This window comes from Bos indicus x Bos taurus, chromosome 8, assembly GCF_003369695.1.
Source record: "Bos indicus x Bos taurus breed Angus x Brahman F1 hybrid chromosome 8, Bos_hybrid_MaternalHap_v2.0, whole genome shotgun sequence".
NCBI classification, from domain to species: Eukaryota; Metazoa; Chordata; class Mammalia; order Artiodactyla; family Bovidae; genus Bos; species Bos indicus x Bos taurus.
This window is the reverse complement of record NC_040083.1, coordinates 10,939,386-11,010,883: the sequence shown is the minus strand read 5'-3', so window position 1 is coordinate 11,010,883 and position 71,498 is coordinate 10,939,386. Positions and strand designations below refer to the sequence as shown.

At 47.7% G+C, this 71,498-nt stretch overlaps 2 protein-coding genes across 3 annotated transcripts in view; one reads left to right on the top strand and one right to left on the bottom strand.

The window, feature by feature from the left end:
• Positions 1-1,889, bottom strand: part of CLU (clusterin) — a 17,518-nt gene extending 15,629 nt beyond the window's left edge. Inside the window, exons 1-2 of one of the 2 annotated variants that reach the window (XM_027549056.1) lie at positions 1,701-1,838; positions 1,235-1,347 (exon numbers count right to left, since the gene is read on the bottom strand). The gene's annotated coding sequence lies outside the window, so the exon portion shown is untranslated. Of the gene's footprint in view, positions 1-1,234; positions 1,348-1,700 lie in introns of both variants that reach the window. The other variant, XM_027549054.1, reaches the window with a different exon arrangement.
• A 17,626-nt stretch (positions 1,890-19,515) lies between these two features.
• SCARA3 (scavenger receptor class A member 3) lies at positions 19,516-54,453 on the top strand. Its single transcript, XM_027549053.1, has 6 exons — positions 19,516-19,808; positions 35,542-35,640; positions 37,141-37,260; positions 42,195-42,293; positions 43,341-44,384; positions 52,713-54,453. Exons 1-6 carry the CDS (start codon positions 19,802-19,804, stop codon positions 53,162-53,164), a joined length of 1,821 nt encoding a protein of 606 aa, XP_027404854.1. The 5' UTR covers positions 19,516-19,801; the 3' UTR covers positions 53,165-54,453.
• Positions 54,454-71,498: the final 17,045 nt, after the last annotated feature.

Below are 71,498 nucleotides of genomic sequence, written 5' to 3'. Positions count from 1 at the left end.
CACTTTCCTGCATTGGAGAAGGAAATGGCAACCCACTCCAGTGTTCTTGCCTGGAGAATCCCAGGGACAGGGGAGCCTGGTGGGCTGCCATCTATGGGGTCGCACAGAGTCGGACACGACTGAAGCGACTTAGCAGCAGCAGCAGTAGCAATACTGATTCTAGCCGAAGGACAGTACGAGAACAGCGGCTGTGCAGCCAAATTACCCTCCCTTTGCACTAACTCCCCTCCCCTCCCATTTTCAGACCAGGGCACCTGGTTGCCAACTGTTCTGATTAAACCAGCCACTCAAAGGTCCTCCTTTCCCCAGAAGAAGCCATGGGCAGAGCAAGCCGCACAGTTCAAAGCCCAAGCTGCTCTCCTACACCCTCCCCAAATAAGTAAACTCTACCTAAATGAAAAACAAAACAATTCACCTGTAATTCACACCCTCCGGAGGCAAACAATAGCACTGCTTATCTTTCCTCTTTTCTATGCATTTGCATACAATTGGGTCCTTTACATCCACTATCTTCAAAAACACTGTAAAAGCATACTTTCGTGGCTGTGTAATAGTCCTTTTTCTGGTGTACCTTGTTTTGTCATTCCACAAAGCTGAGCATTTAAATTGTCTTTAATTTCTGACTATTATTATAACGAACACTCTCAAGAGCATCCTTTTATAGAATTTGCACATACTCTTAATTCTTAACCTCAGTCTTAAATAATAATAATCAGCTTCTTTTTTTCAGTAAGTCCAGAAATTCTGGAAGGTCAAGACTTGGGCTCTAATCCCAATTCTGATACTTATTTTCTTTTTATCTTTGGAGATTTATCTTTCTGTTTATCGTTCCAGATTTTCATCTATAAAATGTGACAGTTTTGAATCAGATGTCTGAAATCTGATGGAGGTTGTGTGACACGTTTCTCTGATGTACGCTGATGCATTAGGAAGCAGAAAGAGTTTTCCAGGTGTCTCAGTGGTGAAGAATCTGCCTGCCAATGCAGGAGACTCAAGAGATGCGGGTTCCATCCCTGAGTTGGGAAGATCCCCTGAAGGAGGAAATGGCAACCCACTCCAGTATTCTTGTCTGGAGAATTCCATGGACAGAGGAGCCTGGCAGGCTACAGTCCATGGGGTACCAGAGTCAGACACGACAGAGCACGCACACAACATATACTTAAATCAAAAGATCATACTTATAAACACACTAGCCAGAGAACTAGAGAATTAAGGAACAAACAAGATGACTCACGCGCTCAAGCTGACCGCCACCCCTGGAGATATCAGCGCCTTTGCAAGGAAAATGCTGCAGGAAGGCTCTCAGGGCGGGCCAGCTCTGCCACTAACTAGCCTGGCCTCCAGCATCTGCGGCAGTCCCCCAAATGTCAATTTCCCCATCTTTACAAAAAGAGGTTCACTACACCTATCCTGTGTACCCCCAGAGAACTGTGATTGGAGTTCATGAACAAAAGGGTTCCCGAGTCCTTGCCTGTGCGCCGACCCCAGCAATTTTCGGACCCTGCCAGGCTCACAGGCGATGGGGTGGTCACCTGCCTTCCCTGATCTCCCGACTCCACCCAAAGCACCCCTCTGACAGCCCTCTAACTACCAGTGATCATCCTCTCCTAGCCTGGCGGCCACCTCCACCCCCATCCCCTTGCTCATCGTCCCTGCGGCGGGGCTCTGCGTAGGGAACTGGAAGGGTGGAGACGTCTCACCGGTCACCGCTGCCCGCGCGCTCCTCCTGGCCACGCCGCGTGCACAGCACCGTGAGGCGCCCGTATTTATAGCGCTCCGCTGCGTATACACCCACTTTGGGGCTGGCTGCAAACCTGCATGACTCACGCCCAAAGAATGCCGTAGAAAGCACCGGGAGCTTTCTGGAAGCCGGCGCGGGAGGGGGTGCTGAGATGCGAGGGGCGGGCAGTTGGCTGGGTGGGAGGGGAGGTCCGGTGCAGCACTCGGCGGGGGGCGCAGGGGGGCGCTTTGGCACCGTGAAACGCTCCAGCGGAGACAGACGTTGGGGTGCGGGATCGCACCCTTGGGGCTCAGAGCTGGGGCACGGCGCCCCCAGGAGGGAAGAGCCTGAATTAACGTGCACGGCGAGCGCCCAGCTCCGCAGAAGTGGAGGGATGCTCCGCGCCCCAGGCTGGTGCCTACTCCCGAATCAAAACTCAGAATTCCGCTGCCCGATTGAACGTTAGTTTTTCACGTGCGCCACTCCTCCGGCTCCATTTAAAAGCATCAGAAATAACGGGGTGTAATGGAGAGGGATGTTGTGATAGAGAAGGAACACAGAAAGTGTGAAATAACCGCTTCCCAAACCACTACAGTCACCTGGTGACCCCATGGCAGACCTGCTAGGCTGCAGGAACAGAAACAGGTTCTTAGGAATGAACAGAGTATCCGTTTGGGAAATCATAAGGCCTCCCTGACTCTTTGATTCCTAGACCTTAACTAAATGTTGTCCCCATCCACTTGAGACTCAGCCAAATCAGGTGGGCTTCATGAACATGGGACCCTGCTACTGTCCAAGTCTTGAAATTCTCAATCGTTTTTGAACAAGGGGCCCTGCGTTTTCCTTGTGCCCAGGGCCTCACAAATTATGCTGCTGATCCTATTTGCAAAGGCCTTCGCTCATCTCCACCAGCCCCAAGTTCCTTCTGCTGGCAGGAGGAAGCTTGCCAACAGACTCCCTGTGGCAGGGGGCTTTGATGGGGCTGAGGGGTGGGAACCCTTATGCCACCCCTGGCAGGCAGGGGAGCGACCCAGAAGCCCCACAGGCATAGCGATTAATACTTCCTGGGGAAGAAACAGAGTCAGGCACTCTGATCCAGGATGTTTGAGCCCTAAGAGAAAGGTCTAGGGGCTTAAGGGTGGTTTTCGCCCTGGCTGGGGGAAGATGGGTGTGCAGGGCAGGCGGGGACAGTTTGGTTCACTTGCCAACTGAAAACCGGCAAGATCAGGGGCACAGAGGAGAGTCGTGTGGCGAGGGGCTGAGTTTTCCTGCTCACAGCTTTCAACATACACCTTCAGACCCAGTCCCTGGTTGCCCAAGGTCCGAGGCAACTAGGACCCCACCCTTTTCAGGAAGGAGCACAGAGGGAGCTTCTAGGCAAGCGAAAAACAGGGAGAAAAGTGTATGCGGGGGCAGGAGGGGGGAGGAGTGTTGCCAAGAATTCTGATGGAGCTCTCAGCTCCATCCTGAGGATCTGGGTGACCTTGGCCAGCCCGAAGATTTTAACCCCCACACCCCATCCCGGCTCCTCAGTTCTCTAGTTTCTTCCTTTTGGACAATGAGGAATCTGGAATGTATCATCTCTGAGGTCCCCTTCAATCTCACCAGGAGCAACGACAAGTGTGAGAAGATCACCAGCCCAGAAGGAAGAAAAAAAAAAATTCAACCAGAATTTGCAACAGTATTTCTCCCCTGAGGCTTCACTTTATCTTCCTGAAAAAGTCTAATTATCAGTAACAGCTACATTTTCTATGGAGACTGCCACCTCTTTAGCATCCTATCAATGCCCCCAGGACAGATGGATTCTCTTTGAGTTCCCTCCTTGTAACTTTTCTGTTCTGTGACTCCCCAGCATCCGGAACATTAGGCACAAATCTGTAATAATTATATATTTTTTAAAATCACACTTTGGAGGACAAGACAAGGATATCTGCCTTAGTCAGCTGAAGCAGGGGGAGGGAGGAGAAGAAGGGATTGGGAGAAAATAACATGATTCACAGCCTCAACTGTGGTCCTCTGGGAGCAATTACTTGATGACTCCAGCTCGCCACTAAGCACACAAGGCTCAGAAGATGAAACTTCAAGGGGAAAAGTGCACCGTAACTGCATCAACTAGATTTTAAACAGTCTAAATAGATCACGGAGACCTATCGGTGCAGCCCTCACCCAGTAGTTGACTCTTTCTTTTTAACTTTTATTGGCTCGTAGTAGATTTTTTACAATGTTGTGTTAGTTTCAGGTGTACAGCAAAGTGAATCAGTTATCAGTTCAGTTCAGTCGCTCAGTCGTGTCCAACTCTTTGCGACCCCATGAATCGCAGCACGCCAGGCCTCCCTGTCCATCACCAACTCCCAGAGTTCACTCAGACTCACATCCATCGAGTCAGTGATGCCATCCAGCCATCTCATCCTCTGTCGTCCCCTTCTCTTCTTGCCCCCAATCCCTCCCAGCATCAGAGTCTTTTCCAATGAGTCAACTCTTCACATGAGGTGGCCAAAGTACTGGAGTTTCAGCTTCAGCATCATTCCTTCCAAAGAAATCCCAGGGCTGATCTCCTTCAGAATGGGCTGGTTGATCTCCTTGCAGTCCAAGGGACTCTCAGGAGTCTTCTCCAACACCACAGTTCAAAAGCATCAATTCTTCCGCATTCAGCCTTCTTCACAGTCCAACTCTCACATCCATACATGACCACAGGAAAAACCATAGCCTTGACTAGACGAACCTTTGTTGGCAAAGTAATGTCTATGTTTTTGATATGCTATCTAGGTTGGTCATAACTTTCCTTCCAAGGAGTAAACATCTTTTAATTTCATGGCTGCAGTCACCATCTGCAGTGATTTTGGAGGCCAGAAAAATAAAGTCTGACACTGTTTCCACTGTTTCCCCATCTATTTCCCATGAAGTGGTGGGACCGGATGCCATGATCTTCGTTTTCTGAATGTTGAGCTTTAAGCCAACTTTTTCACTCTCCACTTTCATTTTCATCAAGAGGCTTTTGAGTTCCTCTTCACTTTTTGCCATAAGGGTGGTGTCATCTGCATAACTGAGGTTCTTGATATTTCTCCCGGCAATCTTGATTCCAGCTTGTGTTTCTTCCAGTCCAGCGTTTCTGATAATGTACTCTGCATATAAGTTAAATAAACAGGGTGACAATATACAGCCTTGACGAGCTCCTTTTCCTATTGGAACCAGTCTGTTGTTCCATGTCCAGTTCTAACTGTTGCTTCCTGACCTGCATACAAATTTCTCAAGAGGCAGGTCAGGTGCTCTAGTATTCCCATCTCTTGAAGAATTTTCCACAGTTTCTTGTGATCCACACAGTCAAAGGCTTTGGCATAGTCAAGAAAGCAGAAATAGATGTTTTTCTGGAACTCTCTTGCTTTTTCCATGATCCGGCAGATGTTGGCAATTTGATCTCTGGTTCCTCTGCCTTTTCTAAAACCAGCTTGAACATCAGGAAGTTCACGATTCACAAATTGCTGAAGCCTGGCTTGGAGAATTTTGAGCATTACTTTACTAGCGTGTGAGATGAGTGCAATTGTGCGGTAGTTTGAGCATTCTTCGGCATTGCCTTTCTTTGGGATTGGAATGAAAACTGACCTTTTCCAGTCCTGTGACCACTGCTGAGTTTTCCAAATTTGCTGGCATATTGAGTGCAGCACTCTCACAGCATCATCTTTCAGGATTTGGAATAGCTCCACTGGAATTCCATCACCTCCACTAGCTTTGTTCGTAACGATGCTTCCTAAGGCCCACCTGACTTCATCCATTCTTTTACATTCTTTACCCATGTAGGTCATTACTGACTATTGAACAGAGTCCCTTGTGCTGTACAGTAGGTCCTTGTTAGTTACCTAGTTTATATATAGTGCTGTGTATATGTCAATCCCAGTCTCCCAGTTTTGATCCCTCCCCTCCCCTTACCTCTTGGCAACCATAAGTTTGTTTTCTACATCTGTATTTCAGTTTCTGTTTTGTAAATGCATTCATTTATACTCTTTTTATATTTATTTTATAGTTTTTTTTTAACTGAATGTGTTACCATATTGCTTTTATGTTTTGAGTTTTGCCCACAACTCATATGGGATCTTAGGTCCCCAACCAGGGATTAAACCCTTACCCCCTACATTGGAAGGCAAAGTCTTAACCACCAGACCTTCAGGGAAGTCCCCTTATACCTTTGTTTTTTTTTTAGATTCCACTACTTGATTCTCAACTGCCCCCAGCTACCACCACCACTGGCACATTCCCATCAGGTGGTCACCCTGGCCTCTGTTTGGATGCCCCCAATAACTGAGTGCTCATCACCTCCATGCATGAAATCATCTAGAAAACTGTCCACAGAGTTAGTTGTCTGTACAGCTTGTTGAAGTCAGAGTCTGGCTCCTGCAAGGGACAATCTCAGACCCAGGTGTGTCATCTGGAGCCACACAGAGAAAACCCAATCCATCTCCCCACTGCTAGTAGCCCTTCGGCTCTTTGAAGGGCTGTTTCAAGGGCTATTTCATTTCTCCCAGCATTTCCCAGGCTTGTCACTGCCTGCTCTGTCACAGTTTGCAAATTCTTCCCCAACCCTTTGGCCTTCTGCACCTTGCCTCTCTTGAGCTCTGGGCCTGCCAATACAGGTGAGGACTGACCACAGGCCAGAGCAGGACCACCTGCTCTCTTGCACAAACACTCAAGATAAGCTTTTATTCAGCTGCTGAGTCACTTGGCTGATTCATATAGAATTGATCTTTTTTTGGCAGACGCTGACGTTTAGTCATTTTCCTCCCATTACAGACAGGCGGTCGGGTTTGGGGTTTGGGGCTTGATTTTTTTCCTTGGAGTGGGGGAACCATTGGGGAGGGGACGGGGAGAAAGTAAAGAACTTTATGTTTAGCTGTTCATCTCTTTCTGCTTTACCTACCATTGTCCCCTGTTCGGTGGTATCTTTGTTATGCACCCACCCCACCACCACCGTCACGGTCCAGCTCTGTGCCAGCAGCTTAAGTACCACTGATGTAAGTGGGACGAGCTAGAAAAGGATGAAAGCAGTAAATACTCCATGGCCTATAATTAAGAGTCACCCTCCAGGCTCTAATTATAATTTGGGTGTATTCGGTCATAAAAAAAATAATGGGTAATAAAATCATAAGTGATAAAATCGGCCTAGAGCTGATGCAGAGGCATCCTACTGCTCTTTCAGGGCTTCCCTAAGTCTGGCAAATTCGGCTCCATCCACTGTGTTTCCCTTATTTTCCCAAATAGGATCTCTTTGGGAAAAGATCTATGCTAGTCTCTCTTGAGTTGCTTATCATAGACCTATAAGTAGGCAAATATTACTTAAACTATCTTCACTGTTAATCCTTTATTGGTATAAGAGATTCTGAAATTGGGATTGTAGGGTAAAAGAGAATGTGTCATCTTAATGTTAACATATACAGGCTGGTGGTAGCAGCAACTCTCACTGTCTCTGAGAAAACCCGACTCCCACGTGACCATCAGCCTGGATGTAGTCGTCCTTTTGAACGTTTGCCACTCTGGTGGGTGAAACTGACATTTTGCTCTCTTACTGTCTTTGTGTGTTCGTTGTTTTCAGCTCTTCCTTTTAAAATAAAGTTTCCTTTTCTGTGACTTGCTCATTCATATTATTTGTTTGTTCTGTTGGGTTAGGCATCCTTTTTTAAGTTGAAGTATAGTTGATTTACAGTGCACCCCTTTTTCTAACAATGTATAGGAGCTCTTTAAATAAATGATGTAATCCTCTGTGTATTGCAGATGTTTTTACCAAGCTCTCATGTCTTTTACCTTTCATAAGGGAGGTTCTTTACATTTTTTTGTAGTGAAATTTCCTTATCTTTTCCTTTATAGTTTCTAGGTCTCCTGTCTTGCTTAAGAATGTCTTCTGCTTACTAAAATATAGACAGTAAAAAATACTGTATCACCATGTTATACACCTGAAGCTAATATTATTGACTTAAATATAAAGTCAACTATACTTCAATAAAAATAAAAATCATTAGGTAGATGTCTATTATGTATTACATGCCCAAATACTGCATGGTATAGATTGGGTATAGTTAGATATAGATAGATGAATATCAGATAGATATTAATAGATAGATATAGAATTGGAGACAGGTAATATAGATGATAGATACAATAGATGATAAACAGAAAATAGATAAATAAATAGACATAGAGAGATGATGGACTTCAAGGTGGCGCTAAAGGTAAAGAAACTGCCTACCAATGCAGGAGACATAAGAGACACGGGTTTGATCCTTGGGTTGAGAAACCCCCTGGAGAAGGGAATGGTAATGAAAGGTTGTTGCTGAACCACGAAAAAACGCTGGGATTCTTGGCCTCCGGAGGAGAAGAATTCAATTCGGGGCCAGAGATGAGACTTGATCGCTCAGAGCTTTAGTGTAATAAAGTTTTATTAAAGTATAAAGGAGATAGAGAAAGCTTCTGACATAGGCATCAGAAGGAGGCAGAAAGAGTACCTCCCGAGTTACAGCAGCTTTAAAGGTGGAGCCATTGTCACTCTTAAGGCTCCGTGGCAGCCCAAACCTGGGGATAATTTCATGGATTAAAATCTTTATAACCTCCTTAGCCTGTTCACTACGACAGGGAAAAGCCTCAATCCATCCAGAAAAAAGTATCCACCCAAACTTGTAAGCAAGAATACCCATTAGCTTTTGGCATATGAGTAAAATCAATTTCCCAGTCCTCTCCAGGATACTTTCCACTTAGTTGTAATCCAGATTTTGCTAGCTTTTCAGTCTTTGGGTTATTTTTCTGACAAACCTCACACCTTTTGATAATGTTCTTTAAAGTTTTCATTACATTTTTACCTTCAAACAAATGAGAAGCCATCTGGTAAGTACTCTCTGCACCCAAATGAAAACTCTGGTGTAAACCTTTAAGAATTTTCCACTGAGCATTTTCAGGGATTATTAGTCATCCATCCTCGGACTGTGACCACCCTTTGTCAGTAATCTTTGCTCCTCTTTTCTCATATTTTTCTAATTCTTCCTCAGTATACTGTGGTTTTCCCTGTTCCACAGGACCTGTCCAGATCAAAGGCGTCTGCAGTGAAGGGGTTTCATAAAGTGCCACTTTTCTGGCTTGACAGTCAGCCAACTGATTACCTTCGGCTACTTTACTCCCATCCCTGCTGTGCCCTTTGCAATGCATAACTGCTACTTCTTTAGGACAATATATAGCAGTTAAAAGTCTCTCGATCTCTCTGAAATGTTTAATAGGTTCTCCTGTTGTTGTTCTAAACTGTCTTTCTTTCCATATTGTAGCATGAGCATGTAAAGTCAAATAAACATACTTAGAATCTGTGTAGATACTTACCCACGACCCTTTTCTTAACTCTAGAGCTCGGGTCAGAGCCACAAGCTCTGCTAACTGAGCACTGGTTCCCTGGGGGAGAGATTTTGCTTCTAAAATCTGTTCAGCAGTCACCACGGCGTAACCTGCTTTATGCTTTCCATCCTGAACAAAAGCACTGCCATCTGTAAATATTTCCATGTCAGGATTGTCTAATGGGCTATCCATTAGAACTTCCCAAGCTGCATAGTTTAAAGTTAGAAATTGGGAACAATCGTGATCAGATGTTTCATTTTCCTTCTCAGGAAGGAAAGTGGCAGGATTTAAATTTCCACAAACTTTAAGCTTAGTTACTGGTCCTTCTAACAACAACAACTGATATTTAAGAAGCCTACTGTCTGTCATCCAAATATTAACCTTAGAATTTAAGACTCCGCTCACATCATAGGAAGTCAGTACAGTAAGGTTTTATCCATTAATCATTTTTAAAGCTTCAGGTGCTAATAAAGCCGCTGCCCCAATTACTCTTAAGCAGTAGGGCTACCCACGTGAAATTACAACTAATTCTCTGCTTAGATAAGCAATAGGTTGCTGGTGAGGCCCTCGGAGTTGTATCAAAACTCCCAAGGCCATACCTTTTCTTTCAGTGACAAATTAAATTCTGACCCTGTGGGGAAGCTCAGAGTGGGAGCTTGCAGGAGAGCAGTCTGAAGAACCTTAAAAGCCTTTTGAGTATCTGGAGACCAAACCAGTTTGTCAGTTTGGGCCTGCTGAGTTTCAGCTGTAAGTTTATATAAAGGCTGGGAAAGTTTCCCATAACCCAGAATCCAAATGGGACAGTAGCCTGTAATTCCCCAAAATCCTCTCAATTGTTTTAAAGTCATAGGTATGGGATGATTTCAGTTCAGTCCCTCAGTCGTGTCCGACTCTTTGAGACCCCATGAATCACAGCACGCCAGGCCTCCCTGTCCATCACCAACTCCCAGAGTTCACTCAGACTCACGTCCATCGAGTCAGTGATGCCATCCAGCCATCTCATCCTCTGTCGTCCCCTTCTCCTCTTGCCCCCAATCCCTCCCAGCATCAGAGTCTTTTCCAATGAGTCAACTCTTCACATGAGGTGGCCAAAGTACTGGAGTTTCAGCTTTAGCATCATTCCTTCCAAAGAAATCCCAGGGCTGATCTCCTTCAGAATGGGCTGGTTGATCTCCTTGCAGTCCAAGGGACTCTCAGGAGTCTTCTCCAACACCACAGTTCAAAAGCATCAATTCTTCCGCATTCAGCCTTCTTCACAGTCCAACTCTCACATCCATACATGACCACAAGAAAAACCATAGCCTTGACTAGACGAACCTTTGTTGGCAAAGTAATGTCTCTGCTTTTGAATATGCTATCTAGGTTAGTCATAACGTTCCTTCCAAGGAGTAAGCATCTTTTAATTTCATGGCTGCAGTCACCATCTGCAGTGATTTTGGAGCCCAGAAAAATAAAGTCTGACACTGTTTCCACTGTTTCCCCATCTACTTCCCATGAAGTGATGGGACGGGATGCCATGATCTTTGTTTTCTGAATGTTGAGCTTTAAGCCAACTTTTCACTCTCCTCTTTCACTCTCATCAAGAGGCTTTTGAGTTCCTCTTCACTTTCTACCATAAGGGTGGTGTCATCTGCATATCTGAGGTTCTTGATATTTCTCCCGGCAATCTTGATTCCAGCTTGTGTTTCTTCCAGTCCAGCGTTTCTCATGATGTACTCTGCATAGAAATTAAATAAGCAGGGTGATAATATACAGCCTTGACGAACTCCTTTTTCTATTTGGAACCAGTCTGTTGTTCCATGTCCAGTTCTAACTGTTGCTTCCTGATGTGCATATAATTTTCTCAAGAGGCAGGTCAGGTAGTCTAGTATTCCCATCTCTTGAAGAATTTTCCACAGTTTGTTGTGATCTGCACAGTCAAAGGCTTTGTCATAGTCAATAAAGCAGAAATAGATGCTTTTCTGGATCTCTTGCTTTTTTGATGATCCAGTGGATGTTGGCAATTTGATCTCTGGTTCCTCTGCCTTTTCTAAAACCAGCTTGAACATCTGTAAGTTCACAGTTCACATATTGCCGAAGCCTGGCTTGGAGAATTTTGAGCATCACTTTGCTAGCGTGTGAGATGAGTGCAATTGTGTGGTAGTTTGAGCATTGTTTGGCATTGCCTTTCTTTGGGATTGGAATGAAAACTGACCGTTTCCAGTCCTGTGGCCACTGCTGAGTTTTCCAAATTTGCTGGCATATTGACTGCAGCACTTTCACAGCATCATCTTTCAGGATTTGAAATAGCTCAACTGGAATTCCATCACCTCCACTAGCTTTGTTCGTAGTGATGCTTTCTAAGGCCCACTTGACTTCACATTCCAGGATGTCTGGCTCTAGGTGAGTGATCACACCATTGTGATTATCTGGGTCATGAAGATCTTTTTTGTACTGTTCTTCTGTGTATTCTTGCCACCTCTTCTTAATATCTTCTGCTTCTGTTAGGTCCATACCATTTCTGTCCTTTATCAAGCCCATCTTTGCATGAAATGTTCCCTTTGTATCTCTAATTTTCTTGAAGAGATCTCTAGTCTTTCCCATTCTGTTGTTTTCCTCTATTTCTTTGCATTGATCGCTGAGGAAAGCTTTCTTATCTCTCCTTGCTATTCTTTGGAACTCTGCATTCAGATGCTTATATCTTTCCTTTTCTCCTTTGCTTTTCACTTCTCTTCTTTTCACAGCTATTTGTAAGGCCTCCTCAGACAGCCATTTTGCTTTTTTGCATTTCTTTTCCAGGGGGATGGTCTTGATCCCTGTCTCCTGTACAGTGTCACAAACCTCTGTCATGTAGAGGGAAAAAAGTTTGTCCTTTCTTCCTCCTTGAGAATTCCAGACCCCTCTCTCCTTGGGGACCCCTAGACCTCTTATCAACCTCCCTAGGAAATGACTCTCTCAGTAACTCACTCCAGTATTCTTGCCTGGAGAATCTCACAAAGGATCCTGGTCAGTTATAGTCCATGGAGTCACAAAAGAGTCAGACAACACTTAGCGAATTAGCACAGCACACGTAGCATAGAGAGGTGATAGATGATAGATATAATAGACAAAAGGGCTTCCCTGGTAGCTCAGCTGGTAAAGAATCTGCCTGCAATGCAGGAGAGCTGGGTTTGATCCCTGGGTTGGAAAGATTCCCTGGAGAAGGGAAAATCGACCCACTCCAGTATTCTGGCCTGAAAAACTCCATGGACTGTGTAGTTCATGGGGCACAAAGAGTCAGACAGAACTGAGCAACTTTCACTTTCATATGATAGATAGATGATAAACAGAAATGGGTAGATAGATTAGGCCTTATCCTCAACGGAATGGTAACGTGATAGAGTAATGCTTCTCTAGACAAGTCTTCACTCAAGAATGTTGATAGATTCCCATCCACCCCCTCCAGGAATTTTGTTTATTACTTTAAATGGAGGCCAGTAGGAAAATGGGTTTTACATTTTCCTTTATGACCAATGTTGCTTGAACCCTGTTCTGAAATTAACTGGATGAACCCTCTCATCTTTTCAAGAATATTTTGCTACTGTGCAGTGTGGGTGGTACCGTTGCAAGGGAGTTTCTTGGCAAACAAACAGGAGCATGGAATCTCAGCCACTGGACCACTAGGGAAGGGTCCAGCCCACACTAGATTGTGATGTGAGAAGTAAATGTTTGTCCTGTTCAGACAGTAGGTTGTTGTTACATCAGGGAATGTTACTCACACCAACTAATATAAGGAGAGGGAATGTCTATATTCAGAAAACAGCCTTTCCTATTTGGTATATTGAAAAAGGAGTCAAAGAAGTTTAGAAGGAGAACTGGAAGTAAGTAAACTAGGGAAGAAGAGCATTTCAAGAAAGAGCTGCTTTGTGATGATTTGTGATGGTTAATTTTCTGTGTCAACTTGGCCAGGCTGTGATACAAGATATTTAGTCAGTCATATTCTAGATGCTTCTAGATGTGAAAATGTATTTCAAATGAGATTAACATTTCAGTTAATCAAGCAGAATACCATCTATTGCCTGGCAGTTAGTTCAATTCAGTTCAGTCCCTCAGTCGTGTGCGACTCTTTGCGACCCCATGAATCCCAGCACACCAGGCCTCCCTGACCATCACCAACTCCCAGAGTTCACTCAGACTCATGTCCATCGAGTCAGTGATGCCATCCAGCCATCTCATCCTCTGTCGTCCCCTTCTCCTCCTGCCCCCAATCCCTCCCAGCATCAGAGTCTTTTCCAATGAGTCAACTCTTCGAATGAGGTGGCCAAAGTACTGGAGTTTCAGCTTTAGATTTAGATTTAGATTCCTTCCAAAGAAATCCCAGGGCTGATCTCCTTTAGAATGGACTGGTTGGATCTCCTTGCAGTCCAAGGGACTCTCAAGAGTCTTCTCCAACACCACAGTTCAAAAGCATCAATTCTTTGGTGCTCAGTCTTCTTCACAGTCCAACTCTCACATCCATACATGACCACAGGAAAAACCATAGCCTTGACTAGCCGGACCTTTGTTGGCAAAGTAATGTCTCTGCTTTTGATATGTTATCTAGGATGGACATAACTTCCCTTCCAAGGAGAAACATCTTTTAATTTCATGGCTGCAGTCACCATCTGCAGTGATTTTGGAGCCCAAAAAAATAAAGTCTGACACTGTCTCCACTGTTTCCCCATCTATTTCCCATGAAGTGGTGGGACCGGATGCCATGATCTTCGTTTTCTGAATGTTGAGCTTTAAGCCAACTTTTTCACTGTCCTCTTTCACTTTCATCAAGAGGCTTGTTAGTTCCTCTTCAATTTCTGCCATAAGGGTGGTGTCATCTGCATATCTGAGGTTCTTGATATTTCTCCTGGCAATCTTGATTCCAGCTTGTGTTTCTTCCAGTCCAGCATTTCTCATGATGTACTCTGCATAGAGGTTAAATAAGCAGGGTGACAATATACAGCCTTGACATACTCCTTTTCCTATTTGGAAACTGTTGTTCCATGTCCAGTTCTAACTGTTACTTCCTTACCTGCATACAGATTTCTTAAGAGGCAGATCAGGTGGTCTGGTATTCCCATCTCTTGAAGAATTTTCCACAGTTTCTTGCGATCCACACAGTCAAAGGCTTTGGCATGGTCAAGAAAGCAGAAATAGATGTTTTTCTGGAACTCTCTTACTTTTTCCATGATCCAGTGGATGTTGGCAATTTGATTGCATGGCGGGTCTTGTCTAATCAGTTGAAGGCTTCAAGAGTAAAAAAGTCTGACCTTTCCCACAAATGAGGGAATTCTGCCAGCAGACTGCCTTTGGACTTGAGCTGCAACATCGACTCTTCCCTGGATCTCCAGCATGCCAGCTGTTGGTTCCATGTCCCTGAAGCACCCTGATTACTACTGTGTTATTCCACAAAATGGTGAAGAAGAAAAAGATTTTGAAAAGGCTATTCTATTTGGCAACCAGAAGGAGGGGAGCAATTTCAGTGAGCACTGAGGGCTGAAGCTCTATTTTAAGAAGGAGAAGTGGAAGCAAAATCCTAATGCTGAGAGGAGCGTGGGTGGGGGAGGAAGGGGTCAAAGGCATTAGTGGAGGAACTGAGTTTTAGGAGAAAGAATTTTTTTGGTTTGTTTGATTTTGTTCTTTTTTGATTTTTCTTGAAGCATAAAATAGAAAGGAAAGTGTTTGGGGAGCTCCCTGGAAGGCTTTATTCCAAGCAAATCACAACATTGCTCAAGAACTGAGGTGAAACACCCCAAGTTCCCATCAACAGACGACTGACTTAAGGAGATATTCAGCTCAGTCGCTCAGTTGTGTCTGATTCTTTTCGATCCTATGGACTGCAGCACGCCAGGCTTCCCTGTCCATCACCAACTCCCAGAGCTTACTCAAACTCATGTCCATCGAGTCGGTGATGCCATCCAACCATCTCATCCTCTGTCGTCCCCTTCTTCTCCTGCCTTCAATCTTTCCCAGCATCAGGGTCTTTTCTAATGAGTCAGTTTTTCAAATCAGGTGGCCAAAGTATTGGAGCTTCAGTTTCAGCCTCAGTCCTTCCAATGAACATACAGGACTGATTGCCTCTATGCTTGAAGGAGATGTTAAGCTGATCTTATAACTTAGACATAAAAAATGAAAGAACACCATTTGCAGCAACCAATGAATGGACCTAGAGAGTATTATCTTTACTTAAGTAAGTCAGATAGAGAAAGACAAACCTGATATGATATCATGTATGCTGCTGCTCAGGCACATCTGACTCTCCAGGCTCATCTGTCCATGGGGATTCTCCAGGCAAGAATACTAGAGTAGGTTGCAATGCCCTCCTCCAGCGGATCTTCCCAGGGATCGAACCCAGGTCTCCTGCATGTATAACTGAATCACTTTGCTGTACACCTGAAACTAACACAATATTATAAATCAGCTATACTTCAGTGTGAAAAAAGGACTGGGGTGGGACTTCCTACCTTCATTAATCCATGGAAGTTTCCACCAGTAGTGATTACATTTTTTCCCTCCAAATGACCTCTGCTCTTTAGCGATTTCCTTTGACTTTCAACAGAACTATGGTATATGTACTACAAGAAACTGTTTCCACACTTTCCCTGCCCCAATGCAAGTTAAAAACAGCTTTAAGCAGTCTCCCTAGTCCATCCCACCCCACCCACCCTGTCTGGTGCCTCTGCACTCAAGTCCCAGCTGGGCCACATCCTAACAGTTCCAAAATCTGGTCTTTCAGGGGAAGTCACCCCAGTCAACCCTGGGTTCAGCACTCTGGTTGTTCATAGAAATTGCCTGAAGTTGCAGCTGAAAGCTCTCACCCGAAGGCCGGTGTAATTTCTAAGGAGTCTATCTTGCTTCTTGATCTGTGATCTGTGATCATGATCTATGATCATCCTTTACCCCGTCTTTCTCCCTCCTTCCCTCTCTGAACTACTCTGGTACTTTGGCCAGTGGGTCTCCAGCTCTTTCCTACTGCTCCACAGTGCTGGACTCCTCTTTCCAGAGTCCTTTTGGAGCAGGAGTTCATCCTCTGAACCTCTTCAGGGCTGGGTCCAGCTCTGCTCAGCCAGGCCCCATCTATAGTCACACACGGGCATGTTTCATTTCTCTGAGGCTGCTTCTGCATTACCATAGCAACACCACAGGACACATACACCCTCTGATCCCAAGGGCGCAAGGAAGTGTGGGAGAGGGCACTCTTGCATACAGAGTTAGGACCTTTTCTCACCAGACATCTTGGATCTAGCCAACTAAAGAAAGCACGGAGAAAGCCAAGGGCCATTTTTCTGTTCTTTCTTTTAACAAATATTTGGGTAGCTTCTGTGAGGGGCAGGATGGTGCACGCTTGGGTGAAGGACAAAGATGCTGGATTCAGCAGCTTCCCTGGGTTCAGATCCTGACATCTCCACTTAGAGCGACCTGATGCTAAATGCAATATGTATCCTCTGAGAAATGAGGACCATCATAGTACTTATCTCCTAGGACTGCTATGAGGATTAAACTCATTAATACACACTCAGCAGTGGCCACAGGACTGGAAAAGGTCAGTTTTCATTCCAATCCCAAAGAAAGGCAATGCCAAAGAATGCTCAAACTACTGCACAATTGCACTCCTCTCACACGCTAGTAAAGTAATGCTCAAAATTCTCCAAGCCAGGCTTCAGCTGAACCATGAACTTTCTGATGTTCAAGCTGGTTTTAGAAAAGGCAGAGGAACCAGAGATCAAATTGCCAACATCCGCTGGATCATGGAAAAAGCAAGAGAGTTCCAGAAAAACATCTATTTCTGCTTTCTTGACTATGCCAAAGCCTTTGACTGTGTGGATCACAAGAAACTGTGGAAAATTCTGAAAGAGATGGGAATACCAGACCACCTGACCTGCCTCTTGAGAACTCTGTATGCAGGTCAGGAAGCAACAGTTAGAACTGGACATGGAACAACAGACTGGTTCCAAACAGGAAAAGGAGTACGTCAAGGCTGTATATTGTCACCCTGCTTATTTAACTTCTATGCAGAGTACATCATGAGAAATCCTGGGCTGGAAGAAGCACAAGCTGGAATCAAGATTGCTGGGAGAAATATCAAGAACCTCAGTTATGCAGATGACACCACCCTTATGGCAGAAAGTAAAGAGGAACTAAAAAGCCTCTTGATAAAAGTGAAAGAGGAGAGTGAAAAAGTTGGCTTAAAGCTCAACATTCAGAAAATGAAGATCATGGCATCCGGTCCCATCACTTCATGGGAAGTAGATGGGGAAACAGTGGAGACAGTGTCAGACTTTATTTTTTGGGGCTCCAAAATCACTGCAGATGGTGAGTGCAGCCATGAGATTAAAAGACATTTACTCCTTGGAAGAAAAGTTATGACCAACCTAGATAGCATATTCAAAAGCAGAGACATTACTTTGCCAACAAAGGTCCGGCTAGTCAAGGCTATCATTTTTCCAGTGGTCATGTATGGATGTGAGAGTTGGACTGTGAAGAAGGCTGAGCGCCAAAGAATTGATGCTTTTGAACTGTGGTGTTGGAGAAGACTCCTGAGAGTCCCTTGGACTGCAAGGAGATCCAACCAGTCCATTCTGAAGGAGATCAGCCCTGGGATTTCTTTGGAAGGACTGATGCTGAAGCTGAAACTCCAGTACTTTGGCCACCTCATTCGAAGAGTTGACTCATTGGAAAAGACTCTGATACTGGGAGGGATTGGGGGCAGGAGGAGAAGGGGACGACAGAGGATGAGATGGCTGGATGGCATCACTGACTCGATGGATGTGAGTCTGAGTGAACTCTGGGAGTTGGTGATGGACAGGGAGGCCTGGTGTGCTGCGATTCATGGGGTCCAAAGAGTCGGACTCGACTGAGCGACTGAACTGAACTGAACTGAAACCACCTAAAGGACCCTTTGGGGTGCCTATCTCCCTGGTGTTTACATAGTGCTCTCCTGATCCATGTCGTAGTGTAGAAGACTGTGGTTCATGTGGCAGAGTTGGAATCCAGATTTAAAGCCCCAGAAGTACATCATGACTACTACTAGGTAGGCAAAACCCTCTCTGAACCTCGGTCGCTTCACCTGTAAAATGGGCAGCAGGTTCTTGGCTCCCTTTCTCAAGGTCATGGTGAAGTTCAGCTGAAATCATGGAGAGGATGCACTGTCTGAACTCAAACTTGCCTTTGGGAAGTGGAAGCGATTAGAGAGAGCTGAGCATCCCCCTTTCTGATTGGCTCAGATTTGTGAATGGGGTTGTGGGGGGCAGGGGTGGGGTGGGGGGAATGGACTGTCCTTGGCCCCTTCTCAGTTCCTAGGCTTAGGAGAAAGTTTCCCTGCGCCTTTGGCCTGACCTACTTTACTCTAACCTCTGGAGGAGGAAATGGCAACCCACTCCAGTATTCTTGCCTGGAGAATCCCATGGACAGAGGAGCCTGGGAGGCTATAGTCCATGGGGTCTCAAAGAGTCAGACACGACTGAGCATACACGCACTTTTTACTCCAAGGGCCAAATGGGGGTGGGCGTGGAGGTGTGAAGATGGAGACAATCGAAAGAGGGCAGGCCAGGTGGTCTGCACCCTATAGTGGGTCTCCCCCCCCCCCGCCCCATCCAACCACCGTGCTTGTCCCACCTCCGCTTTCCTCACCTCAGCACCTTTACTTGTTAAACTGTCATCATTCCTCACACCACACAACCGCAGGGAGACCTGGACGGTGTGGAATGTTCCCCACACTCCGAGTCTGGGGCAGGACCTGGCCCATGGCTGGTACTCAGTAAGCGTCCCATCAGAGAGGATGACTTGTGAGGCTCCCGGCGGAGGGACTCTGGGGAGATCACCACTCCTTGCCCGAGGCCCATTGCCCTCAGACATCATCACTGTTCACACCAGAGGCCCCTCCAGGAACAAAATCACAGACGTTGGGAGGGCTCAAGACCCAGTATTCTCTTGCAGAAAACCACATGGAATGGCCACCCAAAGTCACTCACCCAGAGTGGCAGAGCTGGCGTGACCAACCGTCCTGGTCTGCCCCCGCCGGGACTGAGGGGCTCTCCGGGATGCGGGACTTTCAGCGCTTAAAGGGGGACAGTCCCAGACAATGTGGGGTGTTAGGGCTGGCACCCGGGAATCCTAACTTCTCCAGTCCCTCTACCCCTCAGATGGGTGAGGGAAAAAAGGTCCAGGGCGAAAATCCAGAGCCCCCAGGCACCAGGCGGCCTTCCCTGGGCCTCCCCTCTCCCCCTCTCCAGTGCAGCTGTGGCCGGGCTGGGCTCGGGAACTTGCGCGCCGCGCTGGGGTTCTGGGGGGCCGGGCGGGGCGCGGGGACCCTCGGCCGCACAAAGAGGCCGGGCCGCGGCAGTTTTGAAAAGAGCAAGGAAGTTGATCTGGGCCGAGGCCCAAGCAGTGACGAGGAGGGAGGGCGCGAGGGCGGGCGGGCGGCGGGAGGGCGGGCGCGCGGGGCCGGGGGCGGCCGCAGTCCACGCCTCGCCTGCCTCCACGGGAAGCGCGCGGCGGGATGGGCGGCCGGGCGCTGCGCCCCCAGCCGGCTACCCCGCGGACCCTCCCCTCGGCGCGCCGCCTCCGCAGCCGGGGCTCCGGCGCGACTCCGGCACCGAGTCCCACTCCCGCGGGCGGCGCGTAGGGAGGCGATCGGTCGGTGCCCTCCGGGAACCCGCAGGCTTCACTCGGGGTCTCACGGCCGCCGATCCGCCTCCGGCCGGGCCCGCCTGAGGCCTCGGAGCGGGGACCATGAAAGGTAAGCCCGCGCGCGGGAGCTCCGAAGCGAGCCCCCTTGGGGCTCTCCACCCTGACCGGGTGCGGTGGGCATCTCTCGGCGGGCGGGCTGAGGACCGGAGGACTCCTCCGGGAAGGATGGCAGGGGCTTCCCTACTCCTTTCGTATCATCTGGAGAAAAGTCTTAGGAGGACAGGATGGAGCCCTGAAGTCCAGAGGAAGGGGAGAGGAGAGGGAGAATGGAGAACGTTCTTATCTGTCATTGCTCTTGCCTGAAAAGCCATTGTAATTACCAGAGAAGTTTTTGATCCCTTTAACCAGTCAGCACGGAAAGATGCTACAGCCCAAAGCTTCTAGGAATATGGACTTCATCTAGCACACCCATCTCACAGTCTGCTGCAGCCCCCATCTAGCCTTTTACCCCATGGGATCCTCCTCTGGGAGTTTCAATCCCAGGAGAGACCTGCTGTGACTGAGTTTCTTAGCCCAGGCCTGCCCTTCCCAACCTCTGAACCCTGCCTGACCTACCTCTGACCTCCTGGAGACAGAGCAGTGGTGGAAGATCAGTGGCCCAGGCCTGAGCTCTCTCTGGGCCAGTGAGCATCACCACAGTGGTCCTTGCAGCCGGTTCCTGGGATGGAAACAAGAAGCAGACCTGGTCCCAGATGTTCATCCCTGGACCCTGGCTTTCTTGAGGCCAGGGAGAGTGGACATCTGGGCTTCATGCTCATTCTCAGGCTAAGGGAGAAGCCAGCTCTGGAGTCATACTGTAAGTCTGGCAACTTTGAGGATGGTTCCTCTCTCACCTACTTCATGCTAATCCTTCCACAGGAGCTGGGCAGATGCTTTTGCTCCTAACACCTCTTCCACTTACTGAATGTTAAAACGACCAAGGGCTTTTGGGTCATCCACAGGGCTTTCCTCTATGTTCTCGTGGGGTGTTGATGAAGCAGCCTTGTCTGCCATTGAAGGGTTCAGGGTTCCTGTGAAGAAAAGGCTTCATGGGTAAACCTCTGATTGATGACAGCCTCCATGCTGTGTGGTTGGGGAAACTGAGGCCCAAGCAGGTAGGATTGGCCTTATGGTCGGATCACCTGTGCAGTCCCCCAAGGTCCCAGGGCCATTCATGAGGTTCAATGGTCTGCTGTTGCTGTCTTAACATTATTATTATTTTAATATTTTTTTGGCATGTGGGATCTTAGTTCCCTGACCAGGGATCGAACCCATGCCCCCTGCATTGGCAGCATAGAGTCTTAACCACTGGAGCGCCAGGGAAGTCCCCTGTCTTGAAATTATTAATAATTTTTTAAACAAGGGAGCTTAGCATTTTTACTTTGCACTGGAACGTGCAAATTACACTGCTGGGCGTATGGATCAGAGAAGGGACTTGCTTAAGATTCACAGCTAGTCAGGGGGACCGGCCCAGAGCTCCTGCCCTCCAGGCCAGTGTGCTTGCTCATACGTACATCCCTCTTCCTCCCCTCTGGTCTCTGGTCCCTCTGTCTGTGCTCCCTGGCAGCCTCACCATGTCTTGAGCTTCCTGGGATGATGCGAGCAGGTTATCACCAACTCCAGGGAGTTCCCTCAGCAATAGAGAGGGGCCTTCCTCACCTGTCTCCTGTTATCGGCTCCCACATCTGTGGTGCAGTCCTGTGCCTGGTCAGCGACCCCAGGGAGGTCATTACCGGAAGCTTCCAGAAAGATCTGAGACCACCTCTCACCACAGGCTCGGGGCCCACGCTGCTCTGGATGTGGATGATGGTGGTGAGGCGCCGCATGTTCTCAAAGAGGTTTGGCTCCACCAACATTCCAGAAGAACACTTGGGGAGAAAAGATGGTGAGGGAAAGACAGGCAGGGCTGAACGCCTCTGACATAGAGGAGACACCCAATTCTTGTGGGGGTGGGAGGCTTCCCTGGTGGCTTAAATGGTAAAGAATCCGCCTGAAATGTTGGGAGAGCCAGGCTTGATCCCTGGGTCAGGAAGATCCCCTGGAAGAGAGCATGGCAACCCACTCCAGTATTTTTGCCTGGAGAATCCCATGGACAGAGAAGCCTGGTGGGCTACAGTCCATGGGGTCACAAAAAGTCAGACTGAAAGAGTAACACACACACCCAACTCCTGGGGAGGAAGTTGGGAACACACGACCCACCTTTCTGAAAGTCAGTGAGACAACAACATTCCTCTGAGTGGAGGAGGAAAAGGAAAGAGCTGGTATGAATGGGTGTTTAGAGGAGGTCTCTGAGGAGGACCAGCTTGTTGGCTGGGAGGCTGTGGGCTCCAAGTAAGAAGCCCAAGGCCTGCCCTTTTCTCTCAAGGAGCAGTCTCACCACCATGGGGGGCTGCATTCCTGTTTGCTGAGGCCTTCAGGGCAGCTCTTGTATATTTTCCCCCCAGTTTTGGGAAACCTTCCACGATCTCCCATGACATCCCAGGGCCCAGGCCTCAGAGCTGCGGAGAAGGCCGGGTGTGTTCCCATCACGCCTCCCTGCAGGGTCTCCCCCTTTGTCTCCCTCATCCTCCCCGGGAGCCAGGAAGAGCTGCCACCTCTACCTGAGAGGGAAAAGCCAGGCCAGGCAGTCAATATTTGGCCTTGGGGAATCTGTGGACTGTGAAGAATCAGAATTTTTTTTTTTTTTTTCCCCACATGGAAAAAAGAAAGTGCCAGAAAAACGGGCCCGGCCCCTTCCAGGACAGCCCTTCCCCAGGGGAAGCTAGCTTCGAACTATCCCACCAATCTGCCATGGATCTGAGGATTACATGGGCTGGCAAAGGCTCACCAGCCCCACTCAAAGCTAAACACGGTGATGTTATGCTTTGTGGGGGTTGGTGGGGACGGTACTTAGACAAGAAAACAGGTCTGCTAAGGAGTGCCACCAGCGGCCAGGCGCCAGGCCCTCTCTGCCAGCCAAACTGTTTCCACCCTGAGGCGCCTCCCACCCTGAGGCGCCTCCCACCCGCCTGCCCACTGGCTGGCAGCCGGGCCTCCCAGGCAGCCGCATCTTTTGGTGCAAGCCAGCCCCAGGCCCCCAGTCCAGCCCCTCTCACGCCTGAGGGCACACAGCTGCCACCACCCCTGGCGATGGGCCCACCTTGGAGCTGCCCACTGGCTTGTCTGAGCCTTTAACAGCCACCTGTGGAATTGCTCCCACATCTCCAGTGAGAGGGTCCAGTGGCAAGAGCCCCTTCCAGCCACGTGAGGTGCCCACAGAGTAGTTCGGTTCACTGCAGAGACGACTGATTTGAGTCAAGACACAGGCTCTGATCCTGGCCACACGTGAGGCTCTGGTCAGTGTTCCCTTCTCCGGCCCACCTTCCTCCTCCTGGTGGTCCCGAGGCCCATCTTGCCCTGATGCCCTGGGACTCAGCCCAGGAGCTTTGGGCTGAGGGCCAAGCGGAAGTGACTTGGTAGAGAGATGGTTGGAGGCAGGCCTGCCACATGGGTCACTGTGCCCAGGGAGACTTGGCCTCAGCTTCCATAGATGGGCAGACCCACATCCTGCTGTCCCCCAAGCCTGGGGGAAAAGCCCTTCCGCATGGAATTGGGGAGCAGTGCCCACACCCTGAAGGCAAAGGGCAGGCGGGAGGGCAGAGGGACTCAGAAAACAGCAGTGAGATCCCGGAAAATCTACCTCCCACTGCTTGGCAGGGGGGATGTATCCACTCATCAACGTGCAGACTGGTCCCTTTTGGAAGCCCAACCTTCATCCCTGGACCGCAGGGCACTGGAGGGGGGTTTGACATGGCAAAGGTGCACAGAGTCAATAAAATGGCCTGATGCGGGGGTGGGAGAAGTGGAGGGATAGAGGGGTGCACGCTGGCCACCTTGCCTTCCAGCTGGGGTGATTTTAAAAACTGAAGACTCCCCTCTCAAGCTTATTTGGAAGAGGAGATAAAGAATTCTGCTTCTCAGTGGATGTTGGTGAACGTTTTGGCAGGTTTTGTGAAGGCCTTTGGGGACAGTTCTTGTGTATCTTTCCCCCAGTTTAGGGAAACCTTCCACAATCTCCTTTGACATCCCACGGCCCCAGCTGCATAACAGAAATACACTACTATGTATAAAATAGATAACTAATGAAAACCTCCTATATAGCACAGGGAATTCTACTCAATGGTGACCTAAATGGGAAGGAAATCCAAAAATGGAGGGGATATATATATACACATTTAGCTGATTCACATTGTTTTACAGTAAACACTAAAGCAATATGGTAAAGCAACTATACTCCAATAAAAGGTAGAAAAAACAGAAGAGAACCAAGTAATCAAGGGGGGTGACATGAAGGCACCAGTGAATGGTACAGACAGTAGATTCCATAGAAATCCGAGGAGAGAAAGAACCTTTCACATTGGGGCAGATGGGGAAGGCTTTAGGATGTAGTAGAAGGTGAGCAAGGTCTGGATGGGGTCATGCAGGAGACAGGCAGGAGGGGCAGGTGCTGTCGTTGGGTAAGTGTATTCAAGGGTGATGGGCAGAGAGGTTGGCTTGGAGGTTGAGGGTTTGGCAGAGAAATGCAGGGAGCCACAGAACCAGGAGGCCTTGAGCACCACGCCAAGGACTCCAACTGTGTCCTGTTGACTTTGGAGAGGCCCCGAACAGGTTTGTCAGAAGATGGCCTGCTTGCTAGTTCTCTAATGACATTCACCCACGTTGGGAAATCTCTACTTTTAGAGAAAGCCATGAGGGAAGAAGAAAATGAGCCTGTGATGGAGCCAAGAGGAGCGGTCAGGGACACAGGGGACAAAGGAGGATGTAATATCATGGAAACTGAGAGGAGAAAGTTCCAAGAAGGAGGAAATGGTCAACAGCATTGACTGTTGATGGACAGGCTTTGCTCAGGGTTATTTGATCTTGAAAAAAACAGGTGGCATAGACCGAGAGAAAAGTGGGTAGATTTGGAACAAAAACCCAGGGAGGCCTTGTGTTAGAGAAGTTTGAGACAAAGAGAGCTAAGAAGTTAAAGCAAGAAGCAGGCCAGGCATGAAGAAATTTTCAAGGTGGGACTGGCCAGCTCATTGGAAGGTCAGGGGAGAGAAGAAAAGGGGAGAGGGGGGCCTGGGGGGGCCTGGGGATGATGGAGACCTGAGTGGCTGAGCTTCGCCTGTAGAAAGAAGAAAGGCTGCCTTCATGTACCCCAGGATGTAGACATAGGTTTTTTGCATCACTAGTTGCACTGAATCTTTTTACCATCCATGCCCAGTATAAAAATTTTGAAAAATGCGAAAAAGAAGAAAAAATAGTCCTCACATGAACTCCTACCCCTCAGAGAAAATTGATAAGATTTGGATGAGAATTTTTCCAGAAATTCTTCTGTTTATTTGCACACAGATTTTTTTTTCCACATAGGTAAGATTATACTATATATGTATTTTTATATGTATTTTTAAATTTCAACAATAGAACCTAGACATATTCCTTGGGCAGTAAGTATAGATCTGCATTCTTTTTTAACAGCTGCATGATATTCCATAGTATGGCTTTATAAGAATTTATTTAATCAGTCCTTTGTATTGTGCTTAGTTGCTCAGTCGTGTCTGACTCTTTGCAACCCCGTGGACTGTAGCCTGTCCATGGGGATTCTCCAGGCAAGATTACTGAAGTGGGTTGCCATGCCCTCCTCCAGGGGATCTTCCAACCCAGGGATCGAACCCAGGTCTCCCACGTTGCAGACGGATTCTTTACTGTCTGAGCCATCAGGGAAGCCCAGTCCTTTATCAATGGACACTTAAGGTATATACATTTTCCCTTGCATTTATCACAGCATGCAGTGATAATCTTTACATGTCCATCTTTGCCTAGTGGTATATTTATCCCTTTAAAAAGTAATTCCTAGAAAGGGGATTGCTGAGTGAAAAGGAAAAATTGGAGTTTTTGAAAGTTGAAAACCAGTCCTGAGTGTGACGGACCTTAGGGAAGGGAAATAAATGACGGCAGAGTTCAAGCAGGATAGAAAAATAATTCTAATAAAAATGGCTGATACTCCCGTTTATCAAGTATCTGGTACTTTTCACATGTTGTCTCATTTTTATAGCAGCTCAGGGAGTTGATGGTTTTCTCACTGTTTTGTACACAGAGCCCAGAGACAGAAGGGGAATCCCCGTGTGAGAGACAGCATGACCGGAAGTGGTGACAAGCAGAGAGAGTGAGGGGTTTGAAGGCCCAGACATGATGGTCAAGATCAAGAAACTAATGATTCCCACCCCTCCCATCCACTGGACTTGTGGAGTTCAAGGGCAGTGGAGGAAGTGCTAGCTCCACAGAGGAGACCAGTGTGTATGTGATGGGAGAGGGTTGAGCTCTGCTGTATTGAGTGAATAGTCAAGATGCTCTTCTCAAACACTGCCGCCCATATCTGTGGGGTTTTATTCCAAAACCCCCCAGATATACCAAAATCCAAGGATGCTCAAATCCTTTGTATAAAATGGCATCATATTAGCCTTTAACCTACCCACAGCTTCCAGTTTTGTTTTTTATTAATTTTTATTGGAGTATAGTTTCTTTTTTGGGCTTCCCTGGTGGCTCAGACGGTTAAAGAATCCACCTGCAATGCAGAAGACCTGGGTTCTATCTCTGGATTGGGAAGATTCCCCTGGAGGAGAGCATGGCAACCCACTCCAATATTCCTTCATGGAGAATACCATGAACAGAGAGAGGAGCCTGGCTATAATCCATGGGGTCTCAAAGAGTCGGACACAACTGAGCGACTAATCACATTTGGTTCTTTACAATGCTATGTTAGTTTCTGTGGTACAGCAGTGAATCAGCCACACAGGTACATATATTTCCTCTTTTTTGGATTTCCCTTCCCATATACTTTAAATTATCTCTAGATTACTTATGGCATCTGCTGCTGCTGCTGCTGCTGCTAAGTCACTTCAGTCGTGTCTGACTCTGTGCGACCCCATAGACAGCAGCCCACCAGGGTCCCCCGTCCCTGGGATTCTCCAGACAAGAACACTGGAGTGGGTTGCCATTTCCTCCTCCAATGCATGAAAGTGAAAAGTGAAAGTGAAGTAGCAGTTCGATTCTTAGCGACCCCATGGACTGCAGCCTACCAGGCTCCTCCGTCCATGGGATTTTCCAGGCAAGAGTCCTGGAGTGGGGTGCCGTTGCAGTTTAAATGTAAATAGTTGTAAATAGAGTGTAAATGCTATGTAAGTAGTCACTGGTCACTCAGCAAGTTCAAGTGGTGCTTTTTTGAAACTTCCTGGAAAGTTTTTTTTTATATATATATATTTTCTTACTGAGGTTGGTTGAATCTGTGGATGTGGAACCCATGAATATGGACTGGTGTTTGTTTTATAAACACACACACACACACACATATATGTATTACAGTGACAGTGTTAGTCACTCAGTCGTGCCCGACTCTTTGGGACTCCGTAGACTGCAGCCTGCCAGGCTCCTTTGTCCATGGGATTTCCCAGGCAAGAATACTGGAGTGGGTTGCCATTTCCTTCTCCAGGGGATCTTCCTGATCCAGGGATCCAACCCACGTCTCCTGCACTGCAGGCAGATTCTTTACCGACTGAGCTACGAGGAAAGCCCTATATGTATGTATAATAATTGTATTTATTTGGCTGTGCCGGATCTTAGTTGTGGCACTTAGAATCTTCGATCTTTGTTCATCGTGCCATGTGAACTCTTAATTGCAGCACATCTGGTCTTTAGCTGTGGCATGTGAATTCTTAGTTGTAGCATGTGAGATCTAGTTCCCAGACCAGGGATGGAACCCAGGCCCTCTGTGTCATTGTGAGTGCAGAGTCTTAGCCACTGGACCACTTAGGGAAGTCCCCCAGTTGGCATTTTGAGTTTACCACAAATAACCAGAGATTGCTTCTGGCACTCCGTGGGTCGCCACGCCAGATGTCTGCACAGTGTGGGTGAGCCTTGTGTAGTAGAAATTTATGCCACCCAAATGCCAAGAGTGCCCCAGTGAGAACACTGAGGGCAAGAAAGGGGAGGTAATTTAGGATAGAGAGGGAATCTGCCCACAACCTCTGTGGTTATGGAAACTGTAAAAGGCAGCTGATGCTGGGAGCCATAGGCTGGCTCTGAGGATTCAGGCAGAAGTGGTGGGGAGGGGAGAGGGAGAGAAACAATGCCTGTCCCAGAGCATCAAATGTGGATTTTAGGAATGAAGGTGCAGAGAGGCAGCAACTGTCACAGGGAAACAGAGCATGATACCTCTTGAGCAGGAGAATCTGAAAGGGAAGGACCAGTTCATCAGAGCAGAGAGGAACAGACAGATTCCCACCCAAATATAGACGCATCTGCAGCGGAAGACTGTGGCGAGGGGGTCATGGCAGAAGGCTTCCAAGGAAAACAGTTTTTCAACCTTAATTACAGCATTCTCCCACCATAAACTACAATTTCTCTGCGACTTTAAATATAGCCTTGGTTCCTGAGAAGAGTCCGAAGTCTTTATTTTTACTGACCCAATTGGCTGTTTTGAAAACCCACTCTGTGAACTCCATAGAAGATAATCATCAAAATATGTTCCTTGAAGTTCCTGAAGAAAGCCCTTTTATTCAGTTCCTCGAATCTCTCCCCCTCACTGACTCTGATGGGAGATTGCAGTCCCAGAAAGGCCAAAGAGTGAATTAACTCCACATTTTCGGTCAACCAAAAGCAAGCCTGAGTCGACAGCCACTGTTGTGTTAGCAGGTTGGGGCTATTTTCTGCCTCCACAGGGTGAGGTGAACCTGGTCTAACCTCAGCGGAGCCAGGAGTCACACCCAGCCACGTGCCCAGTCGGGAACCTTCAAATCAAACTCTCTAGACGTGGCCCTGTGGGAGCCGAGGCTTGAAAAAACAAGGGCGTTCCCTTGTGGCTGTCCCTCTGATATTTGAGTTGGATGACACGACCGTAGGTACGGACGAAACAGAGGCTCTTTCAAATCTCCAGTGGTTGCCACTGCTTCATGAGACTGAGCTTGCAGCGCTGTCTTCGAAGGCTAATTTGTTTGTAAAGTTCATTGCTTGGAATTTGGGTAGAGATCTCTAGGTGAAGTGTGGAGCCGGTTATGCCTTGGGTAGGTCATGCGGGATGCTCCCTCATGACAGCTCCCTCTAGAACAGGGGAGGCTGAAACGGACATACAAAGTCTTTGAAGTTCGGTACCCAGAACAGCAGGCTGTCCCCAGTTTGTCCCAAAAGAGAGGTTTTCCCAGATACTCGTGGGTTCAGGCATTACCCTATCCCAAGGGTATACTCCTTTCCCAAGCCCCACTCGCTCCCGTCCCAGTAGCCTCTATCCTGGAGTCAGCAAAATGAAAGAAGGATGAAAAAGAGACAAAATACAACTAGAGCCTGTGTCTGCCTTCCTGGGAAGGTGACCTCGTTTCAGACACCAGTGGCGACCTCTCCAAGCATCCCAGGACCCGGCAGCCCATAATATATGACACGATGGGGCTCCTTCGTTTTCAGCATGTCAAGAAGCCCTCGATTTCACGGATGGTTTACATTTGATGCAGGAGAGAACTGCAGCCTGAGTTGAGAGGGCCGTAAAAATGCTGGTGGGATTCTAAAGTGATCAACTGGACACAGATGGAGAAAATTAAACCCCTCTCCCACAAAAAGGGAGTCTTTTTAGCCTATAGGAGTGAAAAATCATAACCCTTGCCGCAGCCCTGAGGAAAGAGAGGGGAAGCAGATCCCAAATTTTGCTGCACCACCTCCAAATCCCTCTCTCATTCCTTTTCAATCCAAACATTAGGCCCCTCCCTGTATATTCTTTCTGCTCCTTTAAGCCTTTGCATCCTGAATTCATCAGAACTCCCCAGCACTCCCTCGCCATGCAGAACTCTAAAAATAGATCATGTTTAAACCATATTTTAAGTCATTAAACTTTTTTTTTTTTTTTTTGTAAAACTGAGCTCTTAATCAAAAAGGGCAGAAGTTAGCAATACTCTAAGGATGCAGGCCTTCGCAAAGGGTCAGTAAACCCATCTTTTTTGAATATCCGCTTGAGGTCAGCCCTGTGTTGAAAGAGGCCCAGGAAAGACCTCCTGACCTCAAGGAGGTGACAAACTGCTGGCAGGCCAGACGTGCAAACAGATGCCGGGTCCAGATGGATAAGGCTTTTCTGAGCTCTGTGGCTTGTGTGTGTGTGTGTGTGTGTGTGTAGCTGTGCAAGAACTCCATAAGTGTATTTGCATCTTGCTTCAGATCACTTCCCTGGTGGTTTAGATGGTAAAGAGTCTCCCTGCAAAACAGGAAACCCGGGTTCAGTCCCTGGATTGGGAAGATCCCTTGGAGAAGGGAATGGCAACCCACTCCAGTATTCTTGCCTGGAGAATCCTATAGACAGAGAAGGCTGGAAGGCTACACAGTTCATGGGGTCATGAAGAATTGGACACAACTGAGCAACTAACACTTTAACTTTTCAGATTGCTGGGCATTTAGGAACCACTGACTAGCTAACAGATCACTTAACCTCTCTGAGCCTTTGTAACATGGTAAGTGGGCTCTGTGACTTAACAAGCTCCCTTCCCATTCCCCCTCTCTCTGAAAACTCTGGAAAGCCAGGGCACCCAACACTAAATGACATGCCCCAGAAGGCGTGGGAACAGGCAGTGTGGAAGATGGACTGGGGAGGAGATTCTTTTCCTGCCTCCGCAGACTCCACTTGGTCCAGTGCAAGGGGAGAGTACAGATCCTGCCTCATCCACCATCATCTCGCCCGTCATCGCCTTTGTGTCCTCCAGCCAAGCTCTTCTCCATTCTTTAGGTCTGTCTCCTCTCCCATCCTCTCACTGGCTCAGTCGTGGTGTAATGTGAGTATAATGAGTCCATGCTTGTGAACAGTTTGGCTTCTAAAACCCTCACAAATGCTTTGGATTATGTTCTCATTCAGAGGAACAGGGCTGGGACAGTTGCTACAGCCTTCCAGACGTAGGTAAATGAGGGGTCCCCAGGGTCCATGGTTCAGCGCTAGTAAACAGGAAGTTTGAAGGATTAGAAAGAGAAGATCTCTTTGGGGACGCTGGGGAACAGTGCTGTGAGTTATGGAGCTGAGATGTCAGCAAAGGGAATGGGGCCAAACACTTGTGAAGTCTCTCGTCTAAAGAGAGCCGAGATCATGCCCACCAGTGGTTCCCTTCACGTGGGCTACCCCGCGAGGCATCACATGGGTCTCTGTGAATTCCCACTTGCTCACGACTGCCCATCTTGGAGCTCTCGACAGGAGAGCAGAATTATGACAGAGCTGTGTGCTTTCCGAGGGAGTGTTCTCTGAAGGTTAGTGTTAATCTTGCCTAATTTAAGCCTTCCCAGATTCCCTGCAAAGGCTATAAGCAGCAAAGTGATGAAATTGACCCTGGAAACAGAACAGGGAGGAGACCTCATCACGGGGGTGGGCAGAGAAGCCCCACCAGGGGAGGAGAGAAATGAGAAACGGCAGGAAGGCCTGGAAGGCGTCTCCGCTCTAAGAATGGAAGGAATACCTCCCCAAGGGACCCCAAAGGCTGCGGTATATCCAACAGCATCATTCTGGCTGAGATGTTGGGGGTGAGAGGGCCCCGCTAATTAGGGTGAGGTTTTGGTGGTCAGGGCACAGAAGGCACTGCCTCGCCTGGGGCACTGCTTTATGGAAAACTGATGGCAGTGCTGGTAACCTCCCAGGCAGTTATCCTCTTAAACTCTTGGCAGATTGATGATGGGATAGCAGCCCAAGACACAAAGCAGGGCTGAAGAGGTTGATTTCTTAGGATACGTAGAAAGGGTTCCCATCCTTGTCAGCCTTCCTTCTGCCACTGTGCCCACTCTCCATCAAAGCATGCACACATACACACACACACACACACACACACATTCATGCACACAGCTGAAAACACACTAACTCCATCACATAGAGGGTACCTGGAGTCTGTTACTATGGAGAGGAAACTCAAGCAGGAAATTCAGGAGGTTATGATACTGTTACTGATCAGGGTCCTTGTATTAGAGGGTAGTTGCTTTTACAATGTTGTTTTACTTTCCGCTGTACAGCAAAGTGAATCAGCTATAAGTACAGACATATCTCCTCTTTTTTGGATTTCCTTCCTGTTTACTTTTTCTGAAGCTCTCGAGGGTAATTTACATACATCATGGTTCTTTACTTCTGAACACTTCAGCGTGGATTTCCTAGGAACAGGAAGATGATCAGGGTACAGTCATGAACTCCTGCATTTGCTTCAATTCTGTATCTAATTTACCACAGGTATTCTGATATTCGTTGATCAAATAATCCCCTCAATAGATTTCCTTTTCCCTCTAGCACAGGATCCATTCTGACATTAAGGACTGTATTTGGCTGTCATGTCAATTTCACCTTGTGTTGTCTTTTTAGACTCTAAAATTTTTGAAAATTCAGTCCCCCACCAACTTTTTAAATACAATTTTCATGCTGTGTTTTTCTCATATTACCTCATGATTCAATTGGGGTTCTGCATCCTTGGCCAATAATTTTGTAGATGATGGTGTGTCCTGCTCAGCCGTCACATCTAAAGGTATACCCTGTCCATCTGTCCCTCTCCTGGTCAGTGTTGCCTGGTTTCCTCAATGTATAATTACTGAGGCTTTTTTCCTCCTCTGCAATAATAAGTAGTCTAGTCTAGAAGGAGACACTTGAAGGTGGTGTGTAAAGGCTTATACATAAACAAACATACATGCTGTTCTTCATCAAAATTTTCCCAAGAGGTGGCACCCATTGATGGTTCTTGCCTGATCTGGTCTTGACCATGATGATTGCTGATCCCCCAGCTCCAGAAGTAATAAGAGCCCTCCCTTCTCCCTGTCAGTTCGTCTGTGGTATGGATTCCTATTTTTTTCCAATGAACTCATAATTGCATAATTATACTTAAATATTTCAATGTTCAAGTTGTTCTGGCTGGTTTCTGTATACTTGTGACATGCCCCTATCATTTTTTTTTTTTTTGAGCAGTCCCTTAATTTCTGAAATAGAAAGATGTTCCAGATTCATCTTCTGTCTACCTTCTGCCCAACCATAGAATTAATCATTTCTTCAAGGTACCCTGGTTCTTTTTAGTGGGAAACAGTATGAGAGACCAAGATCTGGACTGCTAGGCATGCTCAATGCTATTTTGATATCTTTGCTTCCTGGAAATTTCAACAAAGTTATGTGTCTACACATAGCTACAAATATAGATACCTCTATACCTATATGTGCATGTAAACAAATATATTCATACATAAACACATTTTAGAAATTATGAATTCCCACTGATACCTTCAACTTCAGTCCATCCCCAGAGGGTTCTTTCTTATCTCTTCCATTCTATATTTCTGATCCCCTTTTCCATAGTGAGATCTCTGGGTCCAAACCAATCAATGCATTTACTCTATTTGCTCAGTCTTGAATTAATCTAAAATGACTTCCAAATTGCTTTACCCATGCTACAACAACAGAATAAGTTTCTTTGAAGGTTCAAGATTTGTTTGCACTTCTTCCCAATCCTACCCTATCACACCCTAGACTGAGGTTACACAGTCCAAACTATGTCATAATAGATTAGTTTTTTCCTTGTTTCTCTATTTAGTATATTTATGGTATTCATTCCAGCAAGCAAGACTTATTGGGTTCCAAGTATTTTTATTAATAAAATTTAATTTTTCAATATGTAAAAACAGCATAATTTTAGAAATCCAAACTATACACAAAATTAGAGTGAGAGGATGGTGACTTTTCTGTAGTCTTTTCCCCCAGTCCATCCCTTGTAGAAAACAGTGTTGCTGTTTTTTCGCTGGGACTGTTCCTGCGTTTCTTCTTTTAGTGATAAGCATATATATGGACGCCTTCTTATTTTCCCTTCTTTCTTGTGACAAGGGTGCCACATCATAGTGCTCCTCTGCACTTTGTTGTTTTCTTGTAATACCTCCCGGAAGTGACTCCACGTCAGCTACTAGAGATTCCCTGTTCACTGCATCGCTGTGCTGAGCCCCACGGTGTGTATGGATGCCACTGGATGTTAGTCAGTCTCCTGTGCTTGCATGCTTAGATAGTTCCCAGTTTTTGACATTACAAATAATCCTGTAATGAATAACCTTGCCACATATATTTTCAGATTGTCGGAGGTATTTATCCTAGACAAATTCATAAAAGTGTGATTGCTGGGTCAAAGGGTAAATGCATATACTAAACCCCCTCTACAAGCCTTGGGCCATTTTTGCTTTCAGATCCCAACTCTCCACCACCTAGGCCAACAGAGTGTATTGTCAAGCCTCTCCTTTTTTGTCAATCTGATGGGTGAGAAATGTTATCACAGTGTAGTTTTAAACTGCTTTTATCTTATAAGTAAAGTTAAACATCTTTTTATTTATTTGGGTACCACTTTTATATCTCTTTTCATAATTGTTCTGGTCTTTTGTTCATTTTTCTATAGGATTTTGTCTCCTTTATTTCCTCTATTTTTAAAAGCTCATTATAAATTTGGTATATTAATTCTTCATCTGTGATGTATGTTGTGAATATTTTCTCCTTGTCATTTGCTTTTTTGGCCATGCAGAAGTGTTATTTTACTGTTTTACTTTAATGTAGTCACAAGTATTCATCTTTTCTTCTGTTGCCTCTGGATGTTCAGACATGGTTTATAAAATCCCCCACCAGATATCTCCCAAGCAGTTTGGTTGTCATCATCAGCTTACACCCCCACGTCCCATCACAAAAGCCCTGGTCAGCTCAGTGCAGACCACCTCATTTCTCAAACATTCACTGGGATGTTTGTGTTCACGCTGCCTATTTTGGGCATCTTTCTTCTGGTCATTCATAAAAAGACCAGATCTGGTAAGGAGGAAGGGGTATGCAATGTCTAGAGGAAGGGGTATGCAGTGTCTAGGGGAAGGGGAAGAATCTTCTGAATGAAGGAATGCCTCACTTGGATCTTATTTAGGGAGCATGAGTTCCCAGGGAACAAGCACTAGATCAGCCTTCCGACATGAGACCTGTTCCTGCCCCAGTCCCGTCCGCCCTCGGCAGGTCCTGCACGAGGCAGCGTGTGAGGCAGAGGCCATGCCCATCCTGTATCCTCACACCGCCCCCTCCTCCTCTCTGCAGTGCCTCCCACCCCTCAGCTGGGCTGGACGCAGAGTCTTGATGGAGACTGTACTGGAGCCAGATTCATCCTTGTCCCTGCAGAAGCAGAATCCTGCTTTGTGTACCATGCGCCAGGGATGAAAGTGTGCTGAGTCACACCATGCAAGCTATATTTCTTCTTGGGCTTCCCTGGTGGCTCAGTGATAAAGAATCCACCTGCCAATGCAGGAGACATGGGTTGGATCCCTGCGTTGGGAAGATGCCCTGGAGAAAGAAATGGCAAACCACTCCAGTATTCTTGCCTGGGAAATCCTATGGACAGAAGAACCTGGGGGGCTGCAGTCCATGGGGTCACAAAGAATCAGACACGACTTAGTGACTAAACACCAACATTTCTTCTTATTTCATGCCAGGGATCTGAGCAAGGTGTAGATAGAGTGGGCAGCTGGGCTGGCCTGTGTATTTTTGCAAGTTTGTCAGAGATCATGAACTCTCCTCTCTCGGATGTTGGGATGTCCTGGTCCCTTAGCCATTTGATCCTGCCCTCCATCCCCCTTTGCTCTGATTACCATCAGATCACCTGGAGCTCAGGTGGGCTGACTTGGACCCAGAGGTGAGGGTGAGCGCAGGGGCTCGGGACTATAAATGAACGGGGCATCTGGAGAGGGGTGGGTGCGGCAGGGCCCCAGCCTGGGGTCTGACGGTGCTGGCTTCCTCTCAGTGAGGTCGGCCGCTGGTGACGGAGATGCGCTGTGTGTCACAGAAGAGGAGCTGGCTGCTGACGACGAGGACATGCCATCCTTCCCGTGCACACAGGAGGGTAAGGGCTCCAGAGCGTCCCTCTGATCCTCTCTCTAGGCTGAGAACCACCCCGCCCCTGCCCTCAGCCCCAGGCTGGGGAGAGACTTGCCTATCCGCATGGCTTCACCATCCAGGCTGTTCCTTCCCCACTGCTGCCTGGAGGCTTAAAGGGTGGAGTTGCACAGGCCTGGGTTATGCAGTATGGGTGAAGTCAAAGTTTGTCACACGTGACATCTGTCTCCAGGGCTACTCCTGAGACCTCCAGGGGACCTCCGCCATCTCCCCCAGGGCCCATCTTCCAGAAGTGTCCCCTTCATCATGCCGCTTAAGTGGTCTGTCCTTCTCAAGCTCACGGGACACCAGCTTGGCATGAGAAACCAATGCCCCGTGAACAGTTATTTGGCATAGGGCTTCTTGGCGGGTTTCAGTCTAGATTCTCAGCCTTGGCTGTGCATTGTCATCACCCAGGGATGTCTGAGACCAACCCTCAGAAATTCTGATCTCTTGGTCTGGAGCGTGGATGGGCATTGGGGCTTTTAAACATTCTTGTTACTCAAAATGCGCAGCTGAAGTTGGATCCGTCTTAGAAACTGCACAGCTGGGAGCGTCACAGCTTTCTCACTGGGCAGTGACCACCTCCCAGCGTCTCCAGGAACACTGGCTTCCCTCCCGCTTCTGTACGAGGGACCGATGGACACACTGGAACCATCCGTTTGGATTCCAGGAGAACTTCAAGTGACCCCCAAAGTCTGGGGACTAGTGACCGACCTTCTGGTTGGCCTGGGACTGAGGGGTTTCCCAGGAGGTGTGACTTAGAGTTATTAAAACTGAGACAGTCTTGGCGAGCCATCCTGGTTTGCCCAATTCCGAGGAGTTCCCTTAACAAGAGACTTGCAGTGCTAAAATCCAGGAACATCCTAGGCAAACTGGGAGGAGTTGGTCACCCACTGGTGAGACAAGGCTGGCTGCCCTGTAGTACAAGATCACGACTAAGGCTGATGTTTTGAGCAGGGGTGATTCCCTACCATGTGGGCTGAATGACAATGCCATGGAGACAAATGATAACGTGATGCCAGTGTTCTTCCAAGTTCCTGATTCTGGTCTCACCTATTCCTAAAAGCTGTGGGCTTCCCAATTGGTGCTAGTGGTAAAGAACCCACCTACCAGTGCAGGAGACATAAGAAATGCAGGTTTAATCCCTGGATGGGGAAGACCCTGTGGGAGGGCACAACAACCCTCTCTAGTAATCTTGCCTGGAGAATCCAATGGACAGAGGAGTCTGGTGGACTACAGTCCATGGGCGCTCAGAGTCAGACCTGACTGAAGCGACTTAGCACACGTGCCCATTCCTAAAAGCTCCAGGACCTCGAGAAAAGGCAGTGAAGTGGGTGGAGATGGAGACCAGCGACAGCCCCCTTTCCGAGGATGGTTCAAAATGTGCTGAGACAGGCCAGACAGGGGAACTGGCAGCCTCCACCACCGGGCTGTTTTTGTCGCCACCCCTCCCCACCCCCCACAGGCCAGCCGGGACCCCGCTGCAGCCGCTGCCAGAAGAACCTGTCTTTGCACACGTCCGTGAGGATTCTTTACCTCTTCCTGGCCCTGCTCCTGGTGGCTGTGGCCGTGCTGGCCTCTCTGGGTGAGTGCAGGCTGCCAGCAGCATTGGCTAGTCCAGGGCTTTCTATCCCGGGCTGTGGGGGAATTTCTCATCAGGGGTCTGCTGGGCACCAGAACCCCAAAGACAAGCACAGATCTCTGCAGCTCAGGACCCACAATAGCATCTTCCTGGCTAGGGGCTCTGAATGCCTGCTTCAAGCTGTGAAGACTGGCTCCTAATTTCTGGTCAATAATGAGCTATGTGGCCTTGGTCCCTCTCAGGACCTCTGTTTTCCTACTGGTAGATGACAAGATGGGCTTCCCAAGTGGCTCATTTGTTGAAGCATTCTCCTGCTAATGCAGGAGACGCAGGAGATGTAGTTTCGATCCCTTGGTCAGGAAGATCCCCTGGAGAAGGGAATGGCAACCCACTCCAGTGTTCTTGCCTGGGAAATCCCAGGGACAGAGGAGCCTGATGAACTTCAGTCCATGAAGTCACAGAGTCAGATACAGCTGAGCATCTGAGCATGCACATGCCCAAAGGACAGGATAGGACTCCGTTTCCGCAGTTCTCAGTTTCAGCTCCATGTTAGAATCGTCTGGGAGCTGTAAAAACTATGATGCCCGGGCCCCACCCTGGATGATGGAATTAATTCAGTATTTAAGCTCTTCAGATGATTCTGGTGTACTTCTAGGCTTAAGGTCACCAGATCAGATGACTTCTAAGCCCTTTCCGTGGTCCTTATGTTTCTCAAAGTGAGGTTGGATGCCTATCTGCATCAAGGTCACCCCCAGGATCTGTTAAAACGCAAATTCCTAGTCTCACCCAGACCTAGTAAATCAGAGTCCTGCCGGTGGGGCCCAGGGATCTGAACCTTGGTGGTTCTCATACACTCAACAGTTTTTATGACAGTCTGCATCCTGCCAGATTCAAGTAACCTCTGCCTTCTGTAGGCTTCCCTGGTAGCTCAGTGATAAAGAACCCACGCGCCAGTGCAGGAGTTGACAGCTTGATCCCTGGGTCAGGAAGATCCCCTGGAGGAGGAGGAAATGGCAACCTACTTCAGTATTCTTGCCTGGGAAATCCCACAGACAGAGACGCCTGGCAGACTGCAGTCTGTGAGGTCGCAAAGAGTCAGACACAACTTAGCAACTAAACACCACCACCAACAACTGCCTTCTGGATGCTAACCATTTATGTTTAAAAGTAAAAACAAATTTGAAAGCTTCTTACTGCAATCCCATTCCATTCCTAGCTTCATTCTTTAAAACTCTTCTGTACAAAGGCAAGCCAGTAGGTTTGCTTGCTCCAGTGGACTAGACACTAGAGACAACTGGGCTGGGCCTCGGGTGAGGCAAGGGAGACACGGAGGACGGTCCCTGTGGGTGCCGACCCTGCACTTGTATGACCCCTAGGATGGGGTGCTTCGTCCTGACCCCTCTTAGAGATATACAGTAAGTGGCTTTCCCCACTTGAAGGCGAGAGGCCCGCACGTTAATGATTTGAACAAACAAATCCGTGTTGGAATCATCTTCCAATAATCCTGAAGGTGTTAATGAAATTCAGCACAAACCAGCACCTCCTATGTGTCACATGTTGAGAACACTGAGATGAGTCCATTGTATTTCATCCTTAAAAGGAGTGGTTCTCAATCTTGTCTGCAGGTTAGAATTCTTTTGAGAGCATTTTAAAATGTATGTGCTGGAGCCCTTCTTGCCACGTGAATGAAATCATAGTCTCTGGGTAAGACCCAGGCTTTAATCATAGAGGAAAGCCCCCAGGCGATCCCAATGAAGTTGGAAGGTTGGGGAACCACTAATTAATCATAAAATATTATAATAACTATTATAATAGTTATATAGTAATAATAGTTATTAAAATAATTATAATAGTTATTAATTTATTAAAGTGCACTCTCCCTGTTTTCATTAAATTATTATAACTGCATAATAAGATTAATATATTATATTATTTATTTATTAATTATAACTTTAATTGTTAACTATTAACTTAATAATTATTAAGTTAAATATTATTATTAGCTTGTTATATTATTAATTATAGCATTAATATTAACTTTTCAATTCTATAATAAGATATTATTGATAAATAATAAATAACATATTAACATGTTCACAGGATTTATCTAGTGGTCCACTAGCTAAGACTCTGCAATCCAATGCAGGGGGCCCGGGTTCAATCCCTGGCCAGGGAACTAGATCCCACATCATTTCAGCTAAGAGAGAGCCACAGCTAAAGATCTTGCATGCTGCAACGAAGACTCAGCACAGCCAACTAAAGAAATAAATATTTTAAAAATAAAAATTTTTTTAAAGAAAAGAACTTCCCAAGCCCCTCACCCCCACTCAGCTCCACCTCTCTCTCTGCTAAATCACATCACAGAGTCTGGCCATCCAGAAAGTGGCTGAAATCCCTGGTCAGAGGAGGGTGAGGAACTGTAGCCCTGCCATTTAGAGCCAGCAACCTGGCCACTGGACCCTTAGCAGTTGCTGGTTGGCCCTCAGAGAGCCTCAGCTCGCAGCACCCATGGGGCCACTAAGACAACTCCAGTAGCACACGGAGAAGAGCCTACATAGGCACGAGAGCCCTTCAGAAGGATGGGCAGTCACTGAGTGCCCACTGGATGCCCCCTGGATGCCAGGCGCTCTCCCATACATGATGGTCATGAGTCCTCTGAACAAGGCTCTGAAACGGGAGGCTGGCTCCACTCCACATACGAGAGGGCAGAATGGGAGGTGAAATGATCTCCTCCAAGATCCAGGGTGAATAGGCTGAGGATTATAAAAACTGGGGGTGAGCAGTGTCTCTGAGAAATCAAAGGAGAACTTTAGATTTTCCTTTTTATTTTCACCTCCAGCCTGAGTGTCCCCACTCCTTAGGATGGTGCTAGCCTTGTTCATGGGGTTTATAATCTAGAGTACAGTTCGCAACCTTTTTTTTTGTCAAGGGCTAGGAAGTAAATTCAGACCATGTATTGACTTGGTCGAAACCAAACTCTGCCATTGCAGTGTTCCCAACAGAAGGGAATTTTTATATAATCGCTGAATTGTTTATATAGAGTATGAAACAGACATTAAAGTAATGATTTTAAAGTGACTTAAGGCTCAATAAGAAAATGTCCGTGACAGGATACCAATAAAGCAAAATAAAATAGATGAGATGTGCAGAACATCCCAATTTTGTACTGCTACCTTCTAAAAAATCCATGTATCTGTGTAGCTATAGGGGCTTGCCTGGTGGCTCAGTGGTAGAAGACCAGCCTGCCAATACAGGAGACACTTGCTCGATCCCTAGGTCAGGAAGATTCCCTAGGGAAGGAAACAGCACCCCACTCCCATTCTTGCCTGGGAAATCCCATGGACAGAGGAGCCTGGCATGCTGCAGTCCATGGGGTCGCAAAGAGTCGGAAACAGCTTAGCAACTAAACAACAACAGTGTAGCTACAAAATGGCTGAGATAAATAAGGTTTGAGATACACAAAAATGTTGATGGCAGCTATATCTCGGTGATAGGATTAGGAATAATTTTTATTTTCTTTTTATGTTTCTTTCTTATTTGTCTCTATTCTAGCCTATGGTCAGGTTATAGTTCTAAAGTCTGAGTGGATGGAAATTATACATGTATATGCATTCCTGTACTCTTGCCTGGAGAATCCCATGGAGGGAGGAGCCTGGTAGGCTACAGTCCACGGGGTTGCATAGAGTCGGACATGACGGAGCTACTCACTTCACTTCATGCATGATTTATGTATTATATATTCTAGTGCATACATACATGCCCCCATATGTATATATACATTTAAGGGAGATATGTAAAGAGATTATCTATGCCTATGAGTGAGTGAGTGAAGTGAGTGAAGTCGCTCAGTCGTGTCTGACTCTTTGCGACCCCGTGGACTGTAGCCCACCAGGCTCCTCCATCCATGAAATTTTCTAGGCAAGAGTACTCGAGTGGATTGCCATTTCCTTCTCCAGGGGATTTCCCCGATTTGGGGATCGAACCCGGGTCTCCCGCATTGCAGGCAGACGCTTTACCATCTGAGTCATCAGGGAATCCCTTATCTATGCCTATAGATATACACTAAGTCTCCTACATACAAATGAGTTCCATTTCAAGAGCATGTTTGTAAGTCTGGTTTGTTCGTAAGTCCAACAAAGTTGGCCTAAGTACCCAACTAACACAATCGGCTATATAGTATAGTATTGTCATAGGTTTATAATACTTTTCACACAAAGAATACATAAAAAACAACCAAACACAAAAAATAAATACAACATTTTTAACCTTACACTACAGTAACTTGGAAAGTACAGTAGTCCAGTACAAAAGCTGGCGTACAGGGGCTGGCATCGAGTGAACAGGCAAGAAGAGTTACTAACTGGAGGAGGGAGAGGAGGTGGGAGACGGTAGAGCTGGAGGGTCATTAGCAACAGGAGGCAGAAGGCAGGCTGCGATTTCACTCACGCCTGACACTGACGGCACAGGCTCTCTTGCTCCTTGCGGGATTCAATTCTATCTACCCTCTTGCTTCCAGACATCCTGGGTTTGAAATAAAGATATTATACTACCCTGCTGTATTCAGCGCTCTACAGTAAGCTACACAAAAGTGCACCCACTTGTAGAGGATGCACGTGTGTGACAGTGTACGCCAGACACGTGAACTAGCTTACGTGATTGGGCGTGCAAATGCACGTTCGCATCTTTGACAGTTTGAAACCTGAAGGTTCACATGTAGGGGACTTCTGGATATAGATATATAGATACACAGATACGTTTTTGAGAGAAGTGTGATAGACTCTGGCCATTGAAACATCTTCCCTTACAGCCATTGGGAAGCCCCTTAGAAGAAGAGTGGGTGGTTTTGGCTAACGAGGGGCTGATAAAAACGCCTTCTCAACAAATGACTGCTGTTTCTCTGAGCTAAGCCCCTTTCTGCATCCCTGTTTCCCCTGAAGTCTTCAGGAAAGTGGACTCTCTCTCAGAAGACCTCTCCCTGGCCCAGGCCATGTATGACAAGAAACTCGTGTCTATGCAGAAAAATCTCCAAGGGCTGGGTAAGTGTCCAGGGTTCAGGTGTGCTAATGACCAGGAAGGAAGGCCAACATTACTTGGAGTGGGACCAGGAATCTCCCCAGGCCATGGTGCCCTGGAACAGGGAAGACTTCACCAAGCTTCTAGGCTCAAGGGAAGGACAGTCATGGCTCCCTACCTCCCTGTCCAAATGGAGAACCCACCCAACAAGGGCTGCTGCCTTGGGATATGCCCAGGAATGGGGCTGAGAGTTCTGTATGTGGCACAGATCTGCCCAGAGCCTCCAGGTAGAGCTGAAAGCTGAAGACAGGCCACTTGCCCTCATGTATCTGAAGTTATTGGGTTGGCCAAAAAGGTCATTGACACGAACAAACTTTTTGGCCAGTGCAGTATTTTTTTAAGGCTTTTCTAACACTCTTGACAAGTCGGCCCTTTCCTCATCACTGCCTTAAAGTTTGCATGGTTTACAATCTCTTTATCTCTTGCTTTCACAAGACAATCTTGTTCTGAGAATGAGACAGAAAGAGCCATAATATAAGGGTTTAGAGGGAGGCTGCTAGGTGAAAAGAGAAAGTTTTATTCTGCCACTAATTAGCTGAGTCATATTTGGCAAGTCACTTCACTGAGCTTCATTTCTCAGAAGTCTTAGGGGAAAAACGTTCCTGCACCCTTTTCTCCACAAGTTTATGAGAGGTTCAAATAAAAACAAATATTTATTAAAAACAATTTTTTCAGAACCAAATATTAAAATATGGGGAGAAATTTAAAAAATAAAATGGGAGGTTCTTGGCAACCTTAGAAAAGTTACAAAGATATATTTTCTCAAGACTTTGGTGAGGAGATGTCCTAAAGCCTACATTTCCCGCAAGAATAAAGACTTGGGGTAGAAATAAGATGGCACAGAGGATAGCGAGGTTTTTCCAAAAAGGATTTCATAGCAGGTCTTAGGGAAGGAAGAAGGATAGGACAGCCAGATGCCAATTCATGATGCTGTGAAATATTAAATTGAAAGAAGCAACTTTGCCCTGTGAGCCTTCAGCAACTCAAAATGTTGCCCCTTTCTCCTGAAGATCTGAAAGCCCGGAACAACTGCTCTTTCTGCCACGAGGCTGGGCTGCTGGGGCAAGAGATCAGAAAACTGCAAGCGGAGCTGGAGGGAATTCAGAAGATGCTTCTAGCTCAGGAGGTCCAGCTACACCAGACCTCCCAGACCCACGACCTGCTCTCCACCACCAGCGGTCAAATCTCTCAGGAAATGGGCAGTTGCTCCTTCTCCGTCCACCAGATCAACCAATCTCTGGGGCTCTTCTTGGCCCAGGTGAGAGGCTGGCAGGCCACCACTGCTGGCCTGGACCTGTCTCTGAAGGATCTCACCCAGGAGTGCTACGATGTCAAGGCGGCAGTACACCAGATCAACTTCACGGTGGGGCAGACCTCCGAGTGGATCCATGGGATCCGGCGGAAGACGGACGAGGAGACCCTGACCCTCCAGAAGATGGTCACCGACTGGCAGAACTATACGCGGCTCTTCGGCAGCCTGCGCACCACCTCGGCCAAGACCGGAGAAGCGGTGAGGAGCCTCCAGGCCACCCTGGGGGCCTCGTCCCAGCGCATCAGCCAAAATTCCGAGAGCCTGCATGACCTGGTGCTGCAGGCCATGGGCTTGCAGCTGCAGCTGGACAACATCTCGTCCTTCCTGGATGACCACGAGGAGAACATGCACGACCTGCAGTACCACACGCGCTATGCCCAGAACCGCACGGTGGAGAGGTTCGAGACGCTGGAGGGACGCATGGCCTCCCACGAGATCGAGATTGGCACCATCTTCACCAACATCAACGCCACCGACAGCCACGTGTACAGCATGCTCAAGTACCTGGATGACGTCCGGCTCTCCTGCACCCTGGGCTTCCACACCCAGGCCGAGGAGCTCTACTACCTGAACAAGACCGTCTCTCTCATGCTAGCCGCCACCGACCTGCTCCGGGAGCGCTTCGGCCTGCTCAGCGCCCGCCTAGACCTCAACGTCCGCAACCTGTCCATGATCGTGGAGGAAATGAGGGCCGTGGACACACGACACGGGGAGATCCTCCGGAACGTCACCATCCTACGAGGTGAGAGGCGGGTGGGAGGGGGAGCCTGCCAGGGAGCTCCCAGAGGGGAACGCAGAAGGACCTAGTTTAGGGCGCGGTATCCTGGTGGGCTGATACAGCCCTGCAGCAAATGCCTGGGGCGACTAGCAGCTTTCACATCCTTGTCAACCTCTTTTGGAAAAGTGTATGGCAGTGATGAAGAATCCTCCTGCCAACGCAGGAGACGTGGGTTACATCCCTGGTCCGGGGAGATCCCCTGGAGAAGGAAATGGCAACCTGCTCCAGTGTTCTTGCCTGGAAAATCCCTTGGACAGAGGAACCTGGCGGGTTATCGTCTGTGGGGCCCCAAAGAGTCAGACACAATTGAGTGATTGAGGACGCACACAAGTCTCCTCACTTGCCTGACATACAAATTTGGATTTTTATACGTGGATCTATGTACGAATCTACAGAGAGATAAGGGCAGAGCTATCTTTTGGAAACTCTGTCTTCTCTTGTTTTTTCCCTTCCCTCCCCCTCACTGGTGCTCTCCACCATCTGCCCCTCAGAGGCCCGCCACTCTGATGCCCTCTGCTCCTCCCATCTCACCCTTGCATTTAGGGAGTGTTCTCCAGAGAAATATGAAAGAGAGAGAGAGATTAAAAGGAATTGGCTCGTGAGATTGTGGAGACTGGCAAACCCAAAATCTGCGCAGCTGATGTCCTGGTTCAAATGCAAAGGCTGAAAGCTGCTATAGAACCAGGGAGAGATAGTGTCCATTGAAGGCTTATCGGGCAGGAAATGCTCTGTTACTCAGGGGAGGGTCAGCCCTTGGTTCTATACAGGCTTCAACTGATTCAGTGAGGCCCACCCACATTGGGGAGGACAATCCGCTTTACTTGGTACTGATTTAAATGTTAATTTTGTCCACAAACACCCTGTGCACACACCCAGAATAATGTTTGGCTAAATACCTGGGTATCCCACGGCCCAGGTAGCTTGACCCTAAAATGAACCATCACAAGTGCGTCCCTCATCACCTTGGCACCCACGCCTATTTCTTTGCTGTTGTTGTTCAGTCAGTAAGTCATGTCTGACTCTTTGTGACCCCGTGGATTGTAGCCCGCCAGGCTCCTCTGTCCATTGGATTCTCCAGGCAAGAATACTGTAGTGGGTTGCCATTTCCTTCTCAAGGGGATCTCCCCAGATCAGGGATTGAACCCACGTCTCCTTCATTGGCAGGGTGGATTCTTCACCGCTGAGCCACCTGGGAAGCCCAGTCACATTTGGCAGGTGGGCAGGGATCATTCAGGGAGCTCCAGGAGACAGGAGGGAAGTACCCACTATCCCAGACAGCATTGTTGTCTCCATGGAGCTCAGACTGGAGTCAAGCTCTCTGATTCTCTGGTTCTCTTTAACCATTTAGTTTCAAATCTGTGTTGCCTTCAATTTTATGTCAGTAAGCATTTTTGCCAATATTTTCTTTACTCTAGATTGGTGGTGTTGCAGGGGGCGAGGTAAGATCTTGTGTGCCTGGTGTCATATTTTTTGCAACAAAGCCAGGTACTGAGTATTTCCTTAGTAACTGAGACAGTCTCACAGTGTTTCATTTAAAATATGTATCTGCATGACCTCTAGGATGCAGTGTTCCAGTGAAGGTGTTAGCAGATAGTTCTCATGATTCATCCTCTAGTACTCTTGTTTTCTTAGGTTGCGTTCAATCTAAGAACAACTGAAACATAAAGCTTTCCTCATGACAACGCCTATTCGTTTGGCCTCACAATTTTTTTTTTTTTTACTTTTATTTTAAATTGGAGTATAGTTGACAATGTTGTGTTACTTTCAGGTGTACAGCAAAGTTGATTCAGTCATACACATACTTGTATATATTCCTTTTTAAGTTATTTTCCAGTTAAGGTTATTACAGGATGTTGAGCAGTGTTCCCTGTTATACAGTAGGTCTTTGTCGGTTATTCATTTTAAATATAGCAGTGTGTACATGTCCATCCCAAACTCCTTAACTAGCCCTCCCCTCCACCCTTCCCCACTTGCCTCACAACCTTTGTGGACAAGACATGTGTCGCAGGGGGCGTGTCTTTATTTTACAGAAAGGTGACCTGAGACGAGGAAAAGTTAAGGGATAGTTCAAGGTCACACTGTGATTAAGATCCTGACCCACCATGGCTCTGAGGCGCAAATGTCTAGTGATCAGCCAGGAGACACTGAGAGTGTGAGCTTGCAGATACCAAAAAATGCATTTCCACTGAGGTCCTGCTTAGGTGTCATGTGTGGGACAGACTGGAAAAGAAGGAAATGGTATTGAAAATATCAGAAGTGAACCGTTTGAGACCCTCATCCAAGTATAACCCAACAATAGTCATGAAAATTTATATTTGCTCCTGTCCTAATGATAGCAGAGTTCTCATCAAAGAACTTCATCTTAACTGGAGACCGAGGTGGGACATCATTTTGAGCCGCATTTGACTCTCAGTTCAACCTCGGTATATTTATTTAAATGCTATCTTTTGGCTAACATTCTTCTTGGTTGTTAAATCACCACATATAAAGTCTCTCACATCTGAAAGAAGATTTCAGGGACAAAATGTCCATCACTTCCTACAGGAAGTATCATTTATTCACTCATTCATCTACAGACAGGTGCTGCCAGGCTCTCACGCTGGGGCTGGCAATGAGGTCTCCCTCTGTTTGGAGCCAAGCTGCTATCTAGAATAAAGGAAGAGGGACAGCCATGGCCAAGTGCTGACTGAAGGGCTGGGACTCACAAACTGTCCAGGAAAAAAGCCTGAATTCTAATTTGCTCTGGGTCTTTAGGCAGAATCCCTTAATCTTTCCGGGCCTCTGGTTTTTGGAGGCCGGGGAGGTGGGGGGGAGGCCTCCCCTGGGAGGGGCGGGGTGGGGGGTTGTTTTCTTTTGTTTCATATGTAAATCAGTGGATAAGACCAGTTGTTCTCTGAGATCTCTTCCAGCTTTGTGATGAATTCAGAGTCTCCATTTGCCAACCAGAAAGCCTTTGGTACCTGCATATGTTTTGTGCCTCTCATAGAATGTTTCCTCTTAATCTGTATTTCCTCCCTTTCCTCCTCCAGGGGATCTTCCCAAACCAGGGATCAAACCCTTGTCTCTTGCATTGGCAGGCAGATTCTTTACCACTGAGCCCCCTGGGTAGGGAGGAAAATGCCTGCCTGGAGGATTAGCAGGTTTACTTGTTATCGAGCAACAAGGGCAGTCAGCGAAAAGGAGAATGATGCCATCTTCTGCTGGTGCCTGCAAGGGAGCTTACCATAACGCCTGGCCTATTTCTGGTACGTTCTTTCTTCCCGGGCACCATCCTTGAGGAGTGTTTATAGGGCTTACCACCTATGGTTTAGCCACCTATGGCTGAAGGGATGAAGCCTAAGTCTCTGCTCAGTGTTTCCATCCCTTGGCCCTTACCACAAATGCCCACACAGTTTCCTTTCCTCCTGAATCCCAGCCCTGGGCCTTGGCAGCCCTGAGCCCCAGCCCCAGTGAAACTGCTGGAAACCCTTTTCAGCCTCTCTGCCCAAACCACTTACTAGTCAACAAATGGCTTGAGAGGAAAAGAGGCAAAGAAAGTCAGGCTTCCTTCAACAAGTTCCCCTTTCCTGGGGATTCTGGCGTTTGATCTCTCTCCAAAACTTTCAGAAGGATGTCTTGGCATCGTGCCTAATGGTTCTAATTGTTCTCAGTGGGAGGTTTAGTCAATACAAATTAATCCGTCATAAGCCGAGGTGGAAACCCACTGGCATTTTTTCAGTGCTCCTCAGGTAACAAGAACCAGGATTGAATGTCCCTGACCCAGGCTGATATTGAACAAAGGGAAGCCTGCAGACAGAATTCAGTCCAATGAGGACCAAATGATGTCCCCAGTCACCCAGTTTGTTAATATGGGAGCTGTGCTTTCCATGGCACCAGGCCAATCTCCCGAGAGGCCCCCCTTCTGTTTCTGTCTCCTTCCACCTGTTTTGGACTGGGGGATGGGCTGTGCCCCCCTCCCCGCCCATGTACCCTCCTACCCGTGGGTGGGCAGTGCTTGTATGCTGATGACTTGGTGCATCTGCTCAGCCCCCCAGCCCCTCCCCACTCCCAGTGCGGACCCCGAGCAGACCACCTACTTGTCCCAGACATGCAGTCAGTGCGGCTCTGCCCTAATGTGCCGGGATGGCCTAATTACAGCCCAGGGCTTCCTGAGTAATTACGGGCCTCTCCTCGGGTCTCCAGGATGCTCGGTTCCTCTCCCATCTCTGCATCTCGGCCACTGCTGCTCTCATTTTCTCTTTTGTCCTAAATGTGCCCCCGCTGCTCAGAGCAGCTCTTAGCCACTCCCCACCCTTCATCCCTGAGACACCCAGATCTTATTACAGGCTGGGTGAGGGGCCCCTGTTGCAGAGAGCCGATGGTCAGCCCGTTTCTGCATCCCTCCCCGCCATGCTAACTGCTGAACTCTGCTTGTTGATTTCCTCCCCGCCAGCTCTCCCTCTCTGACCGCATGACTCATGGCTGGCCCTGGAGGGACAGGCGGAGGCTTGGCTCACCCGAGGGAGACAATCCTTAAGGTGACCCTTTCCTGGCTCAGTGGGCCCCCTCCTCCGGGCAGCGACAGAGTGGGAAGTCCTGGCTATGGGAGGGGGTCTGGGGAACAGGCCCCAAGCCTCTTGGGCCTGGGTTTGCATCCTGTCTCCACCCTCCCTGGTTGGTGATGGTTTGCAAGTTGTCACTCTCTGCACCTCAGTTTCTCATCTGTAAAATGGGGTGATGAGCTTAATGTATGATGCCAGGGACATAGGAGGGACTCGGATTCCCTTGCCCTTTCCTTCCCCGATAAAATGGATCTCAGAGAAGTTAGGATGAGTCGGGGCCAAAGTGGGCACACGGACACCAGACACGATGGGGAGAGACCAATGCCTGTAACACAGGCCCTGCCCCCCGTGGAGCCTCCCCGACGGGTGTCCTCATCAGGCCACCACATAGGAGCCCTCCATGGGGTCTCAGAGACGGGTCAGCAGCGGCAGGCATGGAGAGACTGTGGAGAGGGAGGTGACCCTTTCCTGGCAGGCCTCCTTCCACGAGCACTGGGGGCTGCAGTCCTGGGGCACTGGGGAGGGGACAAAGACTCAGGCTTCTGCTCCAACCTTCACCCTAGGCATGGGGCCCCCAGCCTTTCCCACCAGGGGAAAGCCACCCAGGAGCTTCCCCAGAAAGAGGCGCCTGAGGAGGCTGGAGGGGAGGAGCAAACAGAAGCTTTTGTTCTCCGCTCTTTCTCCCCTGCTTGGCACAGAACCCTGAGAAATCCTTCCGCTGGCTGCTGTGCCCTCAGGGGCCAGGGAGCAGAGGGCGTGCACTAGAAATGGTGGTGCAGGAGGGTGGGGGTGTCCCAGGGAGGGGCAGGGGGCTCCTGGTGGATCTGTGAGCATCCTTGTCCAGATAAGACTTCACAGGCATTTCCTGAGTCCAAGCTGGGGTTGGGAACCATCCACCCAGGGAACAAGAGTGGAAGTCAGAGGAGAGATCCTACGATGAGAGAGAGAGGGACCAGGGAGCTGGGGCAAGCCCTGGGCAGCGTATTCCTAGAGCAGGAGGGACAGAAGCGGAAGCAGGGCTGCTGGTGGAGCCGCCGTGCCCTGGGGGACTGTCAGATGCGATCTCAGGGAGATAGATGATGTGAGCACGGATGGGCAGCGCCTTGCCCAGAGTCGCTTCACGCCCTCAGACTCCCTTCCATGTGAACAACCAGCAGGAGCCTCTTCACCTCCAAATGGCTGTGCTATCCCAGCCCCCACCCCCGCCCCGGCTGCCTCAGGTGCCCAGGGCAGAGCTGGGAGTGAGGACAGGCTGGTTCCCAGCCATTCCTGCCAGACTGGGGGCGGAGGTCCCTGCCAGCCGTCTCCCTGTGCCCTTGTTGTGCCCTGTTGTTCTGGCCACTGTGCTGCAGACATTCGTTGCAGACAGAAGGTCAGGTCAAGCTGTTCCCTGGTCACTGCCACCACCGCCAGCCCGTCCCACGCCCACTCCAGCCAGCCGATGACGGCATGCCAGCCGGTACTGCTGGCGGGCCACGTGAGCTGAGCCCACACAGGCCACAGCCCCGCTCTGTGTGGGAGGTGGGCATGGGCAGGAGGTGGCCTGGAACAGGTTTTTATTGGCCCCAGTGGGGCTGCGTATGTCTGGGCTCCGGTTTCCAGTTTACATCGTAATTGGAGGATGGTGTTCAATGACTCTCTGCTCCACTTAGAAACCCTCCAAGAGGGAGATGAGCAGGGGTGGAAGTGTGGGGGGAGGCCAGGACAGAAGAGACAGTGTCTGCATTAGCAGGGAGAGGGCCCCAGGGCTGCAGAACTGGGTCGAGCCCCCTGGAAGGGTTCCCAGCTCCTGCAGAGAGGATCCCTTCTCTTCAAGGGGCCCACCCAGCTTCTGGTTTCTGCTTGGGGACCCCTGGGCTACCATGTCACTTCTCTAGTTGCCTCCTCTGTGAAATGTAGGAGTTGGACTAGCCCCCACCGAGCTAAAAAACTCCAGGATTCCTTGCAAAGGCAATGGTGTAACAGCTGAGTTCTTGAGGAGAGCGGAACATGGGCATGAGAATTCACCTCCCAGCCCTGGGGTCATTGTCCCCACCCCCCATCCCATGAGCTTGTGCCCAGACCACTGAAGAAAGCCAGGGCTTTGCTGTGCCTTAACCCCAAGGGAGCTAAAGCCATTCTCTGCAATTCATGTCCTCACCAGGCCAGAGGGTGCGCTCTCCTCTAGCTCTGGGGCATCCTACCTGCTTATGCCAGATTGACGGCCACACTCTGACCTGTGTCCTGAGGGTGGGTACAGCTCTGAGAGGTGGTGACTCTGATCTGTGCAGCAGGCAGATAGGCGGTTAAGGTCATCTGACCCCTGCTTTGGGCACTAGGCTGGGCTGTTTAAGGAAGGGCATGTAGGTGGAGAAATTGGGAGACTGGGATTGACACATATATAGTATTGATACTGTGCATAAAACAGATAACTAATGAGAATCTACTATATAGAACAGGGAACTCTACTCAATACACTGTGGTGGGTGACCTGAATGGGAAGGAAGTCCAACAAAGAAGGGAGATGTGTATATGTTCCCTGGTGGCTCAGACGGTAAAGAATCTGCCTGCAATTCAGGAGACCTGGGTTTGGTCTCTGGGTCAGGAAGATCCCCTGGAGGTGGAAATGGCAACCTACTCCAGTATTCTTGCCTGGAGAATCCCTTGGACAGAGGAGCCTGGCGAGCTACAGTCCATAGGGTCGCAAAGAGTCAGACACGACCAAAGCGACTTAGCACTAGCACTATAGCCGATTCACTTTGCTATACAGCAGAAACTAACACAGCTTTGTAAAGCAACTATACTCCAAAAAAAATGAATTAAAAGAGAAGGAATTCATCCTGGCATCTCCCCCAGGCCCTACGCTGGGTGGGAGCTAGGGGTCCAGAATGTTTGGTGCGTCCCCATTTTCAAGCATATACTGAGCATTCCCTGCTGTGTACCTAAGCTCCATGCCCAGGGCGGGTGATGGGAGGCATGGTCCTCACTATCTTCTTGGGGCCCCACAGTTCAGTGGGGTCCACTAGAGAGAAACCAAGGATTTGCTTTCACTAAACTGTGACTTCTCTTCCTACATGTCAAATAAAAGATTCAGAAAGTAGCAGCTCCAAGAGCTCAGAGGAGAGGCTGGAGTGGTCAGGGAGGGCTTCCTGGAGGAGCTGCCCTTTCTCTGGTTTGTTGTTATTCCCACTCACACCAGAAGGCATCTACTTCTCACACCTCACTTCACACATCACTTTCTTGGCTTTCTCCTCCATGTCACCTGACTCCACTCCTGATCCCAGGTGCCTAAAGGTCACAGGTGAAGCCTGGGGTTGGGGCAGGAGGTAAGGACCGCAGCAGTTGAAGTCCATAATGAGTATTAGCATCCAGGCTGGTCTCCAGAGCAAAATAGATGATCCTGGATGGCCATGGCCTTTGCCCGGAGCCATCCAGCTCTCTCAGCCTCCCACCTGAGTGCCCACATGGAACTCGAGCCCAGTCCTGAAGTTAGAACTATGAGTGCCTGCCTGGTGCAGGCCTTGTGCCAAACACCTATGCATGTGAGCTCGGGATGGGCTCCCAGCCTCACTTAAGATTCTCAGCCCCCCTTGTCAGCTGGCCAGGCTGACTTAGAGGGTCATGTCAGCAGCCTGAACCCCCAGAGCCAGTAGTCGGCAGACCTGGGACTTCAGACCCTTGCGTGTCAGAGCGCCTGGCGCCCACTTCATGGGACAGCTTCAGGAGACCTGTCCTTGTAGACTGACTTCTGCCCTCTTCTCTCTGACCCTAGGTGCCCCCGGCCCTCCAGGACCCAGAGGACTCAAGGGAGATGTGGGCGTGAAAGGGCCTGCTGGCGGCAAAGGACCAAAAGGAGACCCCGGCAGCTTGGGGCCCCCAGGACCCCAGGGTCCCCAGGGGCAGCCCGGGGAGCCTGGGCCTGTGGGAGAAAGGGGCCCAGTTGGCCCCAGGGGTTTCCCAGGCCTCAAAGGGTCAAAGGGCAGCTTCGGAACTGTGGGCGCAAGAGGACAGCCGGGCCCCAAGGGGGATGTGGGGCCCCCAGGGCCAGAGGGCCCCCCGGGGGCTCCAGGGCCAGAGGGGCCTCAGGGAGAACCAGGGATCGCTGGGAAAACAGGGTCCCCAGGCCAGCGGGGGCCCATGGGGCCGAAGGGTGAGCCAGGGATCCAGGGTCCCCCTGGCTTCCCTGGGCCCCCGGGCCCACCAGGAAGCCAGAGCAGCTACTGAGGAGAAGTCCAGTCCCGGAAACTGCCACACAAAAGGCGGGGAGTGGGCTTTGGCACAGGGAGGCCCCTATAAAGCCACACCTACAGACGTGTGGTCCTTTGACCCCAAAGGGGGTTCCCCCAGGCCTGTCCCTGCACCTCTGGGCTCCCCAGTAGTGACTTAGCATAGAAAGCAGCCCCTTACACAAACACACACACACACACACACACACACACGGGCATGTCCCTGCTGGCCAGGGCGGCTGACTGGGTTTCCCTGGCTGGGCAGGAGGAGAGGTTAAGAGAAGTGCCCTCTCCTGTGATGAGCCTGCCAGGGAGGTGGCTACCTCGGGGGGACAGTCTGGACTCTGGCTCTGAATGGGTGGCCAACTCCAGTCTTTCTAGCATCTTCACCCCATCCTAGCTGGCCAGCAGTTCCCTGAGGCTCCCAGGGGTTGAAAAGACCCAGGAGAACATTTGAGGAGGGATGAAGGGTGCAGGGAGGTGGGGAATTATGGTTCAAACTCTAGGGACAGGGTGGGCTTGGCAACCACAAGACCCTCTCCCATAACCTTGGGAACAGGGTCCCGGGCCCACCCCTGCCCTGCGCATGACAGAGCATCTCCACCTGGACCCTGAGGACTACATCCCCGGGAGTTCAGCCTTTTTTTTCCCCGCACCAGAAAACTTCCTGGCTTCATCCTTGTGTCTGCCTTCAGGAGCATCCCAGGAAGAAACCAAACAGGAATTCCATCTGCACCAGGGCTCTCTCCTAGCCCTGGAACTTTCTGTCAAAGGAGGAGGCCCCACTGCAATCCTGGGGTGACCTTTTTGTGGTGACAGGGGGAGGGCTGCCCCCCTAACTGGCTCTCCTCCTGCCCCCCTGACCTCACCCCACAGTGACCCAGACTGGCCCAAGGCCTCTCTGCAGGGACAGCAACCCCAGACGAGGAAATGGGTCACATCCCTCTGACGTCACCCCTCACCCCACTTCCTGCATAGCCAGCAGCAAGGAGCACTGGGCCTTCCCCAGAATGGTGAGCTCCCAGTGAAGCTTCATCCCTTTGTATCCTAACAGATAATGACCCCTCCTCCAGGCTGGGTGCTTGCAGCTGTCCCCTCCCCGACCTCATCCAGAGACCAGCCTCTCCCCCATCCAGAAGCCTTATCGATGACCACCCCCCCCACCTTCTTGTAACAGGTGTGCAACTGGCTTGCACTCCCGCCACCCCAACTGTGTGTAGTTCTCCTGTCTACATATGATATCATGCCACCTAGTATCACCCACTCAGTAAAGACCTGTTTCCAGGAGGGAGGTGTCTTCTGGTCCTTTCTGCCTGATGGAGGCCATGATGCCTTCAGAGTCTCCACCTCACCTGGCCTTTGAAGGGGAACCAGGGGTTGAAATGTCCCTTAGATATTCAGTCCCACTGTGGAGTCCAGGTCTGAACCCTTAGCCCTCACTCCGGAAACACTGAGCTCCGCTGGGCCTTCCCAGTGGTCCTCAAGGGGCCAAGATGGCCGAGGGATTACCCAGAGCAAGCAGGAGCCTAGTGGAAGCCATGTGAATTTACTCATCTCGCAGCAGAGTCCTGGAGCGCTTGTGCTAAAACAAGACTGGAAAAGAAGACCCCACACCCAACAGTTAGCTGCTTCTTCCTCCTCTTGTCCCTAAGATGAGGAGATGAAGCAGAAAAGGAGGAGGAAAGCAGACCAGACCTGCCGCAGAGGGCCTGGCCCTCCAGCATCCACAGGAGACAAAGGATACCTGGGTCCTTGTGAGTCAGCCGGCCTGATCCAGGAAGTGAGATCCGGGACAAGTTCCAATGAGCCAGGGGCTGGAATGAGAGACGAGCCAGCAGGGATCAAACACTGAGGTGCTCTCAGAACATAAACAGAAATACAGAAGAAAAACCCCTGGGTCCTGGACAGTTGCCACCGACACGTCCCTGGCTGTGCAGTTTGCGGGGGATCAGCTTGGTTCACCAGCACAGGGTGGAGGCAGGCACCTGGAGCCCATCCCTGGGGCCACCCCCATGGACTCAGTTCATGCCGCCACCCCCGGTCGCAGAAGTCCTCTCGAGCTCTAGCAAGGAAGTAGGGAGGGGACACTCATGACAATGGACATGAATTTGAGCAAACTGCGGGAGGCAGTGGAAGGCAGAGGAGCCTGGCTCTGTCAGACACGACTTAGAGACCAAACAACAGCAATTTATGCCCAGGAGGATGCAGCAGGTAAAATCAAGCCTATGGAAACTTGATGCAGAGCTCGGTCTTGGGGTGACTAGATGTGGAGAACTGCCAGCGTCTCCAGCCCCCATCTTCACTTCCAGAGAACACACCAGTCTCCTCTCTCTTCTCTCAGTGGCCCCCTCCCTTTGCTCTTCGCTGTCCCCTTCCTGCTGATCCGCATTTTCTGTTTGCATGAGGCCCAGTGCATCAGTGTCACTGCTCACCACCAAAGGGCCCAGGCCTACAATTTCTAGTTCCCAGCCTTAGGAGGGCAAAATCTGATCACTTACCCCATGGGTTCAGGGGTCTTACCACAGAGGGAGAGGGTTCAGTCTGTAAAAAAATTAGAGGTACAAGAACAAGAGTTACCATGAACAAAACTAGCCACAAAATCTGTGTTTGGCAACAGAGGAATAACCTGAACAGTAACAATAATAGCAAACGCTGATGGAAGAGTTACCATGCAGCAGAATACCATTCTAAGCACTTTACGTATTAATTCACTTAACCCTCACTACAATGTGTAATGTAGCTATATATCTGTAGTCTCTATGTATACTGTGCGTAAAATCATTATGAGCAATGTTAGAAAATCCAGCATTTTGATGGAGTATGCGCATGCATTCAGTCACTCAGTCATGTCCAATTCTTTGCAACCCTATGGACTGCAGCCGGCCAGGCTCTTCTGTCTGTGGGATTTTCCAGGCAAGAATACTGGAGTGGGTTGCCATTTCCTCCTCCAGGGGATCTTCCTAACCCAGGGATCAAACTTGCATCTCTTGTATCTCCTTCATTGGCAGGCAGATTCTTTACCACTGCAGCACCTGGGAAGCCCCTCTATGTTTACTGTATCTATATTATTATTATTCCCATTTTACAGATGGGGAAACTGAGGCTTGGAGAGATTAATTAGCTTCCTAAACTCACATAGTTAATGAGTTTTTAGATGTATCTCTATTGAAACTCAGTCTTGGGTAATTTAACTTCTCTTCTGTTTCCTCCCCTGTAAAGTAGGGGTTAAAATTGTACCTACCCCAAAAGGCTGCTGAGGGGATTAAATAAAATGATGCTCTTGGCCAGTTTCCCAGCAAATTAGTCAGCCCAGGCCACCATAACAAAATATCACAGATTGGGTGGCTCAAACAACAGAAATTTATTTTCTTGGAGTTCTAGAGGCTGGAAGTCTAGGATCAAGGTGCCCACTTTTCCTGGCTTCTTGCTGTGCCTTCATGTGGTGGTGGGGAGAGAGATGCATGGGGGAAGGGGAGAGAGATACACACACTCAGAGGGATAGAAAGGCAGAGGGAGAGCTGTCTTTCTCGTCTTGGAAGGCTGCAGTCCTATCGGATTAGGGCCTCACTCTTATGACCTCATTTAACCTTCACTGGGCTTCCCAGGGGGCTTCCCTGGTGGCTCAGATGGTAAAGAATCTGCTGCAATGTGGGAGACCCCAGATCGATCCCTGGGTCAGGAAGATGTCCTGAAGAAGGAAATGGCTACCCACTCCAGTATTCTTGCCTGGAGAATCCCATTGACAGAGGAGCCTGGTGGGCTGCAGTTCATGGGGTCACAAGGAGTCGGACATAACTGAGCACACATGCACACGTGCTAACCTTCATTACATCCTAAGACCCTCGCCCTAGGTACAGTCACACTGAGGGTCAGGGTCTCAATAAATGGATTTTTCAGGGACACAATTCAGTGCCAGGGGCCCAGCGACGGTTACCATCCCATAAACATCAGGCAAACTCATGCTGGTGTTTATCCTACAGACCCAGGCTTTCTGAAGGACAGCATTACTCACCACTTCCCTCTGCAGATGAGCAGCCAGAACATGAGCTTCCACACACACCCACCCACCTTCCCTGCATGATTAGAGCCAGGAAGGAGCTGGTGACTCACTTGGCTCAAAGGCTTTGCTATTCAAGTGAGAAACCAAAGGCTGAAAAGGGCCTGAGGGGCTTGTTGCCCGACAGGGATCAGAACTCCAGCGTCTGGGTTTCTGGGCAATGCAATTTCTCATGTCTCAGGTTTTTCAGCAACTTGGCTGTTGGTTAGATCCATCAGGCAGCAAATGATGTACATTCCCCAGAAAGTGGCCCCCCTACACATACACACACACACACACACAATCCCTCTCTCTGTCTCATTTCATCAAACAGCCCCCCCACGACCCACCCCACTAACATGGCCCTTCAGGGCATCTCATTTCAGTTCTGTTCAGTTCAGTTCAGTCACTCAGTCTTGTCCGACTCTTTGCGACCCCATGGACTGCAGCATGCCAGGCTTCCCTGTCCATCACCAACTCCTGGAACTTGCTTAAATTCATGTCCATTGAGTCGGTGATGCCATCAACCATCTTATCCCTTCTCCTGCCTTCAATTTTTCCCAGCATCAGGGTCTTTTCCAATGACTCAGTTCTTCACATCAGGTGGCCAAAGTAGTGGGGTTTAAGCTTCAACATCAGTCCTTCCAATGAATATTCAGGGCTGATTTCCTTTAGGATGGACTGGTTGGATCTCCTTGCAGTCCAAGAGACTCTCAAGGGTCTTCTCCAACACCACAGTTCAAAAGTATCAATTCTTCAGTGCTCAACTTTCTTTATAGTACAACTCTCACACCCATACATGTCTACTGGAAAAACCATAGCTTTGATTAGATGGACCTTTGTTGGCAAAGAAATGTCTCTGCGTTTTAATATGCTGTCTAGGTTGATCATAGCTTTTCTTTCAAGGAGCAAGTGTCTTTTAATTTCACAGCTGCAGTCACCATCTGCAGTGATTTTGGAGCCCTAAAAAATAAAGTCTGTCACTGTTTCCATTGTTTCCCCATCTATTTGCCATGAAGTGATTGGACCAGATGACATGATCTTAGTTTTCTGAATGCTAAATTTTAAGCCAACTTTTTCACTCTCCTCAGGGCATCTGGACCATTGTAAATATTGCCAAAAATCCTAAGAGCTGACCACAGGGGCTGGTGGGGCCGGCAGTCAGAATCATAAAGGTTTGCTACAACCTGTGTGTAAACTTTGGGAAATGGATCTACCTGAATCCAGCGGGGTGATGAGGGGGCGGTGCTTCATGATAGAGTCCCTCAGTGAACGTGGAATGGGAGTGGGTTGTGTTTGTTCTCTGCTGGGTCCTCCGTGTGTCAGGGGACTGTCAGCCCGGCACTGCTTTCTCTGACTTCCAGTTTCTTGATCCAGAAACAAAGAGGGCATCCTGGGCTCAACTCCATCTGGGAGTTGGCCCAATTCCTGTCCTACAACTCTGACCAAGGGCTCTTCCTCCTGCCCTGCATGGCTGCTCTCCTGGGATGAGCCAAGGCCAAGGCCAAGGCAGGAAAATCTGAATCCAGACTTGGAGATGATGGCAGTGGGGTGCAGTCAGTGGGCTAGAATCATGGCCTTTGCCATTGAGTTGTTTTCATTGCCACCAGATGTACAAAACCTTGAGGAGCTCTGGGCCTTTTTCTAAGCAGAACAAGAGCCTTCCTGGAGGCCACAGGCCTGGGACACATACTTGAGCACCTCTAAAAATCCCAGACTGGCCCACCTTTATCCCTGGGAGGTGCCCCTCCAGCTGGGGCAGCAGAGGGGTCTGGGCAGAACCTTGGGGCCTTCCTCCTGCTCCTTCTCCTCTGCCAGGGCTGAGCTGGCAACATCTCCCATGCCAGCCCTGGACACACCTGTCAAAACAGAACCATAGGAGAGGAGAGCGGAGAGTGGAGAGCTGACAAACACGCTCTGACCATACCGTGCTTTTCAGCAGGGTGGGCCCAGCTGGCAAGGAGCTGCCTGGACACATAGGTGGGCGGTGCACTGAGCAGACTCCCTGGGCATTTATTTTCTTTGCCTGTACCTGTTCCGTCCTTTTATTTTCTCTTGAACGCTTCAAAGGGAAAGGCTCTGTGTCTGATGGCATGGGAGAGACACAAAGGCTGGTGCGGTGCACTCAGTGGGGACAACCAGTGAAAATGCAGACTGCCGGTCTGCACCCCAGACCCACTGCTTCAAGACCACAGAGATGGGGTGGGATAGGAGGAATGGCGGGGGGAAGTCTCTAGGGCATTCCAATGCCCCCATATAAAATTGAGAGCCAGGAATGTAAGAAATAAAGAAAGGGGAAAAATGTTTTTATTTATGCATTTGTTGCTGTTCAGCCAGCAAGTCATGTCCGATTCTTTGCAACCCCATGGACGGCAGCACGCCAGGCTTCCCTGTCCTTTGCCCTAGGTCAACTCTATTGTTTCTGAAGTTGTTCCTTGCAACAAGGCAGAGCTCCCTCAAATGAAAGGAAGAAAGAATCTGCACATGATCATTGTATCCAGATATATAACCTGACAGTTGCTTCTTTTTCTACCATCTCCCAGAATTTTCTCAAACTTGTCCATCAAGTCGGTGATGCTCTCCAACCATCTCATCCTCTGTCGCTCCCTTCTCCTCCTGCCCTCAATTTTTCCCAGCATCAGGGTCTTTTGCAATGAGTTGACTACAGTACCTCATTTAATCCTCAGGAACTAAATGTATTTACATTTAATAGGTCAGAAAACCAGCCTCAAAAAAGTAAGTTGCTTAATGCCACAGAGATGTAATATGAATCCTAACCCAGGATTAATGGAAGCCAGCTATGCCGAGCTGATATCAACCAAGGTTCTTGGCTTTCCCCAAGCAATAGAAATAGACAAAAAGCCAGACAAGAAATTCAGGCAAGACTTTTTTATGGTCCCTGCTGCAACAGCAGGGAACAAGAACAAACAACAGTTTCCCTTGCTGACTCCCCAAGGAGGAGGGTGAACTGGTTCCTCATATGGAGCAAGGATAGAGATGTGTTCAGGGGTCAGGCTAGAGGGTGGCTTAGTTGGTTTGTCCAGCCCTCAGGTGGTGTTGCATGCCGGGGATATTTGCAATGACTAGCTTTTGCTCCCAAAACCTTGTTTTTGCTCCTGGCTTTTCAGAAGTGGCGTGCATGAATGCTAAATTGCTTCAGTCATGTTTGACTCTTTATGACCCTGTGGACTGTAGCCCAACAGGGTCCTCTGTCCATGAAATTCTCCAGGGAAGAATACTGGAGTGGGTAGCCATTTCCTTCTCCAGGGGATCTTCCCGACCCAACGGCTGAACCAATCTCTCCTGCAGCTCCTGCACTGCAGGCAAATTCTTTACTGCTGAGCCACTGGGAAAGCAAGTTGGGTTTTTTTTTATCTTTTTGTCCAGAATTTGCTCTAACGGTGCATGCATGAGGTAATTTTTAGTCTCTTATAATTTCTTTATATTTTGTTCCTTGAGAAGATGTTTGTCCACATACAAGGACTGCAGGAAAGGGACCCAGGTCCCAGCCTGTCTCAGAGCTACTTCTTACACAATGGCGAAATCAGGAATTCAGTGGGGCCTGAGAAAGCAGAGATCCACAGAAACCTCCCTATGGCCTTTTCCCTAAACCCAAGGTCTCCAAAATGGGAGCCCAGCCAAATCCTCCAGTGGGAAAGGAACAAACTTTTAAATATTAAACAATGTTCTTCTTGTGTTTTGTTCATTCAAGGTCACACTTTGTTTTCACACAATCAGATTTGACAAAAAAAAACTATGAAATGATAAAAAATATGACTTGAAAATAAATTTAACTTTATTATCCTTCATGATAAACATCGTTCTAGTGCAATTTTAGTTTGAGACATTAACCAATAATAGAAACATGGAAAATAATTCATAAATAAATTTACATTTATTAGGAGATAAATAAATGATCCTCCAATTTTTTTTTTAATTAATGGTGGGTGTGATTAAAATACTTGAACACAAGAGGGTCCTAAGATGGCGGAGGAATAGGATGGGGAGACCACTTTCTCCCCCACATATTCATCAAAAGAACATTTGAACGCTGAGTAAATTCCACAAAACAACTTCTGAATGCCGGCGGAGGACAGCAGGCACCCAGAAAAGCAGCCCATTATCTTCAAAAGGAGGTAGGAAAAAATATAAAAGATAAAAAGCGAGACAAAAGAAGTAGGGACAGAGCTCCGTCCCGGGAAGGGAGTCTTAAAAAAGAGAGAAGTTTCCAAACACCAGGGAACACTTTCACTTCCGAGTCTGTGGCGAGCCTTGGAACCACAGAGGGCAACATAACCGGCAGGAGAAACAAATAAATAACTAAAACCCACAGATTACGAGCCCAGCGGTAACTCCCCCAGCGGAGAAGCAGCGCAGACGCCTGCATCCGCCACTAGCAAGCAGGGGCTGGGCAGGGAGGCACAGGCTGCATTGCTTAGAGTAAGGCTCGGGCCTGAATGCCCCGAGGGCTATCTGAGGGAACTAACTTGGACTAGCAAACCAGAGTGTGAGATAGCTACCACGCAAAAAGCCCTAACCTAAGACACCGCCAAGCCCGCTCACAGAACAAAGGACCGAGCAGAGCTAGCAGGCTGCAGACCAGCCCATCCCCCTCCGGTGATAGGCAGGCGAGGGCAGCCAGAGCCGGAAGGGGGCAATCGCGGCCCCAGAGAGGCATTATCTAGCAAACTGCAAGCAGGCTTCATTGATAACCAAGACTTCTTGAGATTCTGGACAGTCAACATCCGCCTGAGAAGGTGTGCCAGTTGTACACCCAGAAAACTGAGCCACAGGGATGGGGGAGGCAATAAGTCGCAGCAACTGTGCTCACCAAACACCTGGTCACCTGAACTGCTCAGACCTGGGAAGGGCACAAGACGCAGGCCCAACCTAGTCTGCACCTTTGAGGACTACCCGAGTACCTGAACCTGAGCCACTTAGACCTGGGAAGTGCATACAACCCAGGGCTTGGCCTCAGACAGTTCCCAGCAGAGTAACCTAGAGCCTAAGCAGTGTAGACAGGGAAAGCACACACACCATGAGCGGGGGCAAACCCAGTGTGGCCAAGACACTGCGAGCACACGCCAGTGTTACTTGTTTTCAGCGTTCCTCCCTCCCCACAGCACCACTGAATAACTGAGCCTAAAAAATTGTCCACCACAACCCCCTTGGGTCAGGACAGAAATTAGACACTGAAGAGACCAGCAAACAGAAGAAGCTAAAACAGAGGGAATTTCCTTGGAAGTGACAGGTCCAATAGATTAAAACCCTATAGTTCGTACTGACTGCATAGGAAGGGGCCTATAGATCTTGAGAAATATAAGCCGGATCAAGGAACTATCCAAAAATGAACTGACCCCACACTGCCCACAACAACACCAGAGAAAGTCCTAGATATATTTTTACTATTTTTATGATCATTCTTTAATTTTGAAAATTTTTAAGTCCTCTATTACTCTTTTCATTTTCATTTTTATAACCTACTATTACTTTGCAAAAAAAAAAAGAGAGAGAAACCTTATTTTTTAAAGCAAACTTCATATATATATATATATATATATATATATATATATAATAACTTTTGTGACTTTTTTCTCTTTAATATTGAATTTTTGAAAATCCAACCTTTACTCTAGATTTTTAATCTTTGCTTTTTGGTATTTGCTATCAATTTCATACCTTTAAGAACCCAATCTTCAGTACCTATTTTTACTTGGGAGCAAGATTACTGGCTTGACCACTCTCTCCCCCTTTGGACTCTCCTTTTTCTCCATCAGGTCGCCTCTATCTCCTCCCTCCCCCTTCTATTCTCTACCCAACTCTGTGAATCTCTTTGTGTGTTCTGGACGGTGGAGAACACTTAGGGAACTGATTACTGGCTGGATCTGTCTCTCTCCTTTTGATTTCCTCTTTATCCTCCTGGCCACCTCTGTCTCCTTCCTCCCTCTTCTCTTCTCTATATAACTCCGTGAATATCTTTGAGCGGTCCAGACTGTGGAGCACACATAAGGAATGATTACTAGCTAGCTTGCTCTCTTCTGTTTTGATTCCACCTCATCTCATCCTGGTCACCTCTATCTCCCTCCTCCCTCTTCTCACCTCCAAGTAACTCTGTGAACCTCTCTGGGTGTCCATCACTGTGGAGAAACCTTTCATCTTTAATCTAGATGTTTTATCAATGGTGCTGTATGGATGGAGAAGTTTTGAGGCTACTGTAAAAATAAGACTGAAAACCAGAAGCAGGAGGCTTAAGTCCAAATCCTGAGAACACCAGAGAACTCCTGACTCCAGGGAACATTAATCGACAGGAGCTCATCAAATGCCTCCATACCTACACTGAAACCAAGCACCACCCAAGGGCCAACAAGTTCCAGAGCAAGACATATCACACAAATTATCCAGCAACACAGGAACACAGCCCTGTTCCTGTTCAATATACAGGCTGCCCAAAGTCACTCCAAACCCATTGACATCTCATGACTCATTACTGGACACTTCATTGCACTCCAGAGAGAAGAAATCCAGCTCCACCCACCAGAACACCAACACAAGCTTCCCTAACCAGAAAATCTTGACAAGCCCACCCACAGCAAGGAAACTCCACAATAAAGAGAACTCCACAAACTGCCAGAATACAGAAAGGACACCCCAAACACAGCAATATAAACAAGATGAAGAGACAGAGGAATATCAAGCAGGTAAAGGAACAGGATAAATGCCCACCAAATCAAACAAAAGAGGAAGAGATAGGGAATCTACCTGATAAAGAATTCCAAATAATGATAGTAAAATGATCCAAAATCTTGAAAACAAAATGGAATCACAGATAAATAGCCTGGAGACAAGGATTGACACAATGCAAGAAAGGTTTAACAAAGACCTGCTGCTGCTGAGTCACTTCAGTCGTGTCCGACTCTGTGCGACCCCATAGATGCCAGCCCATGAGGCTCGCCCGTCCCTGGGATTCTCCAGGCAAGAACATTGGAGTGGGTTGCCATTTCCTTGAAAAGTGAAGGTGAAGTTGCTCAGTCGTGTCCGACTCTTAGCAATCCCATGGACTGCAGCCTTCCAGGCTCCTCTGTCCATGGGATTTTCCAGGCAAGAGTACTGGAGTGGGTTGCCATTGCCTTCTCCAAACAAAGACCTAGAAGAAATAAAAAAAGAGTCAATATATAATGAATAATATAATAAGTGATATAAAAAACACTCTGGAGGGAACAAATAGTAGAATAATGGAGGCAGAAGATAGGATTAGTGAGGTAGAAGATAGAATGGTAGATATAAATGAATCAGAGAGGAAAAAAGAAAAACAAATTAAAAGAAATGATGACAATCTCAGAGACCTCTGGGACAATGTTAAACGCCCCAACATTCGAATCATAGGAGTCCCAGAAGAAGACAAAAAGAAAGAACATGAGAAAATACTTGAGGAGATAATAGTTGAAAACTTCCCTAAAATGGGGAAGGAAATAGTCACCCAAGTCCAAGAAACCCAGAGAGTCCCAAAGAGGATAAACCCGAGGCAAAACACCACAAGACACATATTAATCAAATTAACAAAGATCAAACACAAAGAACAAATATTAAAAGCAGCAATATCAGATCAGTCGCTCAGTCATGTCCGACTCTTTGAGACCCCATGAATCGCAGCACGCCAGGCCTCCCTGTCCATCACCAACTCCCGGAGTTCACCCAGACTCACGTCCATCGAGTCAGTGATGCCATCCAGCCATCTCATCCTCTGTCGTCCCCTTCTCTTCTTGCCCCCAATCCCTCCCAGCATCAGAGTCTTTTCCAATGAGTCAACTCTTCACATGAGGTGGCCAAAGTACTGGAGTTTCAGCTTTAGCATCATTCCTTCCAAAGAAATCCCAGGGCTGATCTCCTTCAGAATGGACTGGTTGGATCTCCTTGCTGTCCAAGAGACTCTCAAGAGTCTTCTCCAACACCACAGTTCAAAAGCATCAATTCTTCAGTGCTCAGCCTTCTTCACAGTCCAACTCTCACATCCATACATGACCACAGAAAAAACCATAGCCTTGACTAGACGAACCTTGGTTGGCAAAGTAATGTCTCTGCTTTTGAATATGGTATCTAGGTTGGTCATAACTTTCCGTCCCAGGAGTAAGCGTCTTTTAATTTCATGGCTGAAGTCACCATCTGCAGTGATTTTGGAGCCCAGAAAAATAAAGTCTGACACTGTTTCCACTGTTTCCCCATCTATTTCCCATGAAGTGATGGGACCGGATGCCATGATCTTCGTTTTCTGAATGTTGAGCTTTAAGCCAACTTTTTCACTCTCCACTTTCACTTTCATCAAGAGGCTTTTAGTTCCTCTTCACTTTCTGCCATAAGAGTGGTGTCATCTGCATATCAGTAATATAAAAAACAATAAATAACATACAAGGGGATTCCCATAAGGATAACAGCTGATGTTTCAATAGAAACTCTTCAGGCCAGGAGGGAATGGCACGACATACTTAAAGTGATTAAAGAAAATAACCTACAGCCCAGATTACTGTACCCAGCAAGGATCTCATTCAAATATGAAGGAGGAATCAAAAGTTTAACAGACAAGCAAAAGCTGAGAGAATTCAGCACCACCAAACCAGCTCTCCAACAAATGCTAAAGGATCTTCTCTAGACAGGAAACACAGAAAGGGTGTATAAACTTGAACCCAAAACAATAAAGTAAATGGCAACGGGATCATACTTATCAATAATTACCTTAAATGTAAATGGGTTGAATGCCCCAACCTAAAGACAACGACTGGCTGAAAGGATACAAAAACAAGACCCCTACATATGTTGTCTACAAGAGACCCACCTTGAAACAAGGGACACATACAGACTGAAAGTGAAGGGCTAGAAAAAGATATTCCATGCAAATAGAGACCAAAAGAAAGCAGGAGTAGCAATACTAATATCAGATAAAACAGACTTTAAAACAAAGGCTGTGAAAAGAGACAAAGAAAGACTACATAATGATCAAAGGATCAATCCAAGAAGATATAACAATTATAAGTATATATGCACCCAACATAGGAACACTGCAATATGTAAGGCAAATGCTAACAAGTATGAAAGGGGAAATTAACAATAACACAATAATAGTGGGAGACTTTAATACCCCACTCACACCTATGGATAGATTAACTAAACAGAAAATTAACAAGGAAACACAAACTTTAAATGATACAATAGACCAGTTAGACCTAATTGATATCTATAGGACATTTCACACCAAAACAATGAATTTCACCGTTTTCTCAAGCGCACACAGAACCTTCTCCAGAATAGATCACATCCTGGGCCATAAATCTAGCCTTGGTTAACTTCAAAAAAATTGAAATCATTCCAAGCACCTTTTCTGACCACAATGCAGTAAGATTAGATCTCAATTACAGGAGAAAACCTATTTAAAATTCCAACATATGGAGGCTGAACAACACCCTGCTGAATAACCAACAAATCACAGAAGAAATCAAAAAAGAAATCAAAATATGCATAGAAACAAATGAAAATGAAAGCACAACAACCCAAAACCTGTTCTGTTCTGTTCAGTTCAGTCGTTCAGTCATGTCCGACTCTTTGTGACCCCATGAATTGCAGCACGCCAGGCCCCCCTGTCCATCACCAACTCCCGGAGTTCACCCAAACTCATGTCCATCAAGTTGGTGATGCCATCCAGACATCTTATCCTCTGTCGTCCACTTCTCCTCCTACACCCAATCCCTCCCAGCATCAGAGTCTTTTCCAATGAGTCAACTCTTCACATGAGGTGGCCAAAGTACTGGAGTTTCAGCTTTAGCATCATTCCTTCCAAAGAAATCCCAGGGCTGATCTCCTTTAGAATGGACTGGTTGGATCTCCTTGCAGTCCAAGAGACTCTCAAGAGTCTTCTCCAACACCACAGTTCAAAGGCATCAATTCTTCGGCACTCAGCCTTCTTCACAGTCCAACTCTCACATCCATACATGACCACAGGAAAAACCATAGCCTTGACTAGACGGACCTTTGTTGGCAAAGTAATGTCTCTGCTTTTGAATATGGTATCTAGGTTGGTCATAACTTTCCTTCCAAGGAGTAAGTGTCTTTTAACTTCATGGCTGCAGTCACCATCTGCAGTGATTTTGGAGCCCCCAAAAATAAAGTCTGACACTGTATCCATTGTTTCCCCATCTATTTGCCATGAAGTGATTGAACCAGATGCCATGATCTTCGTTTTTTGAATGTTGAGCTTTCAGCCAATTTTTTCACTCTCTTTCACTTTCCTCAAAAACGACAGAATGATCTCTGTTCATTTCCAAGGCAAACCATTCAATATCACAGTAATCCAAGTCTATGCCCCAACCAGTAATGCTGAAGAAGCTGAAGTTGAACGGTTCTATGAAGACCTACAAGACCTTTTAGAACTAACACCCAAAAAAGATGTCCTTTTCATTATAGGGGACTGGAATGCAAAAGTAGAAAGTCAAGAAACACCTGGAGTAACAGGCAAATTTGGCCTTGGAATATGGAATGAAGCAGGGCAAAGACTAATAGAGTTTTGCCAAGAAAATGCACTGGTCATAACAAACACCCTCTTGCAACAACACAAGAGAAGACTCTATACATGGATATCACCAGGTGGTCAACACCGAAATCAGATTGACTATATTCTTTGCAGCCAAAGATGGAGAAGCTCTATACAGTCAGCAAAAAAAAGACCGGGAGCTGACTGTGGCTCAGACCATGAACTCCTTATTGCCAAATTCAGACTTAAATTGAAGAAAGTAGGGAAAACCACTAGACCATTCAGGTATGACCTAAATAAAATCCCTTACAATTATACAGTGGAACTGAGAAATAGATTTAAGGGCCTAGATCTGATAGAGTGCCTGATGAACTATGGAATGAGGTTCGTGACATTGTACAGGAGACAGGGATCAAGACCATCCCCATGGAAAAGAAATGCAAAAAAGCAAAATGGCTGTCTGAGGAGGCCTTACAAATAGCTGTGAAAAGAAGAGAAGTGAAAAGCAAAGGAAAAAAGGAAAGATATAAGCATCTGAATGCAGAGTTCCAAAGAATAGCAAGAAGAGATAAGAAAGCCTTCCTCAGCGATCAATGCAAAGAAATAGAGGAAAACAACAAAATGGGAAAGACTAGAGATCTCTTGAAGAAAATCAAAGATACCAAAGGAACATTTCATGCAAAGATGGCCTCGATAAAGGACAGAAATGGTATGGACATAACAGAAGAAGAAGATATTAAGAAGAGGTGCCAAGAATACACAGAAGAACTGTACAAAAAAGATCTTCACGACCCAGGTAATCATGATGGTGTGATCACTGACCTAGAGCCAGATATCCTGGAATGTGAAGTTAAGTGGGCCTTAGAAAGCATCACTACAAACAAAGCTAGTGGAGGTGATGGAATTCCAGTGGAGCTATTCCAAATCCTGAAAGATGATGCTGTGAAAGTGCTGCACTCAAATATGCCAGCAAATTTGGAAAAATCAGCAGTGCCAACAGGACTGGAAACGGTCAGTTTTCATTCCAATCCCAAAGAAAGGCAATGCCAAACAATGCTCAAACTACCGCACATTCGCACTCATCTCACATGCTAGTAAAGTAATGCTCAAAATTCTCCAAGCCAGGCTTCAGCAGTATGTGAACTGTGAACTTCCTGATGTTCAAGCTAGTTTTAGAAAAGGCAGAGGAACCAGAGATCAAATTGCCAACATCCGCTGGATCAGGGAAAAAGCAAGAGAGTTCCAGAAAGGCATCTATTTCTGCTTTATTGACTATGCCAAAGCCTTTGACTGTGTGGATCACAATAAACTGTGGAAAATTCTGAAAGAGATGGGAATACCAGACCACCTGACCTGCCTCTTGAGAAATTTGTATGCAGGTCAGGAAGCAACAGTTAGAACTGGACATGGAACAGACTGGTTCCAAATAGGAAAAGGAGTTCGTCAAGGCTGTATATTGTCACCCTGTTTATTTAACTTCTATGCAGAGTACATCATGAGAAACGCTGGACTGGAAGAAGCACAAGCTGGAATCAAGATTGCTGGGAGAAATATCAATAACCTCAGATATGCAGATGACACCACCTTTATGGCAGAAAGTGAAGAGAGGAACTGAAAAGCCTCTTGATGAAAGTGAAAGTGGAGAGTGAAAAAGTTGGCTTAAAGCTCAACATTCAGAATGAAGATCATGGCATCCGGTCCCATCACTTCATGGGAAATAGATGGGGAAACAGTGGAAACAGTGTCAGACTTTATTTTTCTGGGCTCCAAAACCACTGCAGATGGTGACTGCAGCCATGAAATTGAAAGACGCTTACTCCTTGGAAGGAAAGTTATGACCAACCTAGATAGCATGTTCAAGAGCAGAGACATTACTTTGCCAACCAAGGTTCGTCTAGTCAAGGCTATGGTTTTTCCTGTGGTCATGTATGGATGTGAGAGTTGGACTGTGAAGAAGGCTGAGCACCGAAGAATTGATGCTTTTGAACTGTGGTGTTGGAGAAGACTCTTGAGAGTCCCTTGGACTGCAAGGACATCCAATCAGTCCATTCTGAAGGAGATCAGCCCTGGGATTTCTTTGGAAGGACTGATGCTGAAGCTGAAACTCCAGTACTTTGGCCACCTCATGCGAAGACTTGACTCGCTGCAAAACACTCTGATGCTGGGAGGGATTGGGGGCAAGAGGAGAAGGGGACGACAGAGGATGAGATGGCTGGATGGCATCACGGACTCAATGTACGTGAGTCTGGGTGAACTCCGGGAGTTGGTAATGGACAGCGAGGCCTGGCATGCTGCGATCCATGGGGTCTCAAAGAGTCGGACACGACTGAGCGACAGATCTGATCTGATCTGATCACTTTCATCAAGAGGCTTTTTAGTTCCTCTTTACTTTCTGCCATAAGGGTGGTGTCATCTGCATATCTGAGGTTCTTGATATTTCTCCCAGCAATCTTGATTCCAGCTTGTGCTTCTTCCAGCCCAGCGTTTCTCACGATATACTCTGCATAGAAGTTAAATAAGCAGGGTGACAATATACAGCCTTGATGTACTTCTTTTCCTGTTTGGAACCAGTGTGTTGTTCCATGTCCAGTTCTAACTGTTCCTTCCTGACTTGCATATAGTTCTCAAGAGGCAGGTCAGGTGGTCTGGTATTCCCATCTCTTTCAGAATTTTCCACAGTTTATTGTGATCCACACAGTCAAAGGCTTTGGCACAGTCAATAAAGCAGACATAGCTGTTTTTCTGGATCTCTCTTGCTTTTTCGATGATCCAGCAGATGGGAATTTGATCTCTGGTTCCTCTGCCTTTTCTAAAACCAACTTGAACATCTGGAAGTTCACAGTTCACGTACTACTGAAGCCTGGCTTGGAGAATTTTGAGCATTACTTTACTAGCATATTTGATGAGTGGAATTGTGCAGTAGTTTTGAGCATTGTTTGGCATTGCCTTTCTTTGGGATTGGAATGAAAACTGACCCTTTCCAGTCCTGTGGCCACTGCTGAGTTTTCCAAATTTGCTGGCATATTTGGGTGCAGCGCTTTCACAGCATCATCTTCCAGGTTTTGAAATAGCTCCACTGGAATTCCATCACCTCCACTAGCTTTGTTTGTAGTGATGCTTTCTAAGGCCCACTTGACTTCACATTCCAGGATGTCTGGCTCTAGGTGAGTGATCACACCATCGTGATTATCCTGGTCATGAAGATCTTTTTTGTACAGTTCTTCTGTGTATTCTTGGCACCTCTTCTTAATATCTTCTGCTTCTGTTAGGTCCATACCATTTCTGTCCTTTATCGAGCCCATCTTTGCATGAAATGTTCCCTTGGTATCTCTAATTTACTTGACAAGATCTCTAGTCTTTCCCATTCTGTTGTTTTCCTCTATTTTTTTGCATTGATCACTGAGGAAGGCTTTCTTATCTCTTCTTGCTATTCTTTGGAACTCTGCATTCAGATGCTTATATCTTTCCTTTTCTCCTTTGCTTTTCACTTCTCTTCTTTTCACAGCTATTTGTAAGGCCTCCTCAGACAGCCATTTTGCTTTTTTGCATTTCTTTTCCATGGGGATGGTCTTGATCCCTGTCTCCTGTATAATGTCATGAACCTCATTCCATAGTTCATCAGGCACTCTATCTAGTCCCTTAAATCTATTTCTCAGTTCCACTGTATAATCATAAGGAATTTTATTTAGGTCATACCTGAATGGTCTAGTGGTTTTCCCTACTTTCTTCAATTTAAGTCTGAATTTGGCAATAAGGAGCTCATGGTCTGAGCCACAGTCA

Bases quoted from the DNA above. Each gene is read 5' to 3' on its own strand.
- SCARA3 (XM_027549053.1), top strand. The intron at 37,261-42,194 runs GTGAGTGCAGGC...TTTCCCCTGAAG, and splicing joins GGCCGTGCTGGCCTCTCTGG to TCTTCAGGAAAGTGGACTCT. The intron at 42,294-43,340 runs GTAAGTGTCCAG...TTTCTCCTGAAG, and splicing joins GAAAAATCTCCAAGGGCTGG to ATCTGAAAGCCCGGAACAAC.